Source organism: Hemiscyllium ocellatum, chromosome 13 (genome assembly GCF_020745735.1).
Source record: "Hemiscyllium ocellatum isolate sHemOce1 chromosome 13, sHemOce1.pat.X.cur, whole genome shotgun sequence".
NCBI lineage: Eukaryota > Metazoa > Chordata > Chondrichthyes > Orectolobiformes > Hemiscylliidae > Hemiscyllium > Hemiscyllium ocellatum.
In genome coordinates, this window is record NC_083413.1 from 18,764,919 (window position 1) to 18,829,702 (window position 64,784).

The 64,784-nt window shown below is 38.8% G+C and overlaps 2 protein-coding genes across 2 annotated transcripts; both read left to right on the forward strand.

Moving 5' to 3' along the window:
* Nucleotides 1–5,314: 5,314 nt before the first annotated feature.
* Nucleotides 5,315–19,231, forward strand: LOC132821445 (extracellular calcium-sensing receptor-like). Its single transcript, XM_060834032.1, has 6 exons — nt 5,315–5,490; nt 5,971–6,262; nt 8,226–9,059; nt 11,533–11,760; nt 15,306–15,429; nt 18,321–19,231. Exons 1-6 carry the CDS (start codon nt 5,324–5,326, stop codon nt 19,229–19,231), a joined length of 2,556 nt encoding a protein of 851 aa, XP_060690015.1. The 5' UTR covers nt 5,315–5,323.
* Nucleotides 19,232–25,877: 6,646 nt separating this feature from the next.
* Nucleotides 25,878–46,837, forward strand: LOC132821679 (extracellular calcium-sensing receptor-like). The gene is made up of 6 exons (XM_060834389.1): nt 25,878–25,996; nt 32,457–32,748; nt 39,878–40,714; nt 42,562–42,789; nt 44,583–44,706; nt 45,921–46,837. Exons 1-6 carry the CDS (start codon nt 25,893–25,895, stop codon nt 46,835–46,837), a joined length of 2,502 nt encoding a protein of 833 aa, XP_060690372.1. The 5' UTR covers nt 25,878–25,892.
* The last annotated feature ends 17,947 nt before the right edge of the window (nt 46,838–64,784 follow it).

Below are 64,784 nucleotides of genomic sequence, written 5' to 3' on the forward strand. Positions count from 1 at the left end.
CCTTATTCGGATACTTCTGGCGTTGAAGTACATGTACTTCAAACCAGCTTGCTGCCTGCCAGCACATTCCTGTGACTGTGAAATTCTGTCCATGTCCTCCCTACTCTCATCCGCCTGTGCATTGGAACTACACCTCAACTTCCCATGCCCCTGCTGAGCTAGTTTAAACCCACCTGAAAAGCTCCAGCACATTTCCCACTCAGGATATTATTACCCCTCTGGTTCAGTGAAACTGTCGTATTTGTAGAGATGCCAACTTTCCAAGAATAAGCCCCAATTATCCAAGTACCTGAAACCCTCCCTCCTACACCACCCCTGTAGCCATGTGTTCAGCTGATATCTCTCCCTGTTCCTTGCGTCGATATCACAAACCAGAGATAACAACTCTATTTGTTCTAGCTATCAGCGTCCACCCTATCTCCCTGAAATCTTGCCTTACATCCCTATCCCTCTTTCTTCTTATGCCATTGGTACCTACATGGACCACAACTTGGGGCTGGTCCCCCTTTCCCTTCAGGACTCCAAAGACGTGATCCGAGACATCACGGACCCTGGCACCTGGGAGGCAACACATCAACCGTGAGTCTCGATCGTTCCCAACAAACCTTCTATCTGACCCTCTAACCCCAATGAATAAGACTCTCCTCCTTTCTCTTCTTTCCTTCTGTGCAACAGGGACAGGCTCTGTGCCAGAGACCTGGACCCCACTGCATACCCCTGGTAAGTCATTCTCCCAAACAGTATCCAAAACGGTATACATGTTTTTCAGGGGAACAACCACAGGGGATCCATCCACTTGCTGTTTTTCTCCCCCTTCGAACAGTTACCTATCTTTCTTTGTGCCTAGGAGTAACTGCTTCCCTGTACCTATCACAGCCTCTGACTCCCGAATGATCCGAAATTCATCCAGTTCCCTAACATGGTCTTGGAGGAGTGAGAGTTGGGTGCACTTCTGCAGATGGGACACTAATGTTGTCCCTCACATCAAACATCATGCAGGAGGAACATTCCTCTCCTGCACTGCCATTCCAGCTAGCCCCCTTATCAGAAAGTACAAAAGAAAAGAAGCTTACTTGATGTGTGCCTGGTGTTTAAAGTTAGAGGAGGTGGTTGAATGGGCGGCCCTACAAAGGTAAGGTCTCGGGTTTAGAAAACACTCACTTATGTAGCTGGACGGAAATAAAAAAAAGTCCTTCCTTTTCCTGCTCTCTAATGTCAAATTTAAAAGCTCAACTCAGTGGCTCACTGCTCCTGACAGGCCACTGGTCCAAACTTCCGTCCTTTGAGCTGTTGCTGCTGCTGAAAAACAGAAAAATGGGTTTTGGGTTGTGTCACTGAGGCGCAACATCAAAATTGGACCTAGCAGGGGCCAAGTCATCAAATCTTGGGGTAACATCAACTGTAAAGTTGCAGGAACAGGAAGTGAAAGCAGCCCAAGTGATTCTCTGGCTGTGGCTAGACATGTAAAGATGGAGAAAGTGAGGACTGCAGATGCTGGAGATCAGAGCTGAAAATGTGTTGCTGGAAAAGCGCAGCAGGTCAGGCAGCATCCAAGGAACAGGATATTCAACGTTTCAGGCATAAGCCCTTCTTCAGGAATCTGAAGAAGGGCTTATGCCCGAAACATCGAATCTCCTATTCCTTGGATGCTGCCTGACCTGCTGCGCTTTTCCAGCAACACATTTTCAGCTTCTTCAGGAATCGTAAAGATGGAGCCAAGTGAAAGTGGTCCTAACCAGATGGGTGATAATAGGGAGACATCGGAGGTGAATGATCTGTGATAAACTTTGTCAAAGGCTGCAGATACATTGAGAAGCATCGGAAAAACATATTTGCCTATTTCTATTCTATTTCTATTTCAATCAGTCTAAATGACAATAATGGTTTTATGCCCACATGGCAAATGGAATCCATTTTCTTGAGCACAATTGCTTAGAACCAATGGCAGAAGGATACAAATCACTGAAACTACATTTGGACATAATGCCATGCAACATGGCTGCCACCTCCTGCCATGTGCCAGAAACATTGAAGAGCTCTTCCTTAGGACTGCTGTCCTGAGTATCAAATACTAAACTCTGTTGCTCAGTAAGTGTGCAATTGCTTCAGAATGAACAGATTAAGGGTAAAAACCCAAACCTAGGGTCTTTAGCAGCAATATATAAGCTGACATTCAAGGCACAATGAACCACATTGTGCCAGTTGGTGAATAAATGTGGTATTTCTAACTTTTAAAGTCAAAGCAATGTCTTTAGTTTGCATTTAGTCCTTTTTTCTCTCTTTTATTTAAAAATAATATTTTGTTAAGTATAAGATTCGTATAAGTGAAAAGAGCAATTAATTCTTCAAGTATAAGAACCAACAATACTACAATAATGAGTTAAATGAAATTCAGTAGTTTTGATAATATTGGTGAGGTATTGCTGCTGCAGTATTTGGAAGCTGTTGGACACCATCTGGAGTGAGCACCGTTACTATACCAAATTGCAGCTTAAAATATTTCACACTCCTCTGATTAGAAAATATGATCAGGGACAAGAGAATCTAACTGCAGGTGAGGCAGGTGTAGCAACCCATGGAGTAGCCTCCAAGGAGCTTCTGCCACTGCAATCATCCAACAGTTATGAGGTTCTTGCAAGCTCTGTGGATGAGAGCAGGAACTGCAGAGAGAATGAGTGAACTGACAATGGTAGTGTGATGCAGGGAGAGGAAAGTTGGGGGAGGAAATAGGAATGTAATAGTGGCAGGTGACAGTATAATTAAGGGCATAGATACTGTTCTCTGTAACTGTGAGTGTAAGTCATGAAGATTGTGTTGCCTCCCTTGCACCATTATTGAGGACATCGCTTCAGAGCTGGAGAGGAACGTGGGATGAGAAGGGAGAGTCTCAGTTTCCATCATCCACATTGGTATCAACAGCATGGACAGGGCTAGAAAGGCGGTTCTGCTGAAAGAATTTGAACAGTCAGAAAATAAATTAAAAGGGAGAATGTCCAAAGTAATAATCTTAGGTTTGCTAACTGAGCCATTGGCAAAAATAATGAGGTAAACCCACTCATCAGAACGCAGTCCAGAAATATTAGTGTGGGAGGAATGGGTTTCTGTTCACAGAGCATTTGCAACAGTACTAGGACAGAATAAGCTTTACTTGAAACATGCTGGGACTGGTGTCCTGACAAATCAGATAATGAGAGTTCCAAAGAGGTGTTTAATAAATAGAAAGGGGAGAAAAGGGTTCTGGAGAGGAGATGCATACATGATGTGGTGGCATTGCAAGGCATGTATTTAGGAAATTATACAAAGTTGGACAGGAAGGAACAGAGCTAGCAAACAAAAAAAAAACTAAGGACCAGTATGGTCACATGTTGAAAAAAATGTTAAAAAATCAAAATTAATGCCACTTCATTTAAATCACAAAGCATTCTGGAATAATAGCACAAATAGTTGTTAATGGATATAACCACATATCCATTGCAGAGACATTGCGACAAAACAATTTGTAGCTGGGAGCTAAGTAGTTAAGCATTTGAGATCGTTTGAAAGGACAGGCAAGAAGGGTGATGGGTAGTTTTGTTAGTACAAGATTAAATAATACGATAACAAAAACTAATCTTGATTTGTTAGATGCAGAATCCATACAGATAAAAGAAATAAAAGGAAAAGATGACACTAGCAGGAGTAGTCTGTAGGTCTCCTAACAGCAGTTATACTGTCAGTAAGAAAATAAATCAATAGATAATTAGGAAATGTATGAAAGACAGTACATTAGTCATTTCCACATAGTTTGGAAAATTGAATTGGCATAAGTAGGCATGAAGAAGAATTCATTGAGTGTATTTGAGACAGTTTTCTAGAACAATATGTTATGGGTCCAAATAGGAATCAAACTATTTTGCATCTGGTAATGTATAATTTAAGATCTGAGAGTAAAACATCTCCCCTAGGAAATAGCAACCATGAACTGATAGAATTTAACATTGAGATTGAGAGTAAGTAATTTAGGTTGGAAACAACTGTGCTAAAATTAAATAAGGGAAATTACAAAGTAATGAGTGCAATGTTGACTAGATTGGACTGGGAAAGGGGTTGATGAACACTGACAGACATTTAAGAAAATCATTCATGCCTCCCAACAAAAGTATATCCCAGTGTGGAAGAAGGATTCTAGCTAGGGATAAACAAACTATGATTAACCAAGGAAGTTAACAATAACATTAAATTAAAAGAAAAAATAGCCATGTGGCAAAAATTAGTGGTAAGCCAAATGATTGGGAATATTTTGAAAAGCAATAAAAGATGCCAAAAAAAAAAGAAAAATAAAATGGCTTGAAAAAGGTGGAAGTGAAGACTACAGATGCTGGAAACCAAATGAAGGGCTTTTGCCCGAAACGTCGATTTTCCTGCACAACAGATGCTGCCTGACCAGCTGTGCTTTTCCAGCACCAATCTAATCTAGACCCTTGAAAAAGGTGGAGTTGACTCCCAACACACTCTTTCCATCAAGATCATGATGACTGGCCAGAAACGTAACTGGACTACTCATAAATATTGTAGCTACAAGAACAGTTCAGAACATTTCTGAGGTAGGTAACCCATCTCCAGACACCGTAAAACCTATCCACTATTTAGTGGTCACAATAATTCATCACTATTGTAATGGTGTTGCCATTGTGTTCAGCTATGTATTAAGGAGGAAAGATTCAGACCTTCAGGAGCAACTGGTTCAGAAGATTCAGATTATTTCCTACTAGAAAATACTCTTCTGTCTAGCAACCAATAAGGTGAATTGAATTTCTGCTTCCTGGTTCTTCATTTTAATACTTACCATCAAAGAAGAAAACGGAAAATGACATCATTAAAAAAAAACGTAAACCTACTTCGCAAATTATGTCAAATGCATGAGTTATTTGAAGGGGTAAATGTAGGTTGGTGGGTTGCTCTTCAAAGGGCCGGTGTGGACTTGTTGAGCTGAAGGGCCTGCTTCCACACTGGAAGTAATCTAATCTTATATTATTACTAATACTTATCATAACAGTTCCCTGAAATTGTTTTCCAACACTCTATGTTATTTGAGCAAAATTAAACGAGCCGAGTGTAGACAGTGCAACACAGTAATCAGATTCGGCTGCAGGGGTTGCTAAACTTGAAGTTCACATGGGATTCCTCTAACTTTAATTACATTTTTCCATGCTTTCTCATTTGTCAATAATAATTCAATATAAGAAGAGAAACTTGCTCTGATGCCAAATACCAGCAGCGGACTCCACTAGCAATAACTGCAATGTATTTGTTGTGTTTGCTGTTGCTTGTTTTATTGGCCTCTATGTTCGGCAAAGGCAATCAAAGTTGCACACTTCAAGGAAGGTTTAACTTGCCAGAGCTTTCACAAGATGGAGACATCATCATTGGTGGAGTTTTCCCCATTCATTACCGAGGAGAGCTTCGAAAGACTTCCTACCAAATTCTACCAGAAACTCCAACATGTATAGAGTGAGTGAAGTCTTCCTCAATATGTTATTGAGAACTCAAAGGGACTGTGAGAGGAAATGCCATGGTATATTCCAAACTGACTGAAGACAGAGAAAGGAAGAGCTTCACAAAAAAGACAGGGGTCAGAGATTCTAAGAGTGTGGGAGAGGCTGGTTGGAAGAAGATGCTATTACTAATGGGGATAATTTACAATGAGTGTAGACTTGATTTTTCTCTAAACTAATTCTAAATTTATTTCAGATAGACTGAAATTCACATATGAATCAGTAAAATAATAAGTTGCAACATTTATGGTTTTTTTCCAGATAACATGTAGTCAATCCAATAGCTTGTGCTTTTTTTATGAGTGGAAATTGTGATTGTATAAATGTATGTGCTCAGAACGTCTTGCTGGTATACATAGTACATGAAAGATTCTGCTACATAAATACATTTGTTTATGTGCATTTTTCAGATTCATAACGTTTGTGTTTCCCACAGTTTTAATCTGAGAGCATTTCGCTGGGCTCAGTTGATGATTTTTGCTATTGAAGAAATTAATAATGACCCATTACTTCTTCCCAATATCACTCTGGGGTATAAGATTTACGATTCCTGTGCCACTCCAGTGTTGGCTCTTAGAGCAGCCCTGACAATCCTTAATGGTCAAGATGAAAATGTTACACTTTTGAAATGCCATGGAGGTTCTTCAGTGCATGCACTTATTGCTGATGCTGGCTCAACACAATCCATAGCAATCGCCAGAATAGTGGGGATATTTGGAATACCAATGGTAAGTTGCAAAATATTTAACATGAAGCTGTTATAAACTTTCTCAGTAGCATGGAGATCAAGGATAGCAATGGTACTTCAAGGTTGAGGCAAGTACTTTTTTGTTGATCGGAAACTTTCAAAGAATATGGAACAAAGACAGTTAAATAGAGCAGAGGAGGAGATAAATTTAATGTCAAGTAGGGATAAAGGTTTGCGTGGACTTCTGTTTTCACATCCATAAGTCACTCTGAGCCATACTCACAAAGAAACATCCAGTTTGATCACTAGTTTGAGCTATGTTAATCAAGCTGCACTTGAGCAATGCCAAAGGTTTTGCAATTAACATTCCAGCATGAGATTATAAAAATAAATATTGTTCAGAGATGAAGCATGGGTCTTGTTAGCAGGATGTGTGATCTGATATTCGGAGGGATGGAATTCAGTCTCATAGCCAGCACATACACCATTTCAAAAGAACGCATCAAAGTGTCACAAGCTGAGATATTATAGAGAGAGTCATAGAGATGTACAGCATGGAAACAGATCCTTCGGTCCAAACCGTCCATGCCAACCAGATATCACAACCCAATCTAGTCCCACCTGCCAGCACCCGACCCATGTCCCTCTAAACCCTTCCTATTCATATACCCATCCAAATGCCTCTTAAATGTTGTAATTGTACCAGCCTCCACCACATCCTCTGGCAGTTCATTCCATACATGTACCGCCCTCTGCGTGAAAAAATTGCCCCTTAGGTCTCTTTCTAATTTGGAGCTGTATTCTCACAAGTGGTGGAAGAGAACATGAAAAAAGAAAACCATTCATCAAATCTGTGAAATTGAATGCAGAAAGATTTAATTAGATCAATTCTGCATTCTACATTGTTCTCGCAATATTACCCTTTGGTATGTGCACAATAATGAATACTTAAAAACAAGAGATGAAAATATTTGTGAAATACGTATGGCCCTTCATGTGCAACGGGTTCAGGGACAATATAAAATAGCACTGGAGTGATCTGATTTTATCCCTCCACCCTGGAGGCTTTCTGCCTATATTCCTGTTAAAGGGCTTTTGCCCAAAACGTCAATTTTCCTGCTCCTCGGATACTGCCTGACCTGCTGTGCTTTTCCAGCACCACTCTGATCTAAACTCTGATCTGTATTCAAGCTGCATACAGAGAAATTGGATGAATGGCTTCCCTCTTAAGAGTTTTATGTGAAATTGCTTTGATGCAATTCTTAGTTCCAGTTCATGGTTTCAGCCTACTGTCCAAATTGGCAACAATTGCTAATTTCATTCATTTTCTGCAACTGGAAACAAAACAGATCAGACTCGTTTGAATTGCCATAGAGGTATTGTTAGGTCAAAGCTTTACTTTGTAGCTAACCTGAGATTTTGTCATTTCTATTTTGAAACAATAAAAGTATATGTCCTTGTACTAGCAGACATTTCTTAATTCCTGAAACAACTGCTAAAACTGTACAATTTACATAGATGACAGTCTACAAATTACTGTAATCAATCATACTGGCCAATATCTGAAAGCATTCTTTTAATAGTCATATCTTCATTACTTAGCATTAATTGTGGTCTTCAATAAATTAAGGAGTGGACTGTTAAATGAGAACATTGTCTTGATTTGCAAATTTGGCCAAATTTCAGGTTCACAAACGTTAAGAATGTGTATGCGAGCTAATCTGCAAGGAATAATATAATGAGATTTTGTCTTCCAACCTGTGTATAAAACTGATATTGTGCATCAGGCATCCATTACAGAAACCCACTTGATTTTCCTTTCTCCTGAAACCAGTGGAAATTGGCATGGATGAGCTGGCAAATCATTAATGCAATTTTGAGCTGTGGCAGTAAATTGAAAATCTATCCCTCAACTTCTTGAAGAGGCATTTTAAAAGACAGACTTCCTCATCACCACAAAAGTACTGTACTAAAATGTATGTCTCTTTTTGATATTTTGACAGGTTAGTTACTTTTCCTCGTGCACGTGTTTGAGCAATAAAAAGCAATTCCCAACATTTTTCCGAACTGTACCCAGTGATTATTTCCAAGTCTCAGCATTTGTGCAGCTTGTGAAACATTTTGGTTGGACTTGGTTGGCAGTGTTTGGATCCAATGATGATTATGGACACTTGGGAATTTCGACCTTTGTGGAACAAGTCACAAAAATTGGAGTCTGTGTTGCTTTCTCTGACTTTCTCCCCAAAGTGTATGACAGGGAGAAAATCATGCACCAAGTCAAGCTCATTAAATCGTCGAATGTCAAAGTTATTCTCGCCTTTGCTCCTGAGATAGATCTGAGCTTCTTGATGGAGGAACTTGTGCGGCAGAATGTCACTGGATTGCAATGGTTGGCGAGTGAAGGCTGGAGCACTGCAGGACTGCTCTCTACAGCAGGCAATTCTGAAACTTTGGGTGGGACGTTGGGTTGGGCAATTCGTAGGGCTGATATTCCCGGTATTAAACAGTTCCTGGTCAGGCTCCATCCATCCAAGTACCCAGGCAATGTATATATTAAGCAGTTTTGGGAAGCTGTGTTTCATTGTACGTGGACACCATACAACAACACAGGAGAAACAAGGATGGGACCTTCAAAACAAGAGTGCACTGGGCAAGAAAACTTAAAAGACGTCCATACCATATTCACTGATGAATCACAATTGAGAGTTTCTTACAATACATATAGAGCTGTTTATGCTGTGGCCCATTCTACCCATAACATGATGCTGTGCAAAAATGGCCAAGGGCCATTTCTCAATAAAGCATGTCCAGACATTTCAAACCTTAAACCTTGGCAGGTAAGTGGTCTATCAATAAAAAATGCATCTTAAAGCATTTAGTATTCAAATCACATGACAATAAATTTACGCTCAACGCACTTGATGAGAATGACTTGTCAGATAATCCCACACAATAGGCAATAGCATATGTAATCGTGATCATCACAACTAAATGCAATTCAAATAAGGTTGTTGCGATAGAAACAAATATAAATTGTGAAGATAAATTGTTTTCACACCAGGTCTCAGTCAAATCCATGCATTCACTTTTTTAAATTGATCTCCCATCGTGTAGTTTGCAGTAAATCTGACAATCTGTTATTTGAATGAATAAGAACAAAAAAAATGTATTTTTCAGTAAGGGGAGTGAAGTTTCCTTGATTCTAAACAATGTAAGTACATATATTGTCTTTCTGATGATTCATTAAGCCAAGATATCTCTGACCTCTCAGGTGAACATGAAAGATCCCGTGACACTCTTAATTCTTCGAGTATGGAACATGTATAACCTATGACAGATATCTAAAACAAATTGAGTCATACAGTCCTAGAGATGTACAGCATGGAAACAGACCCTTTGGTCCAACACATCCATGCTAACCAGATAACCTAACCTAACCTAGTCCCATTTGGGAGCACTTGGCCCATATCACTCTAAATACTTCCTATTCATATATGCCTCCAGATGCCTTTTAAATTCTATAATTATAGCAGCCTCCATCGCTTCCTCTGGCAGCTCATTCTTTTCACACACCACCCTCTATGTGAAAATGTTGCCTCTTATGTCTCTTTTAAATTTTCCCCTCTCACCTGAAACCTATGCCCTCTAGTTCTAGACTCCCCCTACCCCAGGGAAAAGACTTTGCTTATTTACCCTATTTATATTCCTCATGATTTTATAAACCTCTATAATGTCACCCCTCAGCCTCTGATGCTCCAGGGAAAACAGCTCCAGCCTATTCAGCCTCTCCCTATAACTCAAATCCTCCAACCCTGGCAACATCCTTATAAATCTTTTCTGAACTCTTTCAAGTTTCACAATATCCTTCTGATAGGAGGCGTCCAGAATTGCACACAGTATTCCAAAACTGGCTCTGATTACTATCTGAGAAAGCTCATTGCGCTCAATTTGAGTGTCTTATTTCTTACATTACAAATCTGATTACAGTTTTGAAATGTTCTGGTCTTATGATAAGTGGTACAGAAATGGAAAAATTTCTTTATTATGGAAGCCAGATTAGAGTAGATTCTCTACAGTGTGGAAACAGGCCCTTCAGCCCAATAAGTCCATACCGACCCTCCAAAGAGTAATCCACCCAGACTCATTTCCCCTCTGATTAATGCACCTAACACTATGGGCAATTTAGAATGGCCAATTCACCTGGCCTGCACATCTTTGGACTGTGGAAAGAAACCGGAGCACCCAGAAGAGACCCACGCAGACACAGGGAGAATGTGCAAATTCTACACAGACAGTCACTCAAGGCTGGAGTCAAACCCAGATCCCTGGTGCCATGAGGTAGCAGTGCTAACCACTGAGCCATTGTGCCACTCCAGATACCATGAGTTTTCCACTTTTTTTTTCTGAATTTAGCAGGAAACATTTGATTTTCCTTTTCATAGTATGAAATAAGTATTTTGTATCCATTTTCAAATGTGGTGCTTTAAATAAAATAGATACATTTAAAACATTTAAAATTTTCTAATTTAGGATTTTCTGTTATGATACTTAACTTTTGGATTGAAACCACTATCAGTGGAACATGAAGGCAAGTAACTGGCAGCATATAAATTGGAAGCAAAATTCCATTCAAAAACAAAATGCATCTGAAAATTTTGAACGTTTCCAAAACAAATTTTAAAAAGTCTGAGGATATTCCCCCTCAACCCAGATTGATAATTTTAGCACTTGGCTTTCATGCATTTCAGAATGGAAAATGGGACTGGCCTTTGGAATAGTGTTGTATTTCAAAAAAAGAACCTGCATTTTTACTGTAGACTGTTCATGCCAACAATGTGCTATTGAAGCATAGCTATTTATATAGACAATATGGCAGCCAACATACACAGCAATCTTCCTCAAAGTGTAATAGAATAAATTATTTGATCACCTGTTTTTGACATGGATTGAGGAATAAATATTGCCATGGTACCCAGCCAATTCACTGTACTTATCCAACTGTACAATATGATCAATTATTTCCATTTGAAAAGGCAGAAGACTCCTTGGCTTACTCCCTCATTTAAAAGATGGCACCAAAAAGAGTGCTGCACTCCCTCAGTACAATACTCAATACTGGAGCAGCAGATGAAGTCATGTGGTCAAGTTTTGGAGAGGGGCTTTAGTCCATGGACATATGTCAATAAGTAAATGAGACCTATGACTATTTCAGATGTACGAGTCAGTGGCAGCCTTACTGGAGTTTCATATTGACTTTAAATACTGGCTATAAGTATAACAGGAAGCATATTCTCTGATTTCTACACAAAGGTCCTACATTACTTAAAGGAGGTTAACTTTACAACTACGTTTGGAGATGAAGTGAGATTCAATGCCAATGGTGATCCTCTTGCAGCCTATGATCTCTTGAATTGGCAGGTGGACTCAAATGGGAACATTAAGTACGTTAAAGTTGGCCAGTACGATGCATCTGCTAAGACTGAGAACCAACTGGTGATTCAGGAGGATGCTATAATCTGGAATGGAGGACAGAAAATGGTAAGGAATGAAGAAAAATTAATGTTCATATCTTATTTCGTGCAGCTGAAAGTTTCAGTGGCCAAATCATCATCAAAGATATACAAATCATCTCAGCAAATTCTACGTCCTCTTCCATCATTGTGATTAACATCATGAAACAAACAAGCAATGATGGGCATGGAGAGTGGGAGTAGGTGATTGTATATTCTTATCAGATTGAGAGGTGTCTATCAGAAAGAAGACACAAAAATTCAAGGAGATAAAACGGCAAAAGAGAAAGATTTAGAAGATGTATAGAGTGGTATTATGTAAGATCTTGACAATGCCCTATCTTGTAAAACAAGCAGAAGTGAGTTGACAGCCCATTTTACTTGTCTCTCTATTTTGATGGAACTAAGAATGATAATGATAGGTAGCCTGCCAACTCATGAACCACCGTTTCAATTAACAAATGCAGCCAACTCTACTCACTTTGAGAAATTGAAATAAGATGAATCTGAACAAAGGATTCATTCAAATAGAGTAATCAAAAGAGATTTTGATTAATCAGTTTCTGGTACTTCTGATATTGTGATTCTATTTAAATGTTAAATACTTGTGGCCATAATGGAGACATGGGTTTTACAGGGGCAGGAATGGTTACTAGATGTTCCAGGGTTTAGAACATTTAAAAAGAACAGGAAGGGTGAAAAAAGAGGAGGGGGTGTAGCATTGTTGATCAGAGAGTGCATCACAGCTACAGAAACAAAGATTGTTGAGGAAGGTTTATCTATTGAGTCAGTGTAGGTGGAAGTTGGGAACAGCAAGGGATCAGCCACTTCACTGGGGGCTTTCTACAGACCCCCTAATAGTAGTAGAGAGATTGAAGTTCTCAAAAGCTTGCAGATTTTGGAAAAATGCAGATGTAGCAGGGCTGTTGTTATGGGTGATTTCCACTTTCCCAATATCGACTGGAACCTCCTTAGTGCAGATGGTTTGGATGGAGCCTTTTTGTCAGGTATGTTCAGGAGGGGTTCCTTACTCAGTATGTAGACAGGCCGACGAGGGGAGAGACCATTTTGGATTTGGTGTTTGGCAACAAACTAGGACAGGTGTCAGATCTTGGGATGGGAGAACACTTTGGTGACAGTGACCACAACTGCCTCATAGTTACCATCGCTTTGGAGATGGAAAGGAGCAGTTACCGAGGGAAGATATTTAATTGGGGAAAAGGAAATTATGACTCTATCAGACAGGAGTTGGGAAGTACAGACTGGGAGCAATTGTTCCACAGAACGGGCACAGCAGACATGTGGGGACTGTTTGAGGAGCAGTTGTTTCAAGTGATGCACAAATCTGTTCTTCTGAGACAGGTAAGAAGGGGTAAGATTAAGGAACCTTGGATGACGAGAACAGAGGAGCTTCTCGTCAAAAGGAAGAAGGCAGCTTATGTGAGGTGGAGGAGCCAAGGATCTATCACAGCTTTAGAGGATTACAGGCTTGCTAGAAAAAAGCTCAGAAATGGACTGAGGAGAGTCAGGAGGGGCACGAGAAAGGCTTGGTAGGAAGGATTAGAGAGAACCCAAAGGTATTTTACTCATATGTGAAAAATAAGAGAATGATCAGGGAGAAGATAGGGCAAATCAGGGATAGCATAGGGAACTTGTGTGTGGAGTCTAAGCAGATAGGAGAAGCCCTAAATGAGTTTTTTGTTTCGGTTTTCACGAAGGAAAGGCACCTTACTGTGAATGAGAACTTTGAGGAGCAGGGGATACAGGCTTGATCAGATCAAGATTGATAAAGTTGATGTGCTCGAAATTTTGGCAAACATTAAGATTGATAAGTCCCCAGGGCCAGACCAGATTTATCCTAGGCTGCTCCGGGAAGTGAGAAAGGAGTTGCTATGCCACTGGAGAAGATCTATGCTTCCTCACTCTTCACGGGAATCGTCCAGGAGGATTGGAAGGAGGTGAATGTTGTTTCTCTTTTTAAGAATTCCTGGCAATTACAGACCAGTCAGTCTTACGTCTGTGGTCAGCAAGGTTTTGGTAAGAATTCAGAGAGATAGGATTTATGACTATTTGGAAAAGCATAGCATGATTAAAGACAGTTAGCATGGCTGTGTGAGTGGCATGTCATGCCTAACTAATCTTATTGAGTTATTTGAGGAGGTGACAAGACAGGTCGACAAAGGTCGAGCAGTGGACGTGGTGTACATGGACTTCAGCAAGGCATTTGGTAAGGTTCCTCGTGGTAGGCTCATTCATAAAGTCAGTAAGTTTGGGATACAAGAAGATTTGGTTTTCTTGATTCAGAACTGGTTGACTTACAGAAGGCAGAGAGTGGTTGTAGATGGAACGTATTCTGCCTGGAAGTCAGTGTTGAGTGGGATCCTGCAGGGCTCTGTTCTTGGACCTCTGCTCTTTGTAGTTTTTATAAATGACTTGGATGATGAGATTGAGGGGTGGGTTAGGAAATTTGCAGATCACACAAAGATTGGAGGTGCCAGTGATAGTATCGGTGGTTATTGCAGGCTGAAGTACGACATAGATAGGATGCAGAGCTGGGCTGAGAAATGGCAAATGGGGTTCAACCTGGAAAAAAGCAAAGTGATGCATTTTGGAAGGTTGAACTTGAATGCTAAATATAGGGTTAAAGACAGGATTCTTGGCAGTGTGGAGGAACAGAGAGATCTTGGTGTTCAAGCACATAGATCCCTCCAAGTTGCCACACAAGTGGATAGGGTTGTTAAGAAAGCATATGGTGTTTTGGCTTTCATTAACAGGGGATTGAGTTTAAGAGCCGCGAGGCTTTGCTACAGCTCTCCAAGTCCCTGGTGAGACCACACTTCGAGTATTGTGTCCAGTTCTGATTGCCCTACTATAGGAAAGATACAGAGGCTTTGGAGAGGGTGAAAAGAAGGTATACCAGGATGCTGCCTGGACTGGAGGGTTTGCCTTATCAAGAGAGGTTGACTAAGCTCAGACTTTTCTCTTTGGAGAAAAGGAGGAAGAACGGTGACCTGATTGAGGTATACAAGGTAATGAGAGGTATGGATAGAGTTAATAGCCAGAGACCTTTCCCTAGGGCAGGATTGATTGGCATGAGGGGTCATAGTTTTAAGATATTAGAAGGAAGGTATAGAGGGGATGTCAGAGGAAGGTTCTTTATGCAGAGAATTGTGAATGCATGGAATGCGTCACCAGCGGTGATGGTGGAAGCAGCGCCATTAGGGACATTTAAGCGACTGTTGGACATGCACATGATAGCAGAGAGTTGAGGAGTGTGTAGGTTAAGTTATTTTATTTTACATTAGGATTAATGCTCGGCACAACATCGTGGGCCAAAGGGCCTGTTCTGTGCTGTACTTTTCTATGTTCTACGTTCTAATCAGAAAAATACAACAGTCAATGCATTCTGTATTAATGTATCCATTATCAGTTTAATTTTGTTCACATGACAGGTTTTAGATCAAATCTCATTATTTTCTCAGGAAGTTAAACAAATGCAATTCATAAATTATGACCTCCTGAATAATGCACACGAGTAATGAAATAGAAAGTTATTGCTGTTTTCCTATCCAGGTCATCAAGTCACAGTGCAGTGAAACTTGTTTACCTGGAACAAGAAAAGGAGTCAGACCTGGACAGCCAATTTGTTGCTTTGATTGTATACCCTGTGCTGAAGGTGAAATTAGCAATGAAACTGGTATGTATATCTATTTGCCTTCATCTCCCTGCTTTTACATATAATTCATCTATTTACACATTTGTGTCTATTTATCTCATCTTTATTTATCTATCTGGCTAACTATGAAATTGAGGACAAGCTATTAAGAGATTAATTTATCTCATGATGGCTATTCAGATCAATTAGTTGCGATTTTAGAGTGCTGCATGGCAACATCACAATATGTTGACTGTCATTCTTATTTTTATAAAACCTGTAAGTGAGAAATTGGATTTGGGAAAAAACAGCACAAATGACCAAAATTTGTCATTTCAAAAAAAAATGCTCATGGTCGTGGGCATCACTGGCTAGGCCAGCATTTAATACCAAGTTCTAATTATCCCAAAGGAAGTATTGGTGAGCTTCCTACTTAGACAACTGTAGAGACACCCACATTGCTGATAGGAAGGGACTTGCAGGATTTTGAACCTCTAATAATACGGTATGTGGCAGGTGGTGATATGCACATGCATCTGGTGCCCTGTCCTTCTGGATACCAAAGGTCATGAGTTTAAAAATTGCTACTGGAGGAGCTTTGATGTATTGCTGCAATGCATCTTGTAGATGGTACATACTGCAGACCACAGTACATTGGTAGTGAAGGGAAATTGATGGGTGAAAATCAAGTGGTTGCTTTGTCCTGCATGATGTCAAGTTTCCTGAGTGTTCTTGGAGCTGCACTCATTCAGATAGTTGGGAATGATTCCAACATCCTCCATGGTTGTGTTTTTAAGATGGCAGATAAAATATTGAGGGCACAAGAAATGAGTTACTCACCACAGAATTCCTAGCCTATGACCTGCCATTGTAGCCACAGTATTTCTATGACTGGTCCAGCTCAGTTTGACAGTTTGAATTTCAAGGGTTGATGGTTCTTTATTAGAGATAGCTATGGCATTGGTCTAGTATAACTATTGCCTGTCACTTACCTGGAAGTTTACCAGGTCTTGCTACATAGAAACATATACTGCTTATTTGAGGAGCTGTGAATGGGTCTGAACATTGCACAATCATTAGCAAGCATTGCCACATCTGGCCTTCTGATCAAGGGAATATAATTGATGAAGTACCTGAAAACTTTTGGCCCAAGGTCATAGGAACTCTTGTAGAAATGTTCTGGAGCTAATTCATTTAGCTTATTCATTTGTTTTCCAAGTTTAAAATATGGAAAAAGCTTTAATATAAACTGTTACTATTTCTTTATTTTTCTATTATTTAATGAAATAATGATTAACTTTTCAACTCTCATTTCTCTTACTACTTTGTACCTAAGCTTTTTTTGTACCTAGATACCTTGGTACCTAAGATGATGCTATATGTGTCAACATTGTACACTTTTCACTGTCCTTTTGTACTTCTGTAATTGAGTATACATGACAATGAAATCCAAAGCCTAAAAATCTAAAATCTAGCCACACTTATCTTCCTGGATATGGCAGAAGCCAGTGAAATGATTCCCATTGATTCCAGTTTTGCTGGGGCTCTTTGATGTTAAAGGTAGTCGAATGCTACCTCACATTTGGAATAAACTCTTTTTTCCATGTTTGGATAAAGACTTAAATGAGGTCAGGAGCCAAAGCGCCCAAACTGAGGGTCAGTGAGTAAATTATTCTTTGCAAGTCACACTTGATAGCACTGTTGGTTAGCCTTTTACACACTGCTTGACATTTTTTTCCCCATTATTCCCAAATTGCAATGTGCAATAATATGTATGAACACAAGAAATTCATAGCTGATTGTGCACATTGAGGCTTGGCCAGGTGCCCAGATTGCCATTAGATTATTGAAACAACTAATCTTGAGAGAAGACTTTGCCTGATTGTTAGCTCTGGATTTTTGATTTCTTTGTTAAGTGCTTAATGTTTATAACATCAGATGTTTGCAATTTCTAAAACCACAGCTTTAGAGGGTCTGGAGATTTACACTTCTGTTGGCCTGTAGTAAAGACCTTTCTTATTTAAGAAATGGAAGGTTATCAGTTCTATTTAAAGATGTTTTGCCATTCTAATGTCACCATCAAATACATTGGTTCCACCCAGTGGATAAATGTACAAGGAAGTGTCATAATTTAGTATGGGGGCATGAAAGGCATGAGGGTGGCTGGTGTACAAGTCACATGAGGGTCTTGAGGGGTTTGGTGTTTCAGTAAAAGGGCATCAGGTAACATGGATAAGCATAGGGAGCCTGTGGAAATTAGGAGTTCTGGGGATGAGGGCTCAGAAGTTTTACATTTTCCATTATAGCGGGGATGATGTCGCAAACCACCAGAATTGACTTTTTAACAATTTTCCTAAACATCCTGCTTCCCCTTTGTCCGCCTCAGCATTCTTTCTATCGTTACCTTTCCTGGATCTGCTCTACCTAACCCAACTTTGGGGCTGTTTCACCTGATTATTATAAATCATAACAGGAAATCAGGATCTTTGAACTGGATGTGTCACCTTATTTTTTAGAACATAAAGCCAAGTAGCCAGACTAGGCAAATCACCCCTTGAGCCTGCTCTGTCATTTGATACAACCATGGCTTGTCTCATTTCTGCCCAAAATCCACCTTCCTATCTGCTCTCCACAACCCTTCAACCTATTACTAATAAAAAAAATCTTTCTCCTCTTTGTATTTATTTAATGTACCAGTATCTACCTCATTCTGGGGTCGTACATTCAACAGATTCACAACATGTTGTGAGAAGCAGTATCTCCCTAGTTCTGGTTTAAAGCATACCCCTTATCCTGAAGTTATGACCCTTCATTGTAGATTGCCCCAAATTGGGAAACATGTTTTCTACATCTTGTTTTGATCCAGATAGATAAATAAAAACTAGTCAATCTTGAAATGTACTGAAAAACATGTTCTGTGTTGTCTTCTGCAGATTCCGTGGACTGCTTGGCATGTCAGTCCGATTACTGGCCAAACCTAAAAAGAGACAAATGCATCCCAAAGGAAATTGAGTTTTTGTCATTCGGAGACACTATGGGGATCATTTTAACAACATTGTCCTTATTTGGTGCTTGCATATCAATGGTTGTTATGGCTGTTTTCTACTATTATAAGGATACACCTATTGTCAAAGCTAACAATTCTGAGTTAAGCTTTCTTCTTTTATTTGCATTGGTATTCTGCTTCCTCTGCTCCCTTCTCTTCATGGGTCAACCAACAGTCTGGTCCTGCATGTTACAACATACAGCATTCGCAATCATATTTGCCCTTTGCATCTCTTGTATCCTTGGAAAAACAATCATAGTATTAGTGGCATTCACTGCAACACATCCAAATAATGATGTTATGAAATGGTTTAGTCCACTACAACGAAGTCTTGCTGTGGTTCTTCTGCCATCAATTCAAGTTGTGATATGTATTCTGTGGTTGTTATTATCACCCCCATTTCCAGCAAAAAATATTGAATATCAAAGTGTGACCATTATATTAGAATGTAATGTGGGGTCAGCCACAGCCTTTTATTGCATGTTGGGCTACATTGGCTTACTCTCTGTTATGTGCTTTGTTCTTGCATTCCTAGCACGTACGTTGCCAGATAACTTCAATGAAGCAAAGTTTATCACCTTCAGCATGCTGATCTTCTGTGCAGTTTGGATAACTTTCATCCCGGTTTACATCAATTCCGGAAAGTACATAGTAGCTGTTGAAATATTTGCAATATTGTCTTCCAGTTTTAGTTTGTTGGCCTGTATATTTGCTCCAAAGGTTTATATCATTCTATTGAGGCCAGAACTGAACACCAAAGGAAATATAATGGGCCGGTCGTCCTCTAACAAGTTTTGAATATGGGAAAATTAATTATCTGTAGTCTACCCAAAAGCAAAATTCATAAGTGGCCCAACTTTTATTTAGTGCAATGCTAAAATTAGCATTTGTCATTTTGTATATTCTAATGGCTGTAACATAGAGTAGAGTCCTTAGAAAATGTATAAGAGAAAATAAAAAATATATATAGATATCTGAGAGCTTATTTAGCCTCCCACTTTATCAACACCATCTGAACAGTGACCTTACAGTGTTACAACAGTTTCCTGAACAATAATTATCCTTCAACTAACGTCACTAAAATAATTTACCAATTTATTCATGGGTCTTTGCTGTGTGCAAATTGGTTGTTGTAATACCTACATTACAACAATGTCTGCAATTTGAAAGTAATTTGTTACAAAGTGTCTTGGAACATCCAATTCTCCATTTCTGAGCATAATGCAATTTCACAGCAACATTATAATCTCTCAGTGGACACAATACCAACATTTATATTTTTAGATCTACGTCACAGGAATCCACTCAACTGGAAACAGAAGATATGATAAATCAACAAATTTTGTTTGTGAAACATTAACTTGACTTTAAATCAATTGCTTCCTCCGATTTTAAGTAGATATGGAGATAAAAATCTTCCAAAAAAGGACAGATCCCAGAGGATTGGAAATCTGCCATGTAACAACTTTATAGAAAAGGAAGGGAGACAAAAATGAGAAACTATAGCCAATTAGCATAACACCCACCATTGGGAAAACTTTATATTCTACGATAGTGATGACATGCAGAGTTTTTAGAAATACATAAGAAATCAAGAAGAGTCAGAATGTCTTTGTGAAAGGAAAATTATATCTGATAAATTTATTGTGATAAATTGGGGATGTAACAAACAAAATAGATGAAGGAGAACCAGTAAATATAATATATTTGAATTTACAAACCTATTTAATAAGATGCCACAAAATATGCTACTTAAGAGCCCTTAGTTTGGGAAGAATTATATGAATGTGAATCAAAAATTGGTTGATGAATAGAAGACAGAGAGTTGAGATAAAAGGGACACTTACAAGATGGCAATCTGTAGTTAGTGGAGTGCATCAGGTAATTAGTGCTTCGGCCACAGTTATATATTATATTATATGTTAATGACTTGGATGATAGAAGCCAAGATTGCAGATGACATGAAAATAGGTGGGAAGGCAAGTGGTGAAGATGACTCAACGAGTTTTTGAAGGATGTAGACATGTTAAGTTAGCAGGCAAAAGCATGAGAATATGTTCTTTGGCAAAAAGAAGAACAGAAAATTATTTAAATGGGATAAGACTGTAGAAAACTGCACCACAGAAGGATTGAGTTGGGGGCCTCTCCTGCAAGAATCGCCAAATTAGTGAGCAAGTTTAGCAGTTAATAGGGAAGGCAAGTGGTATGTTGGTCTTCATTTCAAAGGCAATGGTGTATAAAAATAGGGAGTTCTTGATGAAACTATACAAGGCACTGATCTTACCACATCTGGAATACTGTGAACAGTTTGATCCTTTAATCTAAGGAAAGATAAACTAGCATTGGAAGCATTCCAGGTAAGCTTCATCAGATTGAGCCTGAGTATAGAGGGATTTTCTTATGAGGAGAGTTTGAATTGGCTTGGCTTGGCTTGAAGTTGAGAATAATTACTGGAGACCTTATTAAAACATATAAGATTCCTTGTGGGCTTGACAGGGTAGATGTGCAGGGTCTGTTTTCCATTCTGGGAATGGCTAGGACCAGAGATAAAATCTCAGAGGAAGAGGTTAGCCGTTTGAAATAGAGATGAGGCGTACTTTTTTACTGAGTGTAATAGATCTTTAAAATCCTTTACTGCAGCAGACAGTTACAGCTAGGTCATTAAGTTTATTCAAGGCTGAGATGGACACATTGTGAATCAGTGAGGGAATCAATTACCCATTTAGCAAGTCATGTTTTGATTCAACCCTGTTTAAGGAGATTCTTTTAATTTATTTGTGGGATGTGGTATTGATGGCTGGCCAGCATTTATTACCTGTCACTAATTGCCTTTGAGAGGGTGATGGAGAGCTGCCTTCTTGAACGTTTGCAGTCCATTGTTGATCCACAAGGCCATTAGGGACAGAATACCAAGACTTTGACCGAGCAATAGTGAAGGAATGACAATATATATCCAAATCAGGATGATGAGCAGCTTGGAGGGGAACTTGAAGATGGTGTTATCTGCTGCCCTTGTCATTCTAGATTGAAATGGTCATTGGTTTGGAAGGTACTGTCTAAGAATATTTGGTGAATTTCTGCAGTGTGCCTTGTAAATAGTGTGGATAGGTGTTGGGAAGTCAGGAGGTAAGTTACTCAGTGCAGTTCCTAACCTCTGGCCTGCTATTGTGTTTATGCAAGGTTTGTGAAGGTTTGTAGCTCAGGTTGAGGTTTAGGGTGTAGGTTTGCTCGCTGAGCTGTAGGTTTGATATCCAGATGTTTCAATACCTGGCTAGGTGACATCATCAGTGGCGACCTCCAAGTGAAGCGAAGCTGTTGTTTCCTGCTTTCTACTTATATGTTTGTCTTGGATGGGGTTCTTGGGTTTGTGGTGATGTCATTTCCTGTTTGTTTTCTGAGGGGTTAATAGATGGTATCTAGATCTATGTGTTTGTTTATGGCATTGTAGTTGGAGTGCCAGGCCTCTAGGAATTCTCTGGCATGTCTTTGCTTAGCCTGTCCCAGGATAGAGGTGTTGTCCCAGTTGAAATGGTAGTTTTTTTCATCCACGTGTAGGGCTACGAGGGAGAGAGGGTTGTATCTTTTTGTGGCTAGCTGGTGTTCGTGTATCCTGGTGGCCAACTTTCTTCCTGTTTGTCCTACGCAGTGTTTGTGGCAGTCCTTGCATGGAATTTTGTAGACAACACATCTATCCTGGGACAGGCTAAGCAAAGACATAGATTTGATACCATCTATCAACCCCTCAGAAAACGAACAGGAAATGACAAACCCCAGGAACCCCATCCAGGACAAACATATAAATAGAAAGCATCACTTATTTATCTAACCATTCTAATTTGTAACTATGCATCCTTCTGTCTGTTCTCTAAAATGAATACTTTGCCCATCTGCATACTCTCTATTCCTCCAATCACCTTGTGGATTTCCATATGACCATTTGCCATTTGTAATTGCAAGATTTATAGGTATCTACCAAAGCTACTTCTCTGATCTTGAATACTTGATGTTCATCTAAATAAGTTTTAACTTCGCTATTTCAGAATTCTTCCATGATTACAATTTCCCTTACATTATCAAAACTTTCCTGTAGCGTACATGAGCTAAAGTGCTGATCCCACAGCATTCCTTTCTCCCTTGAAAATTCCACAAATGTCTTATGATTTGGAGATGCCGGTGTTGGACTGGGGTGTACAAAGTAAAAAATAATACAACACCAGGTTATAGTCCAACAGGTTTAATTGGAAGCATTAGCTTTCGGAGTGCTGCTCCTTCATCAGGTGGTTGTGTCTGAAAGTTCTGAAAGCTAGTGCTTACAATTAAACCTGTTGGACTATAACCTGGTGCTGTTTGATTTTTAACAAATGTTTTAGTTTTTTTTCTTGTCCCTGAATTGAATTAGAATCTTTACAGGAGCTCCCACCTCCTTCTTTCCTCTTTGTTCCAAGCTTTTCTCTTCCTAATTCATGTTCTTCGATTTATCCATTTAGAGTTCAAGTTTTCATAATTGCATTTCTTTTTTACTTTCTTTCTCTCTTTGTGTTATTGATTGTTTTATTTCCTGCTCTCTTTCTGATATTTTCTGGTTTTTCATTATCCTCTCATTCCATTAATCTTCACAGTTCTATTTTCATGATCTTCTAATTCAACTATTTTCATTTCTCTTTTCCTTTCTAAGTATGGTTTTATCATTTCTAACTCAATCGTAGTTAATTTCAGCTGTGATAACCTAATTTCAGGTTTCCTATCTCTTAATTTTAAGTGTACATTCACTTGAAGAATCTCATCCTTACAGGATCCTGCTTTTACATCTACCTTCAACTGATCTGCTAAATCTGCTCAACCAGTGACACCCACATGCTATGAACTAATGATAAAAAAAGGAAGTGTTTCCATTCAGTTCGTGGGTATGAATCTCATCAGTAAAATTAGCTTCCGGCCTGTGAATTTTGCAAGCCAGGAAAGCTTTGAAATTTCTTCAAGTCGTTCCAATTGGGAAATTTTCGGCTGTTAGATTTATGGGAAAACCCAGTAGATATGATCAAAAGGGGGGAGATGTTGGATAAAGTTGAAGATAACAGGAACTGATAAGAGACGTAACAATGGGCTGTTATGTGAATTGAATGCAAATTCATCATGCAGGTCTGCTAAGAGCTAAAACTGCAGTAAGTCAGTAACTGCTGTCTTATGGTGGCTCAGTGGTTAGCCTCACAGCACCAGGAATACAGGTTCAAATCCAACCTTGGGTGACTGTCTTTGTGGAGTTTGCACATTCTTCCCGTGTCTATGTGAGTTTCCTCCCACAGCCAAAAGATGTGCATGTGAGGTGGATTGGCCATGCTAAATTGCCCTGTAGAGTCTAGGGATGAGTTGACCAGGTGGATTAGCTATGGTAAGTATAGGGTTGGGGGGGCTGAGTGTAGATAGAATACTCTTCAGAGGGTTTGTACAGACTCAATAAGCGGAATAGCCTTTTTTCACATTGTAGAGATTTTTTGACTAATCACCATATTGACCAATTCCAAACAATAAATATATAAGATATTTAAAGCCAAGTTTAATTCTGGGATCTGAGTTGTCTAGTATTGCTATCAGCTTGGATCTTAACAACCTCTATTACATTTATCTGTCAAAACTCATTTTCAGTTTTGAAAATTTAAATTGACATGCCACAACCTCAATGGCTTTTAGAGGATATGGTTCCAGATTTCCAATCATGTGAACAGAATACACCAGAAGGCACCCCTGAGTGATCTATCTCTAAGGATCTTCCCCCGTGTTATGGACACTTACCAACAAAAGAAAATATTTCTATTTATTTGCTAAATCTTTTCAGCTTAAATTGGTCAATTAATCTTACATATTTGAGGGAGAACAAGCTTAGTCTGTACAACCTGTTCAAAATTTTAACCATTTTCTTGCAGAGGTACTTTAATGAGGTGTATCTGCCTGGAGGAAGATCTATCATATGCTGGCATACAGTGAGGATCAATTGTCCTAATTTCCAGGTTATAGACCAGTACAGAACAGAACAGGCTCTTCACCAGTTCCATGCTGACTATAGTGAAATAATTACAGCTTTGCTAAAATTTGTGTTCTCAATGCATTGCAAAGCAGCATTGATTGTTTATCCAACGGGTCAGACAGCATCCGTGGAGAGAGAGCAAGCAAATGTTTCAATTCTAGATGATTCTTCATAGCTGATGAAAAGTCATCCAGACTCAAAACGTTAGCTTGCCTTCTCTCCATGGATGCTGCCTGACCCACTGCAATCTCCAGCATTGATTGTTTTCAGTACAGACTTCAGCATCTGCAGTAAATTGGTCCTTGACTGTTTACCACTAGTTGCACTGTAGGTTAGTGGTGTGATTATTTCTTTGAACCATCACGTGGTGTTGGAGTTCGGTTAGGAATTCCCAGATTTTGAGATTTCGAGATGATGGATCGATGGCATAGAGCAGTTAGATTGCTTTCTGTTCTGGACAGACCTTGAGGTGATGGCATTTGCATGATGTTGTTGTGTTTGTCTTTCTTTGCTGTAATTACAGTGGTTCTGTGAAGAGCTGATGAAGTAAAATGCTCAAGAAAAAAACTATGCTATCATTTTAAATTTACACAAATGCAATCAGAAACGCATAGATCATATACATAATGAGACAGCATCCTCACAGTCTAAAATAATACGAAGCTGCAAGTGGACAAAATCTTAGAACATTGCAAATTTTCTGAGATTATCTCTGGACTTCCTTATTTTTAAGAACCCCCATTTGAAAAGGATTCAAAATTAACTTTTTGAGTCCAGTGAGCTATCAAGGAAACTTATGCCAGCAAAATGACAACTTAGCCTAAATAATAAGTCACTGTGGTGAAAAAAAAGTCAATTCATTTTGCCTGAAATGCTTTGCAGTGTTTTTAAAAGAGAAGTGGATCATAATGAAAATGTGCACCTTCCTGGGCAGCTACAGTGCTAGTTAATGTTAATGACTTCAATACAGAGGCAATTGTGGGTCCCTGACTTTATGATTCAGTTGCACATTATGTAAACCTACTCAGCCTTCTGGGGAGAAGGCAGAGGCTCTTATATCTTAGTTTACAAGCTATGACTCAGACAAAGACAAGTTTTCATTGCCTTTATCCATGGATATATAAACCTTAATAATGTGAATTCTTCAGGTAATATCTATTCCCAGGAGGTATGGAAGATTTAGTGGCTTGGGGACTGTTGAGCTCTGCAGTAGCATTTGCTGGCAATATTTAATCATCCATCAATTCACTTGGCACTAACTAATCTAGTGAGTGTATAAATGGGGATGCGAAGAAACAGAGTCACAGTTAATGCTGTAGAAATACAGAAATGTGTTTTCTATTGGCTTTGAGCTTGCTCCTTTTCACATCAGCAACAGCTGGAATAGTTGAACCAACATGCAGACACCAAGGAAAGTTTGATCTTTCCGGGATTTCTATGAATGGAGATGTTGTTCTGACTGGCTTGTTTCCTATTCATTTTCAAACAATACAACCGAACCTGTCATTCAAGGTAGAACCAGCTCCACCAGTCTGTAAAGGGTAAGTCAGAATCTGATGATGCCTTTTATTTTTAAATTGGAAATCACCTCAGATGATTGCTAAATATTAATAATCATTGAAAATATTTTCAAAAATTATTGATATTTTCTAAATCAACACAAGCTGCAAGATAACATTTCACTTTTACAAATGCAACCAAGCATTTATATGTCTATAAGAACATGAAGTTAGAATGTTTTTATTCTGTCAACTGGATTGTTAGGATATGGAATCTTATTACATATGATTATTAAATCTAGGCCAGTTGCTACATCAAAGGAGAAAATATGTACATGTGATAGTATGGGAATGTGGTGAGGACAAGTATCTTTGTGAGGAAGTAGAAAATTAAAGGCTATGAGCATAAAGTTTCTTTGACTCAATGATAATATAGCTAAATGCTTAATAATATACAAGCATAATAACTTACTAATATTGTCCTGTGCCTCATCTAGTTACGTGTAATCATAAGATTCTTGTAAAATTAGGCATTATCACTATCGTAATGTTAAACACCAGGTAAAGGAAAATTTCCTACTCTGTAGCCTCATAGATCAAATTATACATTTATGGAAAATGTTCACTGGAGTTACCCAGGAATTATAACAGAATGTTCTGGGAAAACTCAGCCAGTCTTGTGGCATCTGTGGAGACAAAAACAGATTTAATGTTTTGAGTCTGAACTGAAGATAGTTAGAAACATGATGGTTTTATGTTGTTGGAAAAAAGATGGAACAAAACCAAAAAGTGGGGTATGGTGGATTGTTTAGAAGATGAGAAGTTTAAATACTAAACCTGTCATTGAACAAAAAAGAATTACATTGGCAACAATGGTAATAAAAAGAAGAGCAGTTGTCCAGAGTAGGTGTTAATAAAGGACTGCTCTGTAAAAGAGAAAATATGAGAACAAGGTACAGACTGGTACTTGTTAAAGAAATTCAAAATGGAAGATCAAGTTCATTGCTTGAGGATGTTGAACTCCATGTTGTGTCCACAAGGCCATAAAATACCTAATTGGAAAATTATATGCTTTTCGTCTAGCTTGCATTGGGCTTCACTCAAACACTGCAGCAGGCTGAAGACAAAAATGTCAGCATAAAAGTGAGATGGTTTATTGAAATGAGAAACAACTGGAAACTTGGGTTTGGGCTTGTGGACTGAATAGACATGCTCTGAAAAGTGGTCACACAATCTATCATTTGATCTCCCCAACTGTATTGAGACAGTGAATACATATCTTTGAAATTGAAAGATTTCTTTCATATCTTTGAAATTGAAAAAAATCACTATTCACCTGGAAGGATTATTCAATGCCTGGTTAATGATGAGGGAGGAGGTAAGAGGGTAACTTCTTGCATTATATAGAAATGATGAAGAATGGACAGAATGTTGCAGACAGGATCCTCCCTACAGAATGTTGCCAGGGATCGAAAGATGAAGATCTGTTTAGTGGTGACATCATGCTAGCTATGGCAGAAATGGCAGAAGATGATCCTTTGAATTTGGAGATTAGTGGAGAAGAATATGAGAACCAGGCAGACCCCAGTTGTGATTTTGGAAGGGAGGGGTAATTGTAAGGATAAAGGTGCAGGCAATGGGTTGGACTGGATCAAGGGCCTTGTCAACTAAAGTGGGAAGAGGCAGTTTTCTCAGTTGAGAAACAAGAATACATGATGCCAGAAGACCACTGTAGAAGGGAGCATGATGGAGAAAGGGAAACTGGCAGAATAGAGTGGAGTCTCTTCAGACTACAGAGTATAAGAAAGTGTAGTTAAGATGTTTATGCGAGTCAGTGGACTTGTCTCCAGAAACAGGAACAGTGAACCCAAGGAAGGAGGATCTTGAAGCTGGATCAGGTAAAATTGAGAAAGGATAGATATCGAAGCAAGAATAGTGAGTTTGATGAATTGTATTAATCCAGTAATATTTAGCGAGCAAATTTGGCCAATGATTAGCTCGTTAAAATCCTTTCTCATTCATAATTTTATTGTGGAATAGATTGACTGGAAGGTAATTTCATCTGAGTTTCTTAAGATAAAATGAATGCATGCAGAACTTATGAGATTAATATTTAAATACTTTTTCCATTCCATTTCTTCAAACTTCCCTTGGCTTTAAGACAGTGTCACTTCAGAAGTGTTCCTTGTATGGCAGCCAGCCAAATATGACTGTACCCACATGGTGCATTTGCTACAAGTCAAATTTCACCATCCATAAATTGTTTTGCAAAATATTCATGTTACAGGGTAGAATGTTCTGATCATGTAAGCAGCATTGGGAATTGATCTAGCTCAGTTGGCTGTATGGTTGTTTTATAGAGCAGTGTGACACCAACGGTGTGGATTTGATTCCCATCACTGGTTTGAGGTTACCATGAAGAGCTCTCCTTTTCTACCTCTTTTCTTGCCTGAGATCTGGTGGCACTTAGGTTAAATCACCACCAGTCACTTCTCTCTCTAATGAGAGAGCATCCTATGGTCTGATAAGACTATCATGGTGTAACATTAATGGAATTTGACGAATAAAGGCCAGTTGTCTATGCATATCTAAAAGGAAAATTATTCAAACTGTTTTACAAATATTACATCTGTATCATTAAGTTTTTATGACTATGTTAAAATTGCAACTTACTTGTGTATTGATGAGTTTGTTAAGCAAAACATTCAACAGCATCTACAAATAATGACTCAACTGAAGTCAGATGAAATATAGAACTCTTTGAACAGTGCTGACAAAGTCACTGCATTCCTGTCTCAGGAGATAGATAAGCACTTAACCAGCAAGATATTATTTTCATCTTATTGTCTCCAAGGACATATGAAAAAAATGGTGCTGATGAGTGCAGATATGAAGCTAACTTAAGTTATGCAAAGCTATCTACTGAGAAATATATTCAGATGACAGATTACATCTCAATTATTAGTATTATGAATTAAAGAATTTGAAGGCTTTACTTCATCTGCATAGGTTTGATGCTTAGTCAGTGCTTAAAAGTTAATTACATGGTCAGGCGTACTTTCAGGTTTAACAGTTCAATCTTTACTTAGAGACAATTGTCACAGGACTCACGTTCAAAGGAATAACAGCAGAAGTCATTGGGAACACTCAACAGGTTTGCAGATGATACAAAGTTGAGTGGGAGGGTGAACTGTGAGGAGGATGCAAATATGCTTCAGTGTGATTTGGACAAGGTGAGTGTGTAGGCAAATGTATGCAGTGAAATACAATATAGACACATGAGATTATCCCCACTTTGGTAGCAAAAGTAGGAAGGCAGACCATTAGCTTCTGAAAAAAGGTCTCTGAAACCGAAATATTAACTTTGCTGTCTCTCCACCGATACTGCCAGACCTGCTAAGTTTCTTTAGAAACGTCTATTTTTGTTTCAAATTTCCAGTATCCATAGTTCTTTGTTTTATTATATTAAGGCAGATTATATCTGATAGATTGAGAAAAGAGAGATACAACAAGACCTAAGTATCCTCATACACCAATTGCTGAAAATAAACATGCAAGTGCAGTAGGTGGTGAAGACAGCAAATAGTACATTGGTTTTCACAGCAAGAAGATTTGAGTGAATGGATGTCCTACTATAATTGTATAGGGCCTTCTCAAGATCACAACTTGAGTATTCTGTGCAGTTTTGGTTTCCTTCTCTAAGGAAGGATGTTTTGGCTATGAAGGGAGTGCAACAAAGGTTTACCAAACTGATCCTGGGGATGGCAGGATATATCAAAAGACACTAAATTGTTTTGGACTATATTTACTGGAGTTTAAAAAAGTGAGAGGGATCTCATAGGAACCTATAAAATTCTGTCAGGACTAGACAGGGTAAATGCTGAAAGCATGTTTCTGATAACTGAGGAGCATAGAATCAGGGGTCCGTAAGACCAGAAGACCATAAGACAGAGGAGCAGAAATTAGCCCATTCAGCTCATCGAGTGTACTCCGCCATTCAATCATGGCTGATAAGTTTCTCAATCCCATTCTCTCGCTTTCTCTCCATAACCCTTGATCCCCTTGACAATCAAGAACCTAGCTTTCTCAGTTTTAAATATACTCAATGATCTGGCCTCCACAGCCTTCCATGACAATGAATTACAAAGATTCACCACTCTCTGGCTGAAGAAGTTTCTCCTAATCTCCATTCTAAAAGATCTTCCCTTCACTCTAAGGCTGTGCCCACGGGTCCTAGTTTGTCCTAGCAATGGAAACTTCTTCCCAACATCCATTCTGTCCAGGCCACTCAGTACTCTGTAAGTTTCAATTAGATCAATCTCATCCTTCTAAATTCCATCAAGTATAGTCACAGAATCCTCAAAAGTTCCTCATAGTCAAAGTATAAGGATACAAAATAGGCCATTTAGGATTGAAATGAGGAGAAATTTCTTACTCAGAGAGTAAAGAGCTGTGAAATTCTCAGGCACAAAGAGCATTAAAGGCTAAAACATTGAATGTTTCCAAAAATAAATTAGTTCTTCGAGCTAAAGGGATCAAATGGTATGGGGCTAATCCAGGAACAGGCACTGAGTTGATGATCAGTCATAATCATACTCAATGCCCAGAACAGGTTCAAAGGGCTGAATGGCCTACTCCTACTTCTATTTGCTACATTTCTATGAAACAGAGCTGACACATCTAGTTGGAAACATTTCATCAAAACTAGAACCTTTTAGAGATGAATAACTTTTAAGCAATTTCAGTAGCAGTGAAATTGGGGACAAGGAAAGGACAGATAGGGCAAGACTGATAAAATAACACAAGAAAAATGATGCACAGTGCAGGGAGATGATAATGACATAAATAACTGGCGAGTAGAAGAGGTTATCTTCCCTGCTGGAGTGTTAAAAGGTGAAGTGTGGCATATAAATCCAGTGGATGCCCTTCCTGTCTGCTCATCTGAAGTTTTAATGCAGCGAAGTATGTATCAGGTGGCTTGCCCAACATTTAAGAATCTCATTCAGCATTAGTCAATATGTTGTACAGGGCCTTGGGCAGGTAAGGGGGAATGTTTTGAGGCCCATACCATGTGGGAAACCCAACACCAGCTGGTGTGGGGTCATTAATGGTAGAGATTTCCAATGGCCACATCCCGGCCAATGTCAATCCCCCTACTAATCATTCTTGTAGCTTGTTGAAACAAGCCCCCAACCCTCCCTCACTATTTTGCCAAGTTTCTTAACTCCAATTGACCTGAGTTCCTGAGAGGGGTGCAACTCCCCGTGGCCTCACCATGTGGCTAGTACTGCTGGGCGTACAGAGCTGCCGGCCATCTGATTAACTGACATACTTCTATGATAAGACTTCCTTCTGTGAAAGGGGTGCAAGTCTCTTCATAAAGCAGCTCCCAGTGTTAAATTCTGCAGATAAGTCATTGGGATCATGTGCAGAGTTTCCCAAATGTTTTAGCCAGTGAAAGTGTGAACCATAGTGGCTGGTAAAATCCTGCTCATAAGCTTCTGATTTAGAGATGAGAGTATTATTAACTAAGTCATTCTAACACCATTAATACAATGAAACTGGAAATTATTAATAATTTTAGTAGTCATTAATATCATTCATTGTCTGGAAAGCGTTAGTTAAACATTTTAATTTCCTGTCAACATATAAATATAAAAAAGGAGTAGATGTATGCCATTCAGTCCCTCAAAACTGCTCCACCATTGAATAAAATCATGGCTAATCTAATTGTTACCTCAAATCTGCATTTCCATCTACTTCTGATAAATACTCAGCCCCTTGCTTAAGAAAAATCCTTAGAAAGAATGTCTGAAAAATATTCAAAGACACTGCTTCCACCATTTCAGAAGAGAGTTCCAAAGATTCATATCCCTCTGAGAGGAAAAAAGACACCTCAGCACTCTTTAAATGGACAGCCTCTGATTTTTGAACAGTAGCTCCTATAGTTTGAGATTATCCCATGAGAGGAAACATCATCTCCACATTTACCCCATGTTCCTAAAGTCACTTTTTTCTCTTCTAAATTCCAGCAGATATAAGCCTATTCTGCCCAGCCTTTTGTCATAACACAGCACACAGAGATAGTTGATTAAACATCTCTGAACTGCTTCAAATGCATTTATGTCCTTTCTTAAATAAGGTGACCGAAACTGTAGAGACTCCAGATGTGGTCTCACCAGTGTTCTGTCTGTAACTAAAGCATAACATTCAACATTTGCATTCAATTACCCTTGTAATAAAATGATAGCATCCTATTAGTGTTATTTATTACTTGCTATACCTGCCTACTAACTTGTGTGTTTCACGCACTGAGACTCCAAGGTCTTTTTGCTTCTCAGAGCATTGCAATATTTCACCAATTAGATAATGTGTTTCTTTATTATTATTCCCCAAAATTGATGATGGTATGTTATTTGCATTTGCTATAATATAATATGCAAAATTTTCTCAGCTTTGAAATTGTAAAACAGTAATTAATAAATGAACATATATTTCTCAGTTTCAATTCCAGGTCTTTTCGCTGGATGCAGACCATGATTTTTGCATTACAAGAAATAAACAAGGATCCAGTGCTCCTGCCAAATATAACATTAGGTTATAACATTTATGATACCTGTACTACACCTTCTCATTCATTAAGAGCAGCATTAACATTAGCCAGTGGTCCACATGAAGATGTCTTCAAATACAACTGTGTGGGTTCTTCTTCGATCCCTGTGATTGTTGGCGACGCAGGGTCAACACAATCTTTGGTGGTAGCAAGAACGATGATGGCCTTCAATATTCCAATGGTGAGATCCCAATTATGAATATTAACCTCAGTCCACAATTCATAAAAGAAAAATGTGAAAGAATGAGCTTTTCTGTCTTTCGGACATCGAAAGCATTTTCGGGTTAGGGTTAGGATTAGAGTACAATAACTTTTAATAACTAGTCATAAGACCATAAGACCATAAGACATAGGCGTGGAAGTAAGGCCATTTGGCCCATCGAGTCCACTCCACTATTTAATCATGGCTGATGGGCATTTCAACTCCACTTACCAGCATTCTCCCCATAGCCCTTAATTCCTCGTGACATCAAGAATTTATCAATCTCAGCCTTGAAGCCATTTAGCATCCCGGCCTCCCCTGCACTCCGCGGCAATGAATTCCACAGGCCACCACTCTCTGGCTGAAGGAATGTCTCCGCATTTCTGTTCTGAATTTACCCCCTCTAATTCTAAGGCTGTGCCCACGGGTCCTAGTCTCTTCACCTAACGGAAACAATTTCTTAGCGTCCACCCTTTCCAAGCCATGTATTATCTTGTAAGTTTCTATTAGATCTCCCCTTAACCTTCTAAACTCCAATGAATACAATCCCAGGATCCTCAGCCGTTCCTCATATGTTAGACCAACCATTCCAGGGATCATCCGTGTGAATCTCCACTGGACACGCTCCAGTGCCAGTATGTCCCTCCTGAGGTGTGGGGACCAAAACTGGACACAGTACTCCAAATGGGGCCTAACCAGAGCTTTATAAAGGCTCAGTAGCATATCGCTACTTTTATATTCTAACCCTCTTGAGATAAATGACAACATTGCATTCGCTTTCTTAATCATGGATTCAACCTGCATGTTTACCTTTAGAGAATCCTCGACTAGCACTCCCAGATCCCTTTGTACTTTGGCTTTACGAACTTTCTCACCATTTAGAAGGTACTCCATGTTTGTCTTCTTTTTTCCAAAGTGCAAGACCTCGCATTTGCTCACGTTGAATTTCATCAGCCATTTCCTGGACCTCTCACTCAAACTGACTAGATCCTTCTGCAGCCTCCCCACTTCCTCAGTACTACCTGCCTGTCCACCTAACTTCGTACCTTCAGCAAACTTCGCTAGAATGCCCCAGTTCCTTCATCCAGATCATTAATATATAACGTGAACAGCTGCGGCCTCAACACTGAACCCTGCGGGGCACCGCTTGTCACCGGCTGCCATTCCGAAAAAGAACCTTTTATCCCAACTCTCTGCCTTCTGTCAGACAGCCAATCCTCAATCCATGCCAGTAGCTCACCTCGAACACCATGGGCCCTCACCTTACTCAGCAGCCTCCCGTGTGGCATCTTATCAAAGGCCTTTTGGAAGTCTAGATAGACCACATCCACTGGGTTTCCCTGGTCTAACCTACTTGTCACCTCTTCAAAGAATTCCAACAGGTTTGTCAGGCACAACCTCCCCTTACTAAATCCATGTTGAATTGTTCTAATCTGACCCTGCTCTTCCAAGAATTTAGAAACCTCATCCTTAATGATGGATTCTAGAATTTTACCAACAGCCGAGATTAGGCTAATTGGCCTATAATTTTCCATCTTTTGTCTTGATCCTTTCTTGAACAAGGGGGTTACAACAGTGATCTTCCAATCTAACGGGACTTTCCCTGACTCCAGTGATTTTTGAAAGACCTCAACCAACGCCTCCGCTATTTCCTCAGCCACCTCCCTCAGAACTCTAGGATGTAGCCCATCGGGGCCAGGAGATTTGTCAATTTTAAGACCTTTCAGCTTTTCTAGCACTATCTCTTTTGTAATGGCAACCATACTCAACTCAGCCCCCTGACTCCCTTTAATTGTTGGGATATTACTCATGTCTTCCACTGTGAAGACTGTCACAAAGTATTTATTAAGTTCTCCAGCCATTTTCTTATCTCCCATCACTAGCCTTCCAGTATCAATTTGAAGTGGCCCAATGTCTACTTTTGCCTGTCATTTGTTTCTTATGTATTAAAAGAAACTTTTACTATCATTTCTAATATTACTGGCTAGCCTAAATTCATATGTGATCCTCTCCTTCCTTATTTCCCTCTTTGTTATCCTCTGTTTGTTTTTGTAACCTTCCCAATCTTCTGATTTCCCACTGCTCTTGGCCACTTTATAGGATCTCTCTTTTTCTTTGATACATTTCCTGACTTCCTTTGTCAGCCATGGCTGTCTAATCCCTCCCCGGATAATCTTTCTTTTCTTGGGGATGAACCACTGTACAGTGTCCTCAATTATACCCACAAACCCCTGCCATTTTTGATCTACTATCTTCCCTGCTAGGCTCTGCTTCCAGTCGATTTTCATCAGTTCCTCTCTCATGCCCTCGTAATTACCTTTATTTAACTGTAACACCATTATATCTGATTTTGCCTTCTCTCTTTCAAACTGCAGACTGAACTCTACCATATTATGATGCTGCTTCCTAAGTGTTCCCTTACTTTAAGATCTTTTATAAAGTCTGGTTCATTACATAGCATTAGGTCCAGAATAGCCTGCTCCCTTGTGGGCTCCATGACAAGCTTTTCCAAAAAGCTAACCTGTAAGCATTCCATGAATTCCTATCCTTTGGATCCACTGGCTACATTATTTACCCAGTCCACCTGCATATTGAAGTCTCTCATGATCACCGTGACCTTGCCTTTCTGACATGCCTTTTCTATTTTCTGGTACATGTTGCACCCCTGGTCCTGGCCGCTGTTAGCAGGTCTGTACATAACTCCCATTATGGTATTTTTGCCTTTGTGGTTCCTCAATTCCACCCACACAGACTCCATATCATCCGACCCTATGTCGTTCAGTGCCATAGATTTAATTTTGTTCTTAACTAACAAGGCCACTCCGCCCCCTCTGCCCACCTCCCTGTCTTTTCGATAAGTTGTAAATCCTTGGATGTTTAACTGCCAGTCCTGAACCCCCTGCAGCCATGTCTCTGTGATGCCTACCACATCATAATCATTCACGATGAGTCATCTACTTAGTTCATCTACTTTGTTACATATGCTACGAGCATTCAGGTAAAGTGCCTTAATGATAACTTTCTTATCACTAGATATATTGGAAGTCATAAGATGTTCTAAGTTATCATTCCTTTTTGTTGCATTCCTAGTCTGCCTCAAGGTTAAATCCACCTGCATACATGCTATCCTGTTTATCTTTCCATTTAACTCCATACTCCCTGTTGCTTTCACTTTCCCTTTCCCCCAACTCAGAAGTTTAAAGTCCTACTGACCACCCTATTTATCCACTTCGCTAGAACATTGGTACCAGATCAGTTCAGGTGGAGACCGTCCCAACGGTACAGATCCCCCTGGTTGCAAAACTGATGCCAATGGCCCATGAAGTGGAATCCCTCTTTCCCATACCAATCCCCTAGCCACATGTTTACTTCCCTAATGTTCTTATCCCTATGCCAATTGGCACGTGGCTTGGGCAGTAATCCGGAGGTTATGACCCTTGAGGACCTATACTTCAATTTCCTTCCTAGTGCTTGATAATCCCCAAACAGGTCCTCCACCCTAGCTTTGCCTATGTTGTTACTCCCAACGTGGACCACAACAACTGGATCCTCCCTCTCCCGCTCCAATATCCTTTCAATCCGGTCAGAGATGTCCTGCACCCTGGCACCGGGCAGGCAACACACCATGCGAGACTCCTGATCCGACTTGCATAGGATACTATCTGTCCCCCTAATTATAGAATCCCCTGCAACAACTACTTGTCTTTTTGCTCCCCCCTCTTGAATGGCCTTCTGCACCATGGTGCCGTGGTCAGTTGGCTCATCCTGTCCAGAGCCCTTTTCCTCATCTGTACAGGGAGCAAGAATCTCATACCTGTTGGACAAGCTCAAGGGCTGAGGCTCCTGCACTCCTGAACTCAGGTTCCCCCTACCTGCCTCACTTACAGTCACACTCTGATGTCCCTGATCACTAAATGAATGTGAATTACTTAATCTCCCATGTGTGACTGCCTCCTGAAACAAAGCGTCCAGGTAACTCTCCCCATCCCGGATGTGCCGCAGTGTTTGAAGCTCAGATTCCAGATCATCAACTCTGATCCGGAGTTCTTCCAGCAACCAACACTTGCTGCAGATGTAGTCACTGCCACTCACAATGGGCTCAGCCATCTCCCACATCATACAGCTACAGCACATCATCTGCCCAGCCATTTCTGCTTAGTTAATTACTTTATTACTTTGTATAAATTTCAGTTAAAATACTTTCTGATACCTCTCTGCTATAGTCTTTTTCTAAAAAAGAATTAATAGATAAACCATAAAATGTAAATTTTTAACCAGTCCCGTCACTTCCTCCGCTGCTCCCGATCCTTCTGTGAAAGAGAAAAACACCACTGCCCACTGCCGGTAAGTAATTTTAATAAAAACTGCCTTACCTTATCTGCAGACTTCTGAGTTTGTCCTACGTCCGCTGCTGCTCGCAATTAAAATGCTTGTCAAAGACTCCTGAGTTAAAGCCTCACTCTTGACTCCACAGGAACTTCCTTGGACCCGCTTTTTGGGGCAAGTTTGTGGACTTTTAATTTAGGGTAGAAGAGGAAGGTGGGAGGGAGGCCCTACTTTGTTGGACCTGGGGTCTAGAACACACCCACTCAAATAACAATCACTTACCTTCCCCACCGGCTTTGCACTCCAACGTGGCTTCCCCCCAGCACCTGCCGCTATCTGCTGCAAAAAGACCATTGGCAATTATATTTGTAATACAAATATATAGTCATTGATGCTAACTCTGAAAGCAGTGTTCCTCTCAGCAAACTCCCACAAATAACATTCTTTATTGAAAGAGAATTTCTTTTACATGTCTTTGAAGAAAGAAATAATGAAAGGGCCAGAAAAGAAATTTAGACCTGGGCTATAGAATCAGAAAGGCCTCAGAATTAACTGAAAATTAACAAGCTTTAAGAAATAAAGCTAGAATGTCTAATAGAAGAAGGGAAATTTGAAAATAAAAATGATTTTAAAAGACCAGGACTCAATAATTCAGCCACAATTTTATCAGGAAGACTTACGAAGGCCATAGGACAGAGTTTAGTAAGTCAACAATGATTCAATTGAAATAGCATTGGTGAATATCAAAAGACAAACATATGAAAGAGCAAGTTTAAAGCAATGTTGAAACGATACAGATTTAAAGTTGCACAGTAAAAAATAATTAGCAAGATGAGCAAAAAATGGATCATTCTTCCTAGCAGATTCAAAGTCAGAGATGGGCCATGGAGTGCATAAGATTGGACTTCATGTGCATGACAGGTCTTAAGATATAGCATTGCCTCAGATTTGAACACTGAGATTTAAGTTAGTTAAGTCCACTTTTATATCCATGCAGATTACTTTATTAGGTAAAACACTAAAGAGTTTTCAAACAGGTTTGAAGATACCTTAAAGCTTTTGATAGTTATTTCAATTTAAAAACAAATATAATTCTCAAATGAGCAAAATTAGCAAAATGGATTTAGCTTCCGGGAGAATTTGTAGACCATTTAATGAGTGGCACCCCTACATATTAACAAAAACTATGGTTTGGAACTTTGAAATCAGGATTCAAGCGATATAGAAATATTATTGGACTTTTGATGAAATTGTGTCATATTTTTTACAGTCCACGGAAAATTTAACTTTAGACAAAGTTTTTCAAAGCCGGCTAAAAAGAGAAATTAAAATGACTTACAGTCCTGACAGAGATCTTGAGAGGGGAAAACAAACATTACCTCAAGAGGGCAAAAATGTTCATTTGCTTTATCATTCCAGAGAGGCATTCAACAGATCTACACAGAGAAAACAAACAACTACTGCTAAAACCCAATGTCAGTGCTGCAAGAACAACAATGCCTCACAAGCAGAAAAGATATCTGATTTGACCTGATAACTTAATTGGTGAAGACACCCAAGGTATTTTGAGGAACTGGCTGACCCAGAGGAGCCAGAAGAAACAGAAGCTATCTACATTAGTTGGTTTTATGTTTGAAAAGGATCATGCTATTATCCTATTAGATTAGATAACATGGCTGACAAAGGATGTGGAATAACTGTCAGAAGCACAGAAATACTACAAGTTAGACTACAGTGTAATGACAGTTAGAGAGTTGAAAATATGTATGTTGATCACGAGTCAATTTCACTTGAACCTGCATGCATGCCTTGACCTGAACTTTGTCAGAAGAATTCATAGAATCCCTACAGTGTGGAAGCAGGTCATTCAGCCCAATTTCACCCAATTCCTGTATTTTTCATAGCTAATCCACCTAACCTACACATCCCTAGACAATTTAACATAGTCAATCCATCTAATCTGCATATCTCTGGGCTGTGGCAGAAGCCTGGAGCACCCAGAGGAAACCAAAGCAGACAGTGACCCAAGAATGGAATTGTACCTAGGACCTTGATGCTGTAAGGCAGCAGTGCTAACCATGCCAGCCACAAGTTGGACGTGATTGACAACCATTCAGAGAATGACTTGTCTGGCAGTAAACAGCTATCCAAACACAAGACCAAGGAAAAACTGTTGTTAACCAACCAGTCAAGGAGTAATCAGTAGACAACTACAATGGCATCACATGGGATTCAAATAGTTGAAATCATCCAGTGAGATTCTTAATTTTGGCATAAGGTAGTTGCTTAATATTTGTAAGGTGGAGAAGGCCGCACTTCTGTGCTTCATGGGCACACCATCACCCTCCAAAATGATGTTTTCATTTCACTTTGTAAATTCCATTTGGAATTTTGATTTTTGTTGCAAGTGCCCCTTTCCTATGTAAATATAGTGTGACATAAATGAAATATCATAAAATATACTGCACAGCAACAGGCCATTGGGCCCAACAGGTCAATGCCTGTTTCTTCTTCACATGAGCCTCCTCCAACTATTTTCACTACACTCTGTCAACGTATCCACTACTGCTTTCTCCCTCAGGTTCTTAACTCGTTATAGTATCTGTTAAAAGCATCCATGCTTTTTACATCAACAATTACTCTCCAGGTAGAATTTTTTCTTCAATGCCTTCCAAAAGTTTGTATTGTTCTAATGCGATTTCTACATCTCATTCTATTCTTAGCTCTATTCTTACTTTTCTTTAAATTAAATTTTACATACTTTTAATTATTTTCTCCACAGGTCAGCTACTTCTCATCTTGCACTTGTCTCAGTAACAGAAATGAGTTCCCAGCTTTTTTCAGAACAATGCCAAGTGATGCCCACCAAGCTCAAGGTGTTGCTCAACTGGTGAAGCGGTTTGGCTGGACTTGGATTGGAGCGATCGCAGGTGATGATGACTATGGCCATAATGGAATTCAAGCATTCAGTGACGCAGTCAGAAAACTTGGTGTTTGCATTGCTTTTACAGAAGTAATTCCAAAGGCGTACTCCAGGCAAAGGATACTTCAAATAACAGAGACCATCAAGACATCTACTGCAAGGGTCATTGTCATGTTTGCTCTTGAGGGAGATGCATACCCTTTAATCAGAGAGATTGTAAGGCAAAATCTGACTGGTCGACAATGGATAGCAAGTGAGGCCTGGGTTACATCTGCGTTGATAGCAACAAAAGAAAACATCCTGACTTTGAGTGGGACAATAGGGTTCGCAATTCACAAAGCTGAAATTCAAGGCCTGAAGAATTTTCTTCTTCAAGTCCATCCTTCCAAATCTCTGAAGAACCTCTTTGTGAGAGAATTATGGGAAACAATCTTCAATTGTTCTTTTCAGACAACCATCGAATACAAAGTGCAACCAGCATCAATGTTATCTCGGAAAAAATGCACAGGATCAGAAAAGCTGAACAATATTCACAATATATATTCCCAAGTATCAGAGTTAAGAATTTCATACAATGTATACAAAGCAGTATATGCAATAGCTCATTCCCTTCACAATTTACATTCATGTGAAAATGGGAATGGCCCATTTGGCAATCAAACTTGTGCTAGTATCTTCAACTTGAAATCTTGGCAGGTAAATATTAAGGCATTGTAAATTAATTTGAAATGTATGAATTTCAATTATGCTGCAGTTTCATAGATTTCTTCAGCACAGGTTATAAAAGATGGAGCAAAAGAGAAGATGTGATGTAGGATCAGAAATCAGCAGAAATAGATTCAGGTGGTAATGATGGGTTCATGAAAATTGGCATCCTCCTACAAGAGATTGCAGAGTTACCAGAAGGATGCCTCATCTGCGTAGAACATCAAACATCATCTTTTATTCTGTGTAGATCTTCACCAATGGACTTGAAGTAGAGTGCCATGCTATCCCAGGGAGGACAGCTTGGTGTTTTCACTGCTCAAAATTCAACCACCTCTCCCTTGATTTCCCTGTAAAAGATCTGGGGCATGTTGCAGGGTGGAATGGGGGTAGGGATCAGGCAACCAGGAATTTCTTAAGTTAGTGCTGTAACCTAGTCCCAAATATTCCCTGATGGATTTTGCTTGATTCCCACACATTGAGGGCAGTTTAGTTGCTTGTGCTTTTACAGGCTTTTTAGGACTAAAAGAAGATGCAAGGATTTTTATTATTTAATTCCTGAAACTGATTGAGATTTAGTGGAAGTTGCAAAAGTGAATTTTACATGCAATGACAGTAGAGGAAGAAAACAGGATTTGAAATCGTTTAATCATAGTAATAAGAATATGGTAAACTACAAGTATTACAAAATGAATTAAATCCAGTGATTTATACATGTTAGTCAGAAAATACCATAAAAGCAGCATGCCAAAACAAATGATATGCATTGTTTACATTAAACTGAGGTTTGAAAATAATTGCCTCCATTTAAGAATATTTATGAAGTTAGTAAATCAGATTTAACAATAAGAAAATAAAACTTACATTTATATAACACCTTTCACAACTCAGGCTATCGCAACATGCTTTATGCTCAGTCAGTATAACATCAAACATTGGGACTGAGATGCATTGATAAATGATATAGCCGATCTGGTGTGTTTCCTGTTACTAAAAACAAAGGTGGTTCTTGTTTTGATAATAAAAATGCAAAAGAAAAATGTTGAAGTCAATGTAAAAGAAAGAATGGGTTGAAATTAATGTTCCCTTCCCCCATTTCCCAATAATTGAATTCAGAGCTGGGAAGGGGTCCATTCAATTGGGTAGAAAGTGCAAGATGGGTATCCACCACCATTCTACCTCCTCTGATCAAATGTAAGATGAGCGGGTTGGGGGTGGGGGGATATTGTAGACAATATTCTTCCCATCCAGAGGCCAGTGGACACTATTAAGTAGGTATTCAACCAAAGATAAATAAGGGGACTTGAAGGGAGTCTTCGCAGAAAAGCTTGTCAGGTTTACCAGCAGCCTACCAATGAGTCCCTTATTCACAGGTACTCACTGTCGATCATGAGAGACACATCTCACCATTGCTTTCAATGGACCTTCCTATTTTGTAGGTGACATCAGCCCTGCAACATTCCCCTGCCCACATCTACCTCAATCAAGAAATCTACCGTTGATGCTCCAGGGGATAGGATTTCCACTCACCTCAATGCTTAAATGTCAAGCTGTTCAGAAAAATACTCAATTGCTTGATTGTTGCAATGATGGAGGGTGAGACTCCAATTGGATAAATTAAGTTCCATCCATCGTGTGAAAAGGTCTGTTGATCTGCTTTCCTTCATTTTGCACAGCTTCACTAGGACCCCGTGGTCTCTGCATTATTATATCAATGAAGATGCAAATGAAGGAAAGGCAGAATTTTGAAACAATTCACAGAAAGACAGATAGTTTATGATTTTGTTGTGCAACTCCATATTGATGTTGATGATTTTAAACTCTAATTTTTCACTAAGCTCTTACATTACTTGAAAGAAGTAAAATACACCAGTAAATTGGGAGAAGAGGTCTATTTTGACAACAATGGTGACAGTGTTGCAACATATGATATTGTCAACTGGCAGAAGAATGAAAACGGCTCGATCAAATTTGTGCACGTGGGACATTTTAATGCAACTTCAGATTCAGGCCACGACCTTGTCCTAAATGAAAAAATGATCATCTGGACTGGTGGGAAAGTTGAAGTAAGTCATTATTTAGGAGAAAGTGAGTACTGCATATGCTGGAGAGTCAGATTCGAAAAGTGTGGCGCTGGAAAAGCACAGCAGATCAACTCTCTTGCTCCTCAGATGCTGTCAACCTGCTGTGCTCTTCCAGAGCCACACTTTTTGACTTTAAGTCGTTATTTGTTCACTTTCAAGGCGTGTTATTCCAGAACAAATGAAGAGAATAGACTTGTGATGTTTGTCACATCAAAAATCCTAAGCATACTTTTAAAGATCAGCAAAACCATCACAATCATTTTATTAATTCTAAAATTTAACTTTGAGAAACTTAAGACAATTCAAATAAACTGATTCTAAGAACAGATTATTCAATTTCTCAATGAGATATAAATCCAAGTAAATTTGATCATCTCTAATGTTTATAATAAGGGACTGCCTTATGAGAAGAGGTTATGTAGATGAGCCTCTCCTCACCGGAACTTAGAAGAAAAGAGGTGACCTTACCAGTTTTGTCTTTGTGTGTCCTTTTTTTTATGGAATTTGACACAGCACATACAGAAAGGAAGTTCCCCTTGTGGGACAGTCTCAGACAGAGGGCATAAGCTCAGAGGAAGAAGTTACACATTTAAGACAGAGACGAGTAAGAATTGCTTCTTTCAGGGCGTAGTGAATCTGTGGATTTCTTTACCACTGAGGGATGTAAAGAATGGATCTTTAAGTATATATGAGACAGACATAGGCAAACATCTAAACAGTAAGGGAATCAAAGTTCATAGGGAAAAAGCAAGGAAGTTGAATTGAGGATTATAAGTAAAGCCATGATCTCATTGAATAGCAGAGTAGACTCAACTGGCTGAATTGCTCTGCTTCTGTACCTCCTACTTTTGGTTTTATATAATCTCTAGAAAGAATCAATGCAAAAAAAATTACAACACTGAAGATCTTTTGTTATCAAAATGCCTTTCCTTATTGTCTTTCAACTCCTGCACTTCCCAGTCTAATTCAACATCAACCAAATTTCTCTGGGTCTGGAATTACGTCTAAGCTAGACTGAGTGAGGATAGCAGATTTGTGTTCTTCTTAAAAGCCATTAGTGAACAATTCAAGATAGTCTCATCTTCATTGTTCTTGAGACTTGGTTTATAATTCCACCTTTTCAAACTGAGATGGGATTTGACATTGGTCCATGAATTGTTAGTCCAGTGACAATGCACCTTTGTCATTCTAACGGGTTTTTATTAAACTGACTAGTGTATACCAATGAAACTAAATGGTTCAAACTCATATTTTAGAAATAATTTAGTTAAAATACAGTTATTTTAAATCAGGTTAATTACAATTAAGAATACTAATTTTAGATGATAAGAATGAATTTCAGTTGTATAATAAAACTGTACCAGTTGCCACTCTTAAGAGATATTTTCTGATCAAATGATGACATAATTAACCAATTAAATTTGATTATGTTGCCTGATTACACTGGTCCATTGATGATTTTACAGTGATTGCAGCATTTTACAAGAAGCTTGAAGTTAAATGCCACCATGCAATTTTAAAGACATTTTGAGCAATTTCACAGTCGCATCCATTGAAAAAAGCCTCCAATCAGTCATGACTCAAATAAGAGCAATTCGTCTGATCTCTACAGCCAGTAAGACTTTTTCCAGATAGCAGAAATATGGAGAAAATTGCTCCAGTGTTACAATGTCAGTAACGTTATACAACCAGCAGTAATTTTATTTTATGTTTACTAGAATTTACCTTGTTCCTTGCTATGAAATTATGCACATTCTGTCTAATTAATATTTCAGGCCCCAGAATCATTGTGCAGTAAAAGTTGCCCTGCTGGATCAAGGAAAGCAACTCGAAATGGGGAACAGATCTGCTGCTTTGACTGCCTACCATGTGCTGATGGGGAGATTAGCACTGAAATAGGTACACATCACATGGTTGTTTGTTACCATGACTAGGCTTCAAATAATTCTCTGCTTCAATTCATTGGGTGTGAGCACAGATGCAGAAGATGAATGTTTTGTAATGAGTTAATATCATCTGGAATGCACCGCCCACAAGGCAGGTGGAAGTAATTCAACAGCAATTTTCACAGTGTAGTAAGGTACATGGATAAAATAGAAGAAAAAGTTGCATGGAGGGAAAGGAATGAATTAGATGCTTGTTTCAAAGAATCAACACAGGTGCAAGAGATCTACTATCCACTGTTCAACATGATTCCTTCTTCTAATTATAAGGTCATAGATAAATGCATCATGCCATATGGCACTGACCTGTATAGACTGAAAATGCCTGGATTTTGATAATGTTGAGTTAGTTTATTACAGCGAGGGCAACAATAAAGGTATTGCTGTTAGCCTCATGAAATATGAACAAAGAAAACATCATCTAGTAAGCAATCATGGTCAAGATCACAACTCAACCACTCACATCAGTTTACATAGATGGAAGCCTTTTGAGTTCAAGTTACATTTAGTTTGTCAGCTCACCTATAGCCATAACTCAGGCTTGTACATACCAAACAGTACCTTGACAGCTTCAAGTGAAACTGACTGTTCTAGTCACGTCGTGCATCATTTTCTCAATATCCTTTGATATTTTTATTCTTCCAATACTGATCCAATTCAATCTTAAATAACATTATATCCTACATAGCAGAAAGGCTGTTAAAGTCCAGAGTTTGAGTCAAGTTGAGAAATGTGTTTGTCCGAGTAGGCAAAACATCTTCAATCTGGCTCCTTATGGATGTGGGTCTGCTATCTTGCAAACTCCCCTCCTTTAATGTTGATTCACACACAAAAAAGACAATTTCACTCAGAGGTGTCTCAAACACAGAAAAGATGTTTTAATGTGCTATTGTGGGCTGTGCATAACTGGCATAGGGTCAGGACAAAGGGAATTTTATTATGTGTTGTACCTGTCAATGCTGGAACTGGGTGTTTGAAAAGGAAACAAATTTTATTCCTCAGCAGTATTTTCATACAATTTGTCAAAGCTAACAACACTCTTAAAATAGACTCAAATTATTCTTTTGACCTAAGAAACATGTGAAAAGGAAAGTATAGTAAAGAATAAACCTATGTAACTAATGTTGCTGTGGTTTGCAAGCTGCTTATATGTCATTCATATTATCTCAGATTCATTGAACTGTGTTCCTTGTGCATTGGAAGACTGGTCCAACCTACAAAAAAATCAATGCATCCCGAAAGAAATTGAGTTCCTCGCATTTGATGAGGCAATGGGAATCACATTGACAACTATGTCCTTGCTTGGAACAGCCAGCACAATGTCTGTTGCAGGGGTCCTTTGGTATTACAGGAAAACTCCAATCGTTCGAGCCAACAACTCTGAACTCAGTTTCCTTCTCCTCATCTCGTTGATGTTCTGTTTCCTGTGTTCGCTGACTTTTATTGGCCAACCATCAGTCTGGTCCTGCATGCTGAGGCACACACTGTTTGGGGTCAGTTTTGTTCTCTGCATTTCATGTGTACTGGCCAAAACCCTGGTTGTACTGATGGCTTTTCGAGCCACTCTTCCCAGCAATAACATGATGAAATGGTTTGGGACTCTGCAGCAACTCTTCAGCGTCCTGGCCTGCACAGTTCTCCAACTTGTAATCTGTGTTGCTTGGCTCCTTGTGTCTTCACCATTTCCAGTAAAGCAGACTAAATATTACAATGAGAAGATTATTTTTGAGTGTGATTTAGGCTCAGTGATGGCATTTAGCTGTGTGCTGGGTTACATCGGCCTTTTATCCTGCGTGAGCTTTGTCCTTGCATTCTTCACTCGAAAGCTGCCGGATAACTTCAACGAGGCTAAATTCATCACCTTTAGCATGCTGATTTTCTGTGCAGTTTGGTTGGCTTTTGTCCCAGCCTACATCAGTTCTCCTGGAAAATACGCTGTCGCTGTTGAAATCTTTGCAATTTTGGCCTCCAGCTTTGGTCTGCTTATCTGCATTTTTGCTCCAAAATGTTACATAATCCTATTAAAACCAGAAAGAAACACAAAGAAATATCTTATGGCTAAAACATGTCCCAAAAAATCAACTTAAGGTCAGAACTTTCACTGAGTGTAAGTCACATGTTTCCCACAATATTTCATGCTGTATAGGTGGATGGGATGTGTACTGTATAACAAGTCATGACAAATGTATTTCCAAAGAATAGATTTTCTTTTAACTTCTAATGCCCGGAGCAACCTTATACTTGGGGAACAATAATATGTCATCATTGCATTTTATGAGTGTTTGGAGCTGGCCAAGTTGTGGTCAGTTCAAAATGACCATTCACCACAAGGCAGCAATGCAATGTGGCAAGAATTCATCTGCCTGCCAAGTGTAATACTATTATCAATCCACTGCTGAAAGTGCCCCCTGCTGGTTTCATTACCAAAGTATAAAATGTAGCTGACAAAACACTCCTGCATTAAAAGCAATTGATTCACTTGGTCACAGTTTGTACAGAGAAATTGAGTCAGAAGGTATGCAGACTCTTAAAGAAGCCAACCTGATTTTTGTTTTCTTGTTTCAATTATTAGTTAATATACTCAACTAAAGGCACTGTCATTCAACATAATCATGACTGATTATCCAACCTTGTTGCTGCTTTCTCCCATTACTTTTGATCCTATTAACCCTAAGAACAAGATGGTCCAAAGGGCCTGTTCTTACGTTGATTGGCTCTGTAACTCTACAACTATATGTATAACCTATGCCATTTAGAACTACATTTCAATGATGGAAAATCATTGTGATCCTCATTAAGAACTTTATAAGCACAAGGGTCATGGGACTCAAATCTCTCACAGCAGGGGAGGGGATTGTGGCAATCCTGTAAAGGGTTGGGGAACCTGGAAGACAGAGTTATGATGGTTGTGATGTTTTGTTTTGAAAGCAACTAAGATCTATTATTTTTATTTTCTCACCCTCATAACTGTTCACTCAGTCATAGATCCTCAGAACTCACAATCCCAAAATTGCAGCTTGCAAACCAATTTGGGTTATGATCTGTTATTGCCAACTCCAAGAAGAGGACATACAGACATGGCAACATAGAAAAAAAGTTTAGGGGCAGGCCAGTTGGTCTTTTGAGCCTGCTGTGCTATTCAATGTCATCATGGCTCATCACCCAACTCAATTCCTTGATCCTACTTTCTCCCCATACCCTTTGATCCCATTAACTCGAAGAGCCAAATCTAACTCCTTCTTGAAAACATGCAATGTTTTGGCCTCAACTGCTTTCTGTAGCAGAGAATTCCACAGGCTCATCACTCTTCGGGTGAAAAAAATTGTCCTCATCTCAGTTCTATATGGTCTAGTCCACATCTTTAGTCTGTCACCCCTGCTTCAAGACTTGATGGTCATCAGAAAAATTGTTTCTCCATTTACCTGGTATAGTCCTATTAGAATTTAATAGGTTCCTATGAGATTGTCCTATTTTTCTAAACTCCAGTGAATAAACCGATCCACTGCATCTTCATACAACAGTCCTACCAACCCAGGAATCAGTCTGGTAAATCTTTATTGCACTTCTTCCAAAGCTAGAACATCTTTTTTTCAGATGTAGAGATTGAGATTGTACACAATAAGTCATAATATGCGGTCTCACCAAGACCCTGTACAATTGCAATGAGACATCCTTGCTCCTGTACTCAAATCCTCTCTTTATGAAGGTCGATGTGCCAATTGTCTTCCTCACCTCCTGTTGCACCTGCATGCTTGCCTTCACCAATTGGTGTTTAAGGATACCCAGGTCCTATTGCAGTTCTCCTTTTCCCAATCTATCTCCATTCAAATAGTAATCTGTTCTCTTGTTTTGCTACCAAATGGATAATCTCACATTTATCCATACCATATTTCATCTGCCATGCATTTTCACAATTGCTAAGTTTGTACAAATTGCACTGAAGCATCTCTGCATCCTCCTCATTGTTCACTCTCCCACCCAGGACAATCTGCTCCAATCTCTAAGAATCTGTCCATTGATTTTCTAAAACTAGGAATCAGATGTATTCTTACTCCAGTGTCAGCAGTTAGTTTAGCTCTAGCATGCAATCTCATGCCAGCAATTTCAACACAGTATAGAGATATTGTTCAGTCACATGACTAGGCAATGCACAAAAAAAATGGTTCGTTAAGCCAGTTTCAAAAGACATCATTTCACCCTTTACTTAACTCTATGTTGTGAAATTTCTTCTTACCTCTTTTGAGTACAATTCTTGCAATTAATCATACATTTGCTCTATAATCTGTCAGAACATATGGCTAATTGCTGTTTAATTTTTTTTAATTATTTTAATAACTTGCTTGCTTTTCCCGAAAGAGAAGAGCCAAATCCCTAAACATTTTCATAGTCCGGCTGGAATCTAGTCTGGAAAAAAGTTTATAAAATTTATTCAACATTTCTATTTGTTGGCTGCATAACTGGTTTTTTTGGTGTACATTGGAATAAAATAAACTGGCAGCAGCAAAATCGTTTCCCTTGACAAACTGATTCTCTTTTCATCATTAAACATTAGGATGAGCCAAGATTTGTTTAAGCTCCTTGGAAATTTATCAGAATGTGCAGAGGTTCCCCAGGGGTGTGCTAATATTTGGAAGAAGTCACTGGGAACATGTTCAAATTTGCAAGAGGCTTTCTGGAAGTGTGCTAATGGTCACAAAATATCAACATTTGTGGACAAATGCTTGTGGGGTTCAGCAAGTGTATGAGAAGGACATTCAAATTATGGCAATATATTTGATTCATTCTTCATGCAGCAAACTGAAGAAATGGATATAATGAAGTATTTTTATTTGATTTGTTATGACATTATACAACATAAACAGATCTCATATTACCACTATTTTTATGAAATGCGGCATTGATAAAATGCTGTTGAAATTTAAAGAGTTTAAAGGTCTGTAAGATTAAGATTAGGGCAACATGTTAGCTCAATGGTTAGCACGGCTGCCTCTCAGCACCAGGGCCTTAGGTTTGATTCCAGCCCTGGGTGACTGTCTGTTTGGAGTTTGCTCTGGTTTCCTCCTACAGTCCAAAGATGTGCAGGTTCGGTGAATTGGCCATGCTAAATTGCCTACAGTGTTCAGGGATGTATAGGTTACATGCATTAGTCAGGGGAAATGTAGGGTAATGGGTCTGGGTGGGATATTCTTCAGAGGATCAATGTGGACATGTTGGGCTGAAGGGGCTGTTTCCACACTGTAGGACTTCTAAGATTATCAATTAGAAAAAGTTTATTTCTAAATTGTCTTTTCTAGCACTTTCTCTCCTCTCCAATTCTGACAGCGAACGTTTATTCTGGATTCGTCTTCCATTATACAGAACAAATAAACGTAAGTTGGAGCAAGAGTAGACCGTATGCCCTTCTCCACCAAGCCTGGTCTGCCACTCACTAAGACCATGGATGATTTGATTGCGGCATTACATCCAATTTCTTTCCCAATAATCGTTGACTCTCTTGTAAATCAAACAGTTGCCTAATTCAGCCTTAACAATCATCAACATCTCAGACTCTCGTACATTCACTTGAGAGAAGAAGTGTCTCCTTTTCCCCATCTTAAATAGAAAATTTTGAAAACTGTGTCCCACAGTTCTAGATACTTGAAGTAAAACATTCTGGATGTCTAATATATCAAAATCCTTCAGAACCTTAAATATTTTCATAAAATCACCTCTTATTCTTTGAAATAGCAATGAGAATGGGCCTAACTTGTTCAACTGTTCCTCAATAATGTTGTATGCTCTGATACCAGACATAAGTAAATGTGAATTTGAATAACGACTGTGTGCATGTTCTTGTGAACAAGGGAGAAGGAGAAAGATAGATATGAATAGATTATGTGAATGAGTCACTGTCATTACAAACTATCAGTCAATCTCCAATCTCCCTTTCCATTCCAGAGTCCTTACATATGTTGTTGCTAAGTTTTAAATGATAAAATAATAACAGCAACAGTAGTCCAATAGACTTGGGGGTTCAGGCCAGTAAAAAGTCATTATCAATATAGAAAACAATCAGAAAACCTAATGGATTAGAGGAATTCAATAAATGAGGTAAGAAACCATACTACAGCTTTATAAAAACTCATTTAGAACATCTGTGAGAATATGTTGCTCAGTTTCAGACTATCATTAAGAAGGGTGAACTAGCCTTAGTAATAGTGCAACATAAAATGATACTTGGACTGCAAGGTTTAAGGTATCAGCAGAGATTTCATGAATGAGGGTTGTATTTGCTGGAATTTGCAAAGTCAAGGTTGATTAGCTGATAGTACAGATTGGGTCAATGAAGATAAACTATTTTGCTAGTTGGGGAGTCATACCCTAGAAGAATCACAATCAGATCTTTCAGAAGTGAGATGAAGAAACACTTCCACATAATTAAGTGTAAAGATGTTTGGGACAGTTTTCTAAGGTCAACAATTGTCATTTTCAAATTTTTGTCGAAGATTGACAGTTCAATTTATTGTGGTTCTGTTCGCCGAGCTGGGAATTTGTGTTGCAGACATTTCATCCCCTGTCTAGGTGACATCCTCAGTGCTTGGGAGCCTCCTGTGAAGCGCTTCTGTGATCTTTCCTCCGGCATTTGTAGTGGTATGAATCTGCCGCTTCCGGTCCCAGTCCCATTCAGTCGCAGTCGACATGACCAGCTATCCTTAGTAGCCACATAAGTAGATGACAAGCAACATGAGTTTGACTGGGACAACACTACTATTATAGGACAAGCCAAACAGAGAACAGCCAGGGAATTCCTAGAGGCATGGCACTCATCCACTGATTCAAACAACAAGCACACTGACCTGGACCCAATATACCGGCCACTACAGCGGACAGCTGGAACTAACAACCGGAAGCAGCAGATTCAAACCACTACAAATGCCAGAGGAAAGATCACAGAAGCACTTCACAGGAGGCTCCCAAGCACTGAGGATGTCACCTAGACAGGGGACGAAATGTCTGCAACACAAATTCCCAGCTCGGCGAACAGAACCACAACAACGAGCACCCGAGCTACAAATCTTTGCACAAACCTTGATGTTTAATTTATCAAAGATATTCAGGGAGAGGAGGAAAAAACAGGCATGAAGTTATGGCATAGATAAGTCATTATTGAAAGGAATTATCTCACAGGATAAAGCAGCCTCCTTCTGTAACTACTTGTCTCTATTACCAGATATTGGAGCCAAATGGGAAGAAGTTAGTCAACCGGGAAAGTGCTTGGAATGGAGTGTAAATAATCAGGTGGAATAGCCAGATCATTTGTGTCACCAGGAAATGGCCAATCACATTTTAGTCAGATCTTATTGTTCCATGATGATCAAACACTTACTCTCACGGTTGGTGTCATGCCAAACACTGGCCTTGCTTGGGAGATTTGGTCAATATGTTTCTTAATCCAACAATACCAAACCAATTATAGTGTCCACATTACTATTCATATTGTAATTAATTCCTGCTTTTCAGGAACTACCTTTCTCTATTTCCAGAGTTCAATCATTGAATTTTTCTAATTCATGCCTCATTCTGCACTATCATTAAAAACTATCACTCAATCCCCAATATTCCTTTCCTATCCACAATCCTTAAAGATGTTGTTGTCTCAAAAATCCTTGCATATTTTCCCATTAATCTGCTGGGTGAAATGGTCCAATAGTTTTTTTTCCATTTACCACAGTATAGAAATGAATCCTCACTATCAACATTTTGGGTGGTTACCATTAATTGGTATTTATATAAGTACTGTGGCTGAAGAAGCATTCAAAGACTGGATATCTTGCAGCGAGTAACTCCTTAAGGCCTGTCCACAAGACACAATAACGGAGTGTGATGGAACACTTCCCACTTGCCTGGATGATTACCGTTCCAACAATACTCAAGAAGCTTGGCACAATTTATGAGAAAGCATCCCACTTGATTGATACTATATCCACAAATATTCACTCCCTCCATCACTGACACTCAGTAGCAGCGGTCTGTACTAATTACAATGCACACTGCTGAAATTTACAAAGGCACCAGAAACAGCACCTTCCAATTGCATAACCACTACCATCTAGATGGACAGGGCAGCAGAGATGTGAGAATTATCACCTGCAAGTTCTTGTCCAAGTCACTCACTATTCTTACTTAGATATAGATCGCTGTTCCTTCAATGTCACTCAGTCAAATTCTTGGAACTTGCTCCCAATGGCATTGTGGGCATACCCGCACCAAGCCTTGGTTCAAGAAGGCAGAATACTACCACATTCTCAAAAACAATTAGGAATGGAACATAATGCTGGCCCAACAGCAATGCCCACAACCCACAGGTGAATAATAAAAATGGCTCAGACCAAAGCACCAATGATATTCTTAATCACTGATGCATTGCCCTGCATTATTTTCCTTGGATCTTCCATCTATGTTACATCATTCAGTAACACAATCTTTCTTTAATCAGAGAGAAATAGCTTAGATAAAGAGAAACTAACAAATCCAATCTCTGCTCCATTGCTTAGTTCCACACTCATCTATCCAATTACAGTTATAGCTTCAACAGAAATGGCTGCTGTTCTTGTCCCCAAAATATTAACACCTGAATTGCTCCAAAGACCTATCCATGGAGCAAAGCATTAGCCATGAACTTGGGAAGCCTATAGTTCTTAATGACAACGCCTCAGCCAAACAGGTATTAATTTAACAAACCTTTTCTCCTGTAGTATCAATTGTTGTAATACTTCAAAATTTGGCTTTCTTGCTTTCATCTTGATGAGTCAAGATGAAAAGCTTTGCCAACCCTATCTCTCATTAGAGAACTACCAGCCACTCCAGTTGACAGGCAGCTCTGTGATCCTAGCAGTGCTAGAAGATAGAAGCATCCACTATTGAGAGTACTTGCAAGCTAGAAGAAGAGGTCAAGTTGAATATCAGATTACAGGTAACTCCAGGAAATTTCAGCAGGCATACGTGGGAGACACCAGCAAGGTAGCAATGGGATAGAGGTGTCTGATTCAAAAAGCTGAGAAAGGTACAAACAGTTGTGAGGTACTATCTTGGAAGGCTGCCTGTCATAAGCACAGGCAACCACCCCACAAAGGAGGCATCCCCATTCCTGGCTGACAGTCATGTTACGAGGTTAAATCTAATAGGCTGGTCACTTTGCTTCCACTGTTTCCTGTTCACACAAAAATTGCAGAAGAGGTGGAATGAGGACCCTACTTAATTGTCAAATTAAGTGTTGCAACTGGTCTAATGGCTGTTGGGCTTCCTGATGCCTTACCTAGCCCATCATCACATCTTCCCCCATAATATGGGGGACAGGATGGAGTTGGATGAAAAAGCAGTGAGGGGGTCATTGTCTTTACATTTAAATTTGCATCACACATACTATGGGGAGACTGTACATTCATAAAACCAAGATGTGATAAGTTATATCTTAGGCACTGTCGCAGTTTCAGTTAAAAGTTTTATTTGTTCATGAGTTGTAGGTGTCACTGGATATACCAGCATTAACTTGCATCCCTAATGCCCCTTGAGAAGATGGTGGCCAGCTGCTTTCTTGAATTACTGTGCTCCATTGGAGGTAGGTCCTATGAACAAAAAAGTTCCAATATTTTGACCCAGTAATAGTGATGGACATCGTAAGTCTTTGGTGCCTGCCTTGGAAGGGGTCTTGTAGGCATGTGTTCATAAGGAACTGCCCAATCATTCTAAAAGAACTTAAATTATGCTAGTTTTCTGGAATATCTGAATGCTACTGATTATTAGTATGCTTACATTCCTCCTCAATCCTTGACTCCTAAATGAATGTGCTTTATTTTTCCAGGTGGTAGAAGTCATGGACTCAGAAGGTGCATTTAAAGGAGCATGGTAGAATGTACACACTGTATACATTGATGACAAAGAACATGAATGTGAAAGATGATTGGATACAAATCAAGCAGGTTGTTTTCTCTTAAATGTTGTCATCAATTTTTAGCCTATGGCCTGGTGGCCTCTTTGTTCAACTCGTGGCTTGTTTGTATTCTGATGATTTGGTCATGTAAATGTCAATATAATTTTTAGTTTCCCGCTTCCAACAGTCAAATTTAGGAATCATTCACTCTTCACTCATGAGATGATAGTGGGCCTTCCATTTGAATATATGCAGTTAGTATACTGAAGTAATTCCTGAGCTGTGAAAAATGGAGTTCCAGAATATTTGATCCATTGACCATCAAGGCAAAAGGATGTAAATTGGAGGTAATGTTATCCCATCCACCGGCTGCCCAATTTTAATTTCCAACTTCATAAAATTGGGAGTGGATTCACAACACTAACAACAAAACATGCATTAACAAAGCACCTTTAACGTAGTAAAATACACTAAGAAGCTTCAGGGAGGAATAACCAATCAAAAATCTCTCACTGAGCCACATATAATTCCTTAGACAGGGCCTCCCAAACCCATGATCACTATCATCTAGAAAGACAAGGGCGGGAACTACATGGGAATACTATCACATTCGTGTTCCCATATATGCCACTCACTGTTCTGACTTGGAAATATATCTCCATTCCTTCAAAGTCACTGGGTCAAAATCCTGGTTCACTCTCCCTTATGGCATTGTAAATCTACCCACAGCATGTGCACTGCAGTGATTCAAGAAGGCAGCTCACTACAATGTTCTAGTTACCCCAGAACAACTATGGATAGGCCATAAATGCTGGCCCAACCTGCAATACCCACATCCTATGAGTGAATTGGGATGAAACCTCAAAAATAGGATAGGTATTGACCAACTTGGTCTAATAAATGGATGTGTTGCAGTGTGATAATCAAAGGTAATGAAAGAGAGAGAGAGAGCAAGAAGCAGCGAGGTTTGGTGCAGGGCATTCAGAGTTTCAGCTTTAGTCAATCAGTATTCCAAAATAGAAGTGCAAAAATTTGGTTCATGCACAGGAGACAGAATTGATGAAGCAAGGAGGTCTTGGAGGATCGAAGGGCAATAGCACTTTAATGTCCTGAAAAACACTTTCAATATTTTGCGGTGACATTATATCTGTATAATTTGATATGCAATTATTGGTGAATAAAGTATTAAATGTGCAAACATTTAATTGTGTTGAAAGCTTGTGAATAACATAACAAAAGCAAATATATTATGCAAAGATAAAACAAAGAACTGAGGAGGCTGGAAATCAGAAACAAAACTGAAATTGCTGGAGAAATCCAGAAGGGCCAGCATTTCTTGAGAGAAAACAGAGTTAATATTTCAATTCCAATTCTGAAGAAGGTAGAATTTCACAAGCAAATTTCAGTTATTACTATGCAAAGAAATGCTATAACAAAGTCAGAAAAATAAGTAATTAAAGTAAAAAAGGCTAAAACGCAAACATTTGTATTTTCATAGAAAAGATTAAGATGACTTTAATTTCAATTAATTAAAACAAAAATAATATATAACTATTCAAAGTATCACCTTTTGTGCTCATTCTATCATGTTTAATTGTATCTAGAGACCGGAAAATGTTCCTTTATATTCCACTGACAATTGATCAACATTTCCAACTTGCTACAAAAGTTGAGACATCATTGGTAAAAACCACAAAGCCTCAGGTGCCAATAATGGTAACAGGCAGGTTCTGAATCAATGGAGAATATTAATCAAGTAAATTGGCATCTGGGCCATAAATTATTTCAAACGTGAATTTCTCAAATTGCTTATGCTTTTCTGGTTTCCAAAGTCTTCCTTCCAGACCTGCTTAACCAAGTGCATGATTTATATTAAGTGGAAGGTAAATGATTTTATTAAGAGGTTATGGGATAATTTATATTCTTGGTTACTTTAAATTTGCAAGCAATTTTTTGAAAAGACCCATGAATATTGAAATAAAACAAAATTCCTGTTCTAGTGCTACTTACACCTCTATTCATAGCCAAAATTTAGTACCATCTCTCCCTTTAGATGACACTTTTTCCACGGTTTTATTTCCTAACAACACGTCTGGCTCATGCAGTTTTCAAAAAGCTGCTCAACTCCCTAAATTTTAGGGAGGCATAGTGGCTCAGTGGTTAGCACGGCTGCCTCACAGCACCCAGAACCTGGGATTGATCCCACCCTTGGGCAAATGTTTGTGTGGAATTTGTACTTTCTCCCTGTGTCTGCATGGGCTGCCTCTGGCTGCTCCAGTTTCTTCCCAAAGATTAAAGATGTGCACGTTAGGTGAATTGGCCATGCTAAATTGCCCATAGTGTACTGGGATGTGCAGGTTAGATGGATTAGCTATGTGAAATGCAGCATTACATGTAGAAGGCTGAGTTTTGGTGGGATGCTCTTCGGCACGTTGGTATGGACTCAGTGGGTTGAATGGCCTATTTCCACACTGTGGGGATTCTGTGTAACATGTCAAAGCCACATTTGCTGCCCCCTAAAACGTATCTTTCTCAATATAATCAAGGCATTTCCAATAGTATTATTTCACTGCAAGGGTCAGTAACATAACAGAACTTTCTTAATTGCTGGAAAAGAAATTTGCTTTCAAAGAGTTTTAATGACTCACAAATAGCAGGAGTGCCAAATTCTATAGGAAGCAACAATATGAGCAAAGGATGTTGATGAGTCAGCAAGTTGACTCTGATTTCAACAACACCTCGGTTCTGAACTACCAACTGACTATTAATAATTTAGTTAAATTCACTCTTCAAAATAATATCCATGTTTTTAAGTGCCTTCACTAACATTTTAGTGGAAGACCTCAGCCTCTATCATGATCATAAAATTGAGCTTCATAATTTTCCCATGTGTTCAAGGAATGCAAGCAGTCTGAGTATGTGCATTATGTACAATGTCTAAATATGCATCGTAGGGATTCTTTCATGGAAATCGGATGATTATTTTTCTCATGAGTCTTAGGTAATTCTGACTGTTGCTGAGCAGAAATTGGTTGGCTACCTTGATAAAATCACCCCAGAAACCATTCAATTCCCATTCTATTTTACTCACCATCCCTACTCCTAGCAATGAGACTCTCATCTAACTCGTTTGTGCTTGAAGACTGAATTCTTACAATGTCATTATGATTCTATTACGTTATTTGAATGTCCAACTGAGCGTGATATCCAATGCAATTGCCATATTCAGTGAAATCTGGTCTGTGAGAAGAACAGGCAATGTAGGCAAGTGATGCATTCTCCTCAGTGTGACCAACTGAAGCAGAAACCTTTTTGTATGAGGTTTCTTCCCTCCCTACCTGCAAGATCAAGCAGAAGGCCTTCAGCAAATCTTATCAGTGTGCTGAAGGATGGTATCTGAGTCACCAACTTTTGCCATGTGTTAGTCAGCCAGCTGGTTCTGTATGATCATTTCAGGTAGGCAACTGGCCAGCAGAAACAATAATTTTGATTTATGTAGTGCATTTAATGTAGCAAAGCCTTCAAACTAAAGTCCTCAAACAAATTATATATGAAACAATTTTGTAACAGCTCTTATCCACGAAAAGAATGAAACAACATTTTTAAACACTTTCATTATGAAGTGTGGACAAAACTAAAATAAGAACACAGAGAGATGATGGCATAGTCATTTACATTCAGTCTTTTTCTTGTAGCCTATACAGTTGTATCTAATACATTATTATTACTTGGATAACTCAAAGAAAGTTACATTCTTAACAATGCATTAACACTTATATTAGTTCTTCTTTCCACAATGTAAGTAACATGGGGGTGGCACAGTGTCACCAAGGACCCAGGTTCGATTCCAGCCTCACGTGACTGTCTGTGTGGAGTTTGCACATTCTCCCTGTCTCTGTGTGGGTTTCCTCTAGGTACTGCAGTTTCCTCCTAAATCCAAAGGTGTGCAGATTAGGTGAATTGACTGTACTAAATTGCCCATAAGTGTTAAGGTTAGGTGTATGAGTCAGTAGTAAATGTAGGGGAATAAGTCTGGTTGGGATACACTTCAGAGGGTTGGAGTGAACTTGTTGGGCTGAAGGGCCTGTTTTCACATAGTAGGGATTTTAATTCTTTAAGTATGAAAGTTCTAACTGCAAACTCCATTGAAATAATTTGGCATTTTAAAACAAAAATACCACAAAGTCTAGGGGATTATGATTAGCTTTTGCTAGAGTCTTTCTGTAGCAGTGATGGATACAAACATCAAAACGTTTAAGAGCCAGGTCTTTTTCTTATCGATGGAGAACCTCTTTTGATGTCAATTTACTATCTGAGAAAAGTTACGTAATGCCTTCACCTCAAATTATTTCCATGTAAAAGGACTGCACCTACCCCAAAATAACCAGCATGATTTTCTATCTAAAGGATTTGGTGAAATTTAGACCAGCCAGCAAAGGGTCATTAATCAACATTGCTTTCAACATCTCAGAGGATGCCTGATACTCCCTTGACTTGCTACTTTGCCACTTTGACTTTCTTTTCAAGAAAACTCATCAGTGGAGCAGCCAGAGTGCTGCAATTTCGCATAAACCAGTGTCAGAAGCCACACACCCTTAAAAACCTCATGGTTTCCCTTTTAGGTATGAGGCAGGAAACTCCAGTAATTCTTGTACTTTTGCTGTTCTTGGCTGCACATGGCCTGGCCCTACAATATGCCCATGGTAGGTCGCTCACAGCTTTCCAAATTCATTTCTGGCAAAATTTATCACCAAATCAGCCAACTATAAATTTCTAAAAGAAAAAGCCTCTAACTATTCAAAATGGTCTTTCCAAGTATCACTGTATACAAGTATATCATCAAAATAAAACTACACAGTTCAGAACACTAGTTAATACTTAGTTTATCAATCCCTGGATATTTTCTAGAATACTTTCCCTGCCCAAATGGCATCATTTAGATGGTCTGGTGTTAAAAAAGGCTGACATTTCTTTAATTCTGAACATTTAATGAAGTTACCTGTATCCTCTCAGAAATTCATTTTGCTAAGAAAGCTAGCACGAACACCCCTATCAATACAGTCTTCCACGCAAGGAATTAGGCGGGAGTTTGCCTTTGTTACCCAGTTGACATTCTGTAGTCTATGCAGGATCTGGTTGAACCATTGGGCTGAGGCACTAACTTAATTGGAGAACTCCAATTATTTTGACAGTGTTCAATTTGGCAGTTTTCCAACATGTACTGGATTGCTGGTTTCACCTGAGCTTTTGTCTTTGGACCTGAACAATAAAGATGCTGTTTTATAGGAGCGGATTCTTCTAAATTCACATCATTATGAATATAGTTGTGTACATTGGTTTGTCTCAATAGCCTTTTGAAAGCTCTATGAATGACCTGTGGAGTCTTTCTATACTTCTGTTTTTAATGATGTGAGCATGCTGACTAATTCCCCTAACAATTCAGTGGACAGTTAAATGATTTGATATGAGAATAGTCTAACCTTCCTTCTACTTCAATGTCAGTATCTCGTTCACTCTCCACTGTCCTTGTTTATCCTCCTTCCAGCAGTGGTATTGCTTCAAAATATTGATATGGCACTGCCAATTCTTTTTCAAGCGAACTGAGCTGTCAATTGGATTGTTTAGTCTCCCAAATAAAAACAAAGAGTGCTGGAGATATTTAACTGGTATGGTGAAAGAAACCGAATTAATGTTTCAAATCCAGGAGTGAAGGAGGCTGAAAAGTTCTATGTGTTATGCCCTCAACAAAATATCAAGAAAGGTACTTCAATATCATGGGATCCTTTGCACAGTCAAGAATCAGTCCGCATTATTCTTGAAGATAATGCAGAGTCAGCACCCAGCACATTTTCATGCAATGTATTCCAGAGACTCATTACGCTGGGAAAAGAAATGTCTGACATATAATATTGAATATAAGCAAATAAAAACTCATTGGAATGAGTTTTCTTTGTATTTCTCTGAATTCTCTGTATATTGTGTTCCATCATAATTCGTTAATTTCTTGGTTTATGATATCAAAGGTTTTCCTTACCATTGGTATTGCACAATGTAATCCATGCATTGATGTATAAACTTACTGGTTTAAAGGTCCAATTGAGAAAGATCAACTTTTGAACCACAGCTAAAAAGTGCCTTAAACAATTAGTCATCACATATGGTGTCCACCATCAGTATGGTACAAGGCAAACAGCTGCTAAAAGGGTTATATACTTATTTAATCATATCACAATTTAGTTTGAATTGTTTATTTTCTATAGTGCATTATTTAAAATCAAGTTATGCATAACATTTTCATGAGATGAATTTGGTTCAGTCAAGTGAATATCAAAAGGATCTAATCGTTGAGAAGTAATCTTGGTTTGACCTGGGAATAATGCAATCCTCATGACACATTGATTGGAAAATACCTGAAATGTTCTTTACTCCTTTGCTTGAGAAAAGAGAGGCAAATGCAGTCGGGCCCCAATTTTCAACACTTTTGAGCTCATCATCTCATTATTAATTTCCATTAGCAGCAATAATAATGAGAGATGATTGTTCACTCTAGTATATGAGAAATGTAATTCAGTACATTATACTCTTGTGTGACAAGATAAAAGTTCAGAAAATTGCAAAGTGAAGTGAATTCTGTAACAAGATTCTTAGATTACAATGGAAGTAATATTTCTTTTTCCTTTAAAGTTCATCCACCAGTTTATTTTTCTTTTCCTTGTTATGCTGTTTAGAACTTATGGAATTGATTAACTCACTGTGATTTGAGACTGAATGGGAATATCTGGTGTGTAACAAAACACCTTGGTGAATTTGAGTCATGACTGTGATGCTGGATGAAGGGCTTATGCCTGAAACACCGATTCGCATGCTCCTAGATCTGCATCTGCAGTCCTCACTTTCTCCTATATCAGTGAATCTGCCTGGCCAACAGTCCTATTGAGAAAGGGAAGCTTAAAGGTTGTAGAATCTTTACAAATCCATAAGTGACATGGACATTACTGTTTAGTTGTCAGTTGAAATTTCTTTTCTTTCTATTAATTGAGGCTGGTCAATCTGTCTAGTAAAAGAGCTCAAACATGTTTAGAGAAAGTATTTGTTCAGGGACAGATGGATGAGAAGTTAAAAGTTGAAATGGCAGTGGGTCTTCTGGCTTTTGGAGTATACCACCATACTCAGAAATCTGATCATGTTGTGAAAAAGAATCACAGGAAGGTTAAAACCTTGAGAAAACAATTAAAGCAGAATGACATCGAATGCCAGAGAAGCTTTAAGTCAATCAAATCACACAGAGAAGAAGATCACCCTGTATAAATTAAAATGTTGGAATTAAAAAGAAATTGAGCCAACAACAGGTATTAATCAGAGTTGAGATAAGACAATAAGATATAGGAACGGGAGTAAGGTGTTTAGCCCCTCAAGCCTCCTCTGTCTACCCTGATTGAGGCATCCTCAAGAAATTCTCAGAAATTAGTCAGACAGAATTTGCCTTTCATGAGGCCATGGTGATACTGCCTGATTAGGTCATGATTTTCCAAATGTGCTGCAATTGCTTCATTAATAATTGATTCCAATTTTTTTCCCCAAAACTAGATTCTAAGCAATCTGCCTATAGTTACCTTTTTTTTGCTTCCTTCACTTTTGCATAGGGGTGTCACATTGGCAGTTTTCCAATTGTAAGAGCATGGTGATGAGCTTGGTGAACTCTTTTTATGACTGTATAGTCAAACTACTTGTGTATCTGACGACAAAAGAAAACACTTAGCACCTCTCACTCGATCCACAGATTAAGTGAATTTTTTGATCTGGATATAGCAATTAGCACTGGGATCTTATCATGTTATTACTAATCTGCGAGATAAATGAAGTCAATTATGGGAAATGTTTGGTTAAAATCCTGGAATTTCCGACCTAATGGCATTATGGGTCAACCTTCAACAGGTGGACTGCAGCAGTTCAAGAAGACAGCTCCACACCACTTTCTCAAAGGCAACTAAGGCCAAGCAAAAAATGTTGGCCAGCCAGCAATTTCCACATCTCACAAAATAAATAAAGTTTTAAATATGCAAAATTAGTTAAAAAATTGTGAGGTCATAGTGTTCTGTCTCTTTAACGAGCTACCAACAGCTGTGAAAAGCTACTGCAAAAGTTTCATTTGGAATCAGAATGTTAAAGATTTTTTTGTGAAAATTCACCACTTAATTTTTAACTACAATTGTAAATTTTAGATTACAATTTAATCTCAAATCCCAATGTTCATTTGATACTATAACCAGCAGTAATGCAGTAACTCAGAAACGGAAGTTATAAACAATGCTAATCAAAGTAGGGCAGCAACTTTGCGGGTGCCTTCAAGTTCTGATTTCAGCGTGGTTCAAAAACATTGTCTCTAGTCTTTCTGCAACACCCAAGTGTCCTATGCTTCTATTTGGACAGGAGGATGCCTTTACTTCAAACTTTTTTTGCACTTTGATTTCTGAAGTTTGTTGCATTTTAATTCTTTCCAAAGCATGAATAATTACATAGTCTGATCCGCCTAGCTGAGGCAAGGCTTATTGCCAGTTGTTTTAAGGAATGCATAATCAATCTCTAATCAGTTCTTACAGTGATTGGCATTGACTAATGTCACCTCCCATTACTTCCTGACTGTTCATTAAGTTGTTAATTATCTATACGCCCTATTGCTTCATTGCAATCTCTTCATTGTTGCCTGATGACGTTTTCATATTTTGAAATTTTCCTAACTTTTTTTTGAGAAGTGAGAGGTATATAAAATCAAAACGACTGATTGATATTTCTGGGATCATTGTCTCAATCTTAATTGGCAAATCTCACATTAAATTAGACACTAATGACTGATTTCTTTTTCATAAAGTCACTTGTTTGGTGATTTTCTTTTACTCTGTTACTGAGTGGCTGGAGTTTGTCATTTTATTATAATAAGATATTGTGCAAAAAGCTTCTCATAACCTCAAAACTGTGTAAGACTAATAAAATCACTAAGTAATAATCAAAACAATGAGACTGCATAAAGAGTGAAGTAGTGAAATATTCTTCAACACATAGTCTTGAGTGATGGAAGTCAAGATGATTGTACAACTTCAACAAGTTAACCTCAATCCAACACCGGCATCTCCACATCATGACTAATATAAAGGTTACACCAGGTAAAAATGATAAGTTTAGTTACCATAATTACTTCCCTTCTGAAACAATTTAAAACACCAGTACTCTACAACTCACCAGGAGAAGAGTTGTGGTTATCATTTATTGATAAGGACTTACAAACCAGATAAGGAAGATACCAACTCTACCTTATTCAACCTTGGAAGTTTGGATGATTTCAAAATCATTAAATAGAAATAAGCTAAACTGGGATCTCTTGACCTTTTAGCTATAACTCTAAAATATCATCGTATTGTTTTCACTCTTTGCAATACCATGTTGCATTTGTTTGTCAAGGGAGGCTAAGCACAGTTACCTTATATTATAGTATCAATATCTACATTGATTAGAGTTAAACAGAAATATTGAATCAATCAATCCAATTAGATTGTGTCATTATAATTAAGCTAAGTTAATTATGAAATGCTAACTTCCATATTAATCCAACAATCCTTCTTAGAAGATAATGTCCCACAAAGTGGGCACTTTTCATAAATATTGAATCGACTCCATTGGCTTAACAAGAGTTATTTTGCAATTCAGTAGAAAAGGATTGTTTTATGGTCTCATTCCTCTCCTTACAAATAAAGGGAACACTTGTTTTTATAGTGAAAATTGATCTTATGGTATTACCATTAAACTATTCATCTAGAGACCCTGGTAATGTTCTGGGGATCAGGATTTCAATCCCACCATGGTAGATCATGGAATTTGATTTCAACATCTGATGATTCAATAATGACCATGACAGTGTTGTCAATTGTCAGGAAAATTCTATTTAGTTCATAAATATCCTTTATGGAATGAAACTGCCATCCTTACCTGGTCTGGCCTACATGTGACTCCAGAACCACAGCAATGTGGTTGAGTCTTAACTGCCTTGTGGGGAATTAGGGATGGGCAATCAATTCTGGCCTGGCCAACAACATCCACATCCCATGAATGAATAATAAACAAAATTAATA

Bases quoted from the DNA above. Each gene is read 5' to 3' on its own strand.
- LOC132821679 (XM_060834389.1), top strand. From the start codon at position 25,893: ATGAATGGAGATGTTGTTCTGACTGGCTTGTTTCCTATTCATTTTCAA. The intron at 25,997-32,456 runs GTAAGTCAGAAT...TATATTTCTCAG, and splicing joins GCTCCACCAGTCTGTAAAGG to TTTCAATTCCAGGTCTTTTC. The intron at 42,790-44,582 runs GTAAGTCATTAT...TTAATATTTCAG, and splicing joins GGACTGGTGGGAAAGTTGAA to GCCCCAGAATCATTGTGCAG.
- LOC132821445 (XM_060834032.1), top strand. From the start codon at position 5,324: ATGTTCGGCAAAGGCAATCAAAGTTGCACACTTCAAGGAAGGTTTAAC. The intron at 6,263-8,225 runs GTAAGTTGCAAA...ATATTTTGACAG, and splicing joins GGATATTTGGAATACCAATG to GTTAGTTACTTTTCCTCGTG. The intron at 11,761-15,305 runs GTAAGGAATGAA...TTTCCTATCCAG, and splicing joins GGAATGGAGGACAGAAAATG to GTCATCAAGTCACAGTGCAG.